This window comes from Nicotiana tabacum, unplaced genomic scaffold (assembly GCF_000715075.1).
Source record: "Nicotiana tabacum cultivar K326 unplaced genomic scaffold, ASM71507v2 Un00085, whole genome shotgun sequence".
Classification (NCBI taxonomy): domain Eukaryota; kingdom Viridiplantae; phylum Streptophyta; class Magnoliopsida; order Solanales; family Solanaceae; genus Nicotiana; species Nicotiana tabacum.
Window position 1 is genome coordinate 34,466 of NW_027438323.1, and position 72,089 is coordinate 106,554.

General features: G+C 37.3%; 1 protein-coding gene and 1 pseudogene across 1 annotated transcript; both read right to left on the reverse strand.

The window, feature by feature from the left end:
• Nucleotides 1-15,128: 15,128 nt before the first annotated feature.
• Nucleotides 15,129-32,641, reverse strand: LOC142178952 (putative disease resistance RPP13-like protein 3; annotated as a pseudogene).
• Nucleotides 32,642-46,955: 14,314 nt separating this feature from the next.
• On the reverse strand, nucleotides 46,956-49,005 carry LOC142178949 (uncharacterized). The gene is made up of 5 exons (XM_075248768.1): nucleotides 48,852-49,005; nucleotides 48,318-48,734; nucleotides 48,020-48,220; nucleotides 47,856-47,874; nucleotides 46,956-47,652 (listed from the first exon to the last, which is right to left on the reverse strand). The coding sequence occupies exons 1-5, from the start codon at nucleotides 49,003-49,005 to the stop codon at nucleotides 46,956-46,958; spliced, it is 1,488 nt and encodes a 495-aa protein (XP_075104869.1).
• Nucleotides 49,006-72,089: the final 23,084 nt, after the last annotated feature.

Below are 72,089 nucleotides of genomic sequence, written 5' to 3' on the forward strand. Positions count from 1 at the left end.
AAAATAATCTAAAGAACTTGTGAGCAACATAAGCTAGTAGAATAAGAATTGATTCTAACTGGCAACTGGAGCAAATGTTTCTTCACAATCAACTCCTTCTTGTTGAGAGTATCCTTGAGCGACCAATCATGCTTTATTTCTTACTACTTAGCCGGACTCATTTAGCTTATTCATGTAGACCCATTTTGTTCCAACAATGGATGCGTTAGGAGGTTTAGGAATAAGCTTCCATACCTTTACTTTTTTAATTGACCAAGTTCCTCTTGCAATGGACTTATCTAGCAGTCATCTCCAAGGGCCACATCTACCTTTTTTAGTTCAAACTGTGAGATGAGAGAAATATTTGAAGTCTGGTTTTGCGATCTTCTAGTTTTCATCCCTTCTTGAGGAACAACAGTGATTAATTTATGGGGATATCTATGTTCACCATTCCATTCATTTGGTACAACTGTAGATGTTTCCTTTTGAACAAGACTTGATGGTTAGGGTGTATATGATTCATGATTTTCCATGTGACTGTCAGTCGAATGATGTTGTTGATCAGCGACTCCTTCACGAGTGTCCTTAACAGGTTTTAAAACTATAGTAATTTCCTCATCATCAGGAAGTTACTCATTCCTCGAAGAGGGGTTAGTAACACAACATGAACATATCCTTCAATAGATAAGGTTCGTTTATTGTAAACTCTGTATGCTCTACTTGACAGAGAGTATTTGAGAAAAATACCTTCGTCACTTTTTGGATCAAACTTACCAAGGTTGTCCTTTCTATTGTTGTGAATGAACCATTTGCATCCAAATGGGTGAAAATAACTAATATTTGGTCGTTTACCTTTCCACAACTCATATGGAGTCTTTTTGAGAATAGATCTTATTAGACACCTGCTGATAATATGGCATGCAATGCTTACTGCTTCTACCCAGGAGTGGTATTGAAGTGAGTTTTCTGCAATCATAGTTCTTGTCATATCTTGATGAGTTCTATTTTTGCGTTCCACTACTCCATTTTATTATAGTTATCTGGGGGATGAGAAGTTGTGCGAGATTCACTAGTCATTGCAGAAATTTTCGAATGATTTGCTTTCAAATCTCCTTCATGATCACTTCTTATGGAAGAGATATAATATCCCCTTTCTCGCTGAACCTTTTTGCAGAAGACTTCAAAATTCTTCAATGCTTCATATTTATGACTCAAGAAAATAACTCAGGTAAATCGAGAAAAATCATCTAATATAACAAAAGTATATTTTCTACCACCAATGCTAGCAGTCCTAGTTGGGCTGAAGAGATCCATGTGCAACAGTTGAAGAGGTTTTGTAGTAGAAATAATGTCTTTAATTTTGAAAGAAGATCTGGTTTGTTTACCTAATTGACATGCATTGCAAATATGATCTTTTGAAAAATCTAATTTTGGAAGACCAATGACAATATCCTATATAGAAAGTTTTTGAATAGTATGCATGCTAGCATGACCAATTTTTCTATGCCATACCCAAGGATCACCAATTATAGAGACTAGACATAGTCGATTTGACATGATATCAATATTGCAAAGGGTGTACACATTTCTATTTCTACTTTAAGATAGAATGGTTTTACCTGATTCATGTTCAATTATTCACCCATTCTTTTTAAAACGAACCTCATAGTCATTGACACATAGCTGGTTAATGCTGAACAGGTTGTATCCAAGTTCATCCACAAGGTAGACTTTGTCCACATCTCTGATGACCCAAAATGTTATCTTTAAATTTAATAATTATCTCTGTGTTATAAGACCTCAAAAAGTATTATTTATCATTTCTCGACTTGCGTGCGCAGTCCGTATAATTTTCCAGAAAGTTTTTATGTGGAAAATAGATTAAAATATGAAATATAGCTTTAAAACTTAACTGAGTTGACTTTGGTCAATATTTTGAACAAACGGACTCGGATCAGTATTTTAATAGTTCTAATAGGTTCGTATCGTGATTTGGGATTTGGGCGTATGCCCGGAATCGATTTCTGAGGTCCCTAGCCCGAGATATGGAATTTTGATGAAAAATTAAGAGTTTGAAAGTTTGATGATTTTAAGAATTGACCGATGTTTGGTCTTATTGATACTGGGTTCGTATTGTAGTTCTGGAGCCCGGTACATGTCCACTATAATATTTATGACTTGTCGGTCAAAATTGGCGAGAAACGGAGTTGATTTGACATGATTCAGGAGTCCTGTTGTGAAAATAATAAGTTTTAAAGTTTTCTTGAAAATTTCCTTTGATTTGGTGTCTGATTCATAGTTCTAGGTGTTATTTTGGCGATTTGATTACGCAAGCAAGTTCGTATGATATTTTAGGGCTTGGGTGCATGTTTGGTTTGGAGCCCCGAGGGCTCGGGTTGATTTCTGGTGGTTAACAGATCATTTTTGGACTTGGGAAAACTGCAGAAATTTGCTTTTGGTTTCCTTCTTCACGTTCGCGAGAGGGGTCTAGCGTTCGCGAAGGGAAAAAGACTGGCTAGTAAAATTTGCCTTCGCGTTCACTAAGGGTATCTCGTGTTCGCGAAGGCCAAGCTAGGCAAGCATCGCGTTCGCGAGGTAGCCCTCGTGTTCGCGAAGGGTAAAATTTGGACAACACAAATTTGTGCTTTGCGAACGCGAGGCAATAATCGCGTTCGTGAAGGGTAAAAACCTGGGCAACAGAACTTAACTTCTATAAATGGGATTTTGTCCCATTTTCAATCATTTTTCATTTTTGAGCTCGGGTAAAGCAATTGTTGGGCGATTTTCACGGAAAAATATTGGGGTAAGTATTCCTTATCCTATGTTGATTATATCTCACGATTCCATACTCATTTATATCATGAATCCGTGAAATTATGGGAGAAAAATTATATTTTTATAAAATCTTCCAAAAATAAAAATTTAAGATTTGAAGGTCCATTTGACATCGGAATTTGATAATTTTTGTATGGTTGGACTCGTCTCAGAATGGCTGTTCGGATTTCGTAATTTTTTTCGAGATTTGAGATGTGGACCCCACTATCGATTTTTAAAATGAATTTCGTATTTTTATCCGGAAAATTAATAAATTCATATGGAATTAATTCCTATGATTCGTATTAAGTATATCGAATTGTTTGTGAATAGATTTGACGCTTTTGGAGAAAAATTCAAAAGGAAAAGCTATGGTCGAGTAATTGATTGGAATTTACAAAGCGAGGTAAATGTCGTGGTTAACCTTGACTTAAGGGAATCGAACCCCTGAATTATTTGCTATGTGAATTTCGTGTGCAACGATGTATAGGCAAGGTGACAAGTGCCTATACTTTGTCAATTTAATTTGTTGTTTAATTATTTAAACATCTTAAATTGTTTTAAGATACGAATTAATTATTATAATAATTGTTTCTCTCCTATTCTTTGTCAACTATTAATTCTTGAATTCCTGCAATAATTGTTACATGCTTATTTGATTTATGTGTCTTAATTGCTACTTGACATTTAGTATATTAAATATTAAACTGCCTATTTTCTCCTGACTTTCATAATAAATTGCTATTTGTCACTGTTTGTTTCATAATGAAATCATAATTATTGTATGCTTGTTATCTTATAATTTCATATTAATTATTGCATTTATTGGGAAATATTTTTTTATAAGAATTGGTAAATGAATTTATTGGAGGAGTAAGTTGCACGCCGCAACAGAATTGATTGAATTGAACATATTGGAGAAACGGATTGCACGCCGTAACAGACTTATTTAAAAGTTTATATTGGGGGATCGGGTTGCACTCTGCAACAGACTTATTAAAAGTCTATATTGGGGGATCGTGTTGCACGCTGCAACAGACTTATTAAAAGTCCATATTGGGGGATCGGATTGCACGCCGCAACAGACTTGTTTAAAACTATATATATATTGGGGGGATTGGGTTGCACGCCGCAAACAGAATTGATTAAAATAAATATATTGGAGGAGCGGGTTGCACGCCGCAACAGAAGTGAATATGAATATATTGTGGGAGCGGGTTGCACGCTGCAACGGAAATTGATTGAAATAATAATTGGTTATGACTGCTGAGTTGGCTTCAACTCTTAAAATGAGTTACCTGATTTATTTCTATTATCGTGGTTATTACTATTAGTGCGTACACGTTAATGTAAGTGACCTGCCTTAGCCTCGTCACTACTTCATCGAGGTTAGGCTCGGCACATACCAGTACATGGGGTCGGTTGTACTAATACTACACTCTGCACTTCTTGTACAGATTTCGGAGTTGGTCTCAGCGGCGTACCATAGACTTGCTTGAATTTCAACTACTCAGAGGAGACTTGAGGTATAACTGCACAGCGCCCGCAGTTCTGAAGTCCCCGTCTACCTTATTTTAGTTGTGTGTTTGCTTTCAGATAGCTTTATTTTATGCAGACTTTTATTTGTATTATTCTAGAAGTTCGTGCACTTGTGACACAAATTCTGTGATGGTATTTAGACATCGCTATTTTTATGGATTAATCACTACATTTCAAACTTTACTTTCGCATTGGTTTCTTTGTTATTAATTAATTTAAAATCGTTTAAAAATGGCTAATATTATTCTAGCGTTGGCTTGCCTAGCAAGTGAAACATTAGGCGCCATCACGGTCTCGAAGGTGAGAATTTCGACACCCAGAAGGATATTGTTGCATATATAGCTCGGTGTCTAAATTGTCAGCAAGTCAAGTACAAGCATCAGAGACCTGGTGATTTGATTCAGAAATTAGAAATTCCTGAGTGGAAGTGGGAGCGTATCACTATGGATTTTGTTGTTGGGATCCCATGGACTTAGAGAAAATTTGACGCAATTTGGGCCATTGTGGACAGGTTGACCAAGTCAGCACATTTCATTCCAGTGGCAATTACATATTCTTCAGAGAGGTTAGCTGAAATTTACATTCGTGATATTGTCCGCCTTCACGGTGTACCTGTGTCTATTATTTCAGATCAAGGTACGCAGTTTACCTCACACTTCTAGAAGGCTGTACAGCATGAGTTAGGTACGCGGGTTGAGTTGAGTACAACATTTCAATCACAGACAGACGGACAGTCAGAGCGCACTATTCAGATATTGGAAGATATGTTTCGCGCTTGTGTTATAGACTTTGGAGGTTCTTGGGATCAGTTCTTGCCACTTGCGGAGTTTGCTTATAATAATAACTACCAGTCGAGCATTGTACGGAAGGCGATATCGTTCACCAGTTGGCTGGTTCGAACCGGGAGAGGCTCGGTTGTTGGGTACCGATTTGGTACAGGATGCCTTGGATAAGGTCAAGGTTATTCAAGATCGACTTCACACATCTCAGTCTAGGCAAAAGAGTTATGCCGACCGTAAAGTTCGTGATTTTGCATTCATGGTTGGAGAAAGAATATTGCTCCGAGTTTCACCTATGAAAGGTGTAATGAGGTTCGGAAAGAAGGGCAAGTTGAGCCCTAGGTATATTTGACCCTTTGAGATTCTTGAAAAGGTGGGTGAAGTAGCCTACAGGCTTGCATTACCACCTAGTTTATCAGCGGTTCATCCGGTGTTTCATGTGTCTATGCTCCGGAAATATTATGGTGATCTGTCCCATGTGTTAGATTTCATCTCAGTCCAATTGGGCAAAGATTTGACTTATGAGGAGGAGACGGTAGCTATTCTAGTCTGGCAGGTCCGACACTTGAGGTCTAAGAGTTATCCTTCAATTCGGGTGCACTGGAGAGATCAGTCGGTAAAGGCATCTACCTGGGAGTCCAAGTCGGACATGCAAAATAAATATCCACACTTATTCACCAGCTCAGGTACTTTTTCTAACTTCGTTCGAGGACGAACGTTTGTTTTAAAGGTGGAGAATATGATGACCCAAAATGTCATCTTTAAATTTAATAATTATCTTTGTGTTCTAAGACCTCGAAAAGCACTGTTTATTATTCCTCGACTTCCGTACATAGTCCGTATAGTTTTCCGGAAAGTTTTTATGTGAAAAATGGATTAAAATATAAAATAGAGCTTCAAAACTCAACTGAGTTGACTTTGGTCAACATTTTGAACAAACGGCCTCGGATCAGTGTTTTGATAGTTTCGGTAGGTCCTTATCATTATTTGGTACTTGGGCGTATGCCCGGAATCCAATTCCAAGGTCCCTAGCCCAAGATATGGAATTTTGATAAAATATTAAAAGTTTGAAAGTTTACTGATTTTAAGAATTGACCGATGTTTGGTCTTGTTGATACCGCTGTATTGTGGTTTCGGAGCCCAGTACACGTCCACTATAATTTTTATGACTTTTCTGTCGAATTTGGTGAGAAACGGAGTTGATTTGACGTGATTCGGACGTCCGGTTGTGAAAATAATAAGTTTTAAAGTTTTCTTAAAAATTTCCTTTGATCTGGTGTCCGATTTGTAGTTATAGGTGTTATTTTTGTGATTTGACCGCACGACCAAGTTTGTATGATGTTTTAGGACTTGGGTGCATGTTTGGTTTGGAGCCCTGAGGGCTCGGGTAGATATCGGGTGGTTAACGGATCATTTTTGGACTTGGAAAAACTACAGAAATCTGCTTCTAGTTTCCTTCTTCGCGTTCGCGATAGGGGTCTCGCGTTCGTGAAGGGAAAAAGACTGGTCAGTAAAATTTGCCTTCGCGTTCACGAAGGGTAAAGGGTTGGTCAGGAAAATTTGCCTTCGCGTTCACGAAGGGCATCTCGCGTTCGCGAAGGCCAAGCCAGGCCAGCATCGCGTTCGTGAGGTAGCCCTCGCATTCACGAAGGGTAAAATTTGGACAACACAAATTTGTTCTTCGTGAACGCGAGGCACTGACTGCGTTTGCGAAGGGTAAAAACCTGGGTAACAGAACTTAAGTTCTCTAAATGGGATTTCGTCGCATTTTCAATCATTTTCCATTTTTGAGCTCGGGTAAGGCGATTGTTGGGCGATTTTTACGGAAAAATATTGGGGTAAGTATTCCTTATCCTATATTGATTATATCTCACGATTCCATACTCATTTATATCATGAATCCGTGAAATTATGGGAGAAAAGTCAGATTTTTATAAAATGTTCCAAAAACAAAAATTTAAGATTTGAAGGTCCATTTGACATCGGAATTTGATAAATTTTGTATGGTTGGACTCGTATCAGAATGGGTGTTTGGATTTTGTAAGTTTTCCCTAGATTTGATATGTGGGCCCCACTGTCAATTTTTAAAATAAATTTCAGATTTTTATTCAGAAAATTAATAAATTCATATGGAATTAATTCCTATGATTCGTATTAAGTATATCGAATTGTTTGTGAATAGATTTGACGCTTTCGGAGACAAATTCAAAAGGAAAAGCTATGGTCGAGTAATTGATTGGAATTTGCAAAGCGAGGTAAATATCGTGGTTAACCTTGATTTGAGGGAATAGAACCCCTGAATTATTTACTATTTGAATTTCATGTGCAACGATGTATAGGCAAGGTGACGAGTGCCTATACTTTGTCAATTTAATTGGTTGCTTAATTATTTAAGCATCCTAAATTGTTTTAAGACACGAATTAATTATTATAATAATTGTTTCTCTCCTATTCTTTGTCAACTATTAATTCTTGAATTCCTGCAATAATTGTTACATGCTTATTTGATTTATGTGTCTTAATTGCTACTTGAAATTTAGCATATTAAATATTAAACTATCTATTTTCTCCCTGACTTCCATAATAAATTGCTATTTGTCATTGTTTGTTTCATAATGAAATCATAATTATTGTATGCTTGTTGTCTAATAATTTCATATTAATTGTTGCATTTATTGGGGGAATTTCTTTTATAAGAATTGGTAAATAAATATATTGGAGGAGCGGATTGCACGCCGCAACATAATTAATTGAATTGAATATATTGGAGGAACGGGTTGCACGCCACAATAGACTTATTTAAAAGTCTATATTAGGGGATCGAGTTGCACGCCGCAACAGACTTATTAAAAGTCCATATTGGGAAATCGGGTTGCACGCCGCAACAGACTTGTTTAAAAGTCTATATATATTGGGGGATCGGGTTGCATGCCGCAATAGAAGTAAATATGAATATATTGTGGGAGCGGGTTGCACGCTGCAACGGAAATTGATTGAAATAATAATTGGTTATGACTGCTGAGTTGGCTTCAACTATTAAAATGAGTTACCTGATTTATTTCTATTATTGTGGTTATTACTATTATTGCGTACAAGTTAATGTAAGTGACCTGCCTTAGCCTCGTCACTACTTTGTCGAGGTTAGGGTCGGCACTTACCAGTACATGGGGTCGGTTGTACTGATACTACACTCTGCACTTCTTGTGCAGATTTTGGAGTTGGTCCTAGCGGCGTACCATAGACTTGCTCGGATTTCAGCTACTTAGAGGAGACTTGAGGTATAACTTCACAGCATCCGTAGTTCTGAAGTCCCCGTCTACCTTATTTTAGCCGTGTGTTTGCTTTCAGACAGCTTTATTTTATTCAGACCTTTATTTGTATTATTCTAGAAGCTCGTGCACTTGTGACACCAATTATGGGATGGTATTTAGACATCGCTATTTTTATAGATTAATCACTACATTTCAAACTTTACTTCCGCATTGGTTTCTTTATTATTAATTAATTTAAAATCGTTTAAAAATGGCTAATATTTTTCTAACGTTGGCTTGCCTAGTATGTGAAATGTTAGGCGCCATCACGGTCCCGAATGTGGAAATTTTGGGTCGTGACAACATCGTAAGATGAGCTGAGGGGGACTTTTCCAACACTAATTACACTCCCTTTTGATTTGTCTCCAAAGGTGATTGACCCACCATCAAGTTTAGTCATTTGTGTTTGAAAAGTTGTTTGCCACCTATCATGTGCTAGAACACGCGCTATCAAGATACCATTTTCCTCTTCGATTCTTCTTGCGATGTTCCTGCAACAAAAAATTACTTTTTTTAGGTACCCAAGCTTGCTTGGGTCCTGATTAGTTAGTTTTCTAGTTGTTTGCCGGATTTGATGACTTAGGCCACCAAACCCATCTTCTACCTAAACCCACAATGATTAGATATATGACCAGACTTTCCACAATAAAAGCAAGAGGGGCCATTAAAATTTTAAGGGACTATTTCCCTTTCATCTCTTATCCTGCATTGGTTAAGTCGTTGACCATTTTTACCAAAACGAATGCATGAGGAAGAATTGGTTGCCCCAAATGAGTTTTTATGAGGAGTTGAATGGTTTGATTTGATGGAACTATGGCTGGTGGATTTTCGTAATCCATTCCGCTGTAATTAAAGTTCCTGAACTTATTCCTGAAGCATGTCTCTTTTAATTTCACATACTTTTAGTTTTAGTTCCCAACCTTTCTTTTCTCGTTGAATCTTTTGAAGTTCATGTATAACTTTTTCAATATCTACAAGAGAAATATCAATAAATTCTTGAAGTTCATTGCATTTAGGACACATAGGTGAACGTACCTCACTTGTTCCTTCGTCTGCCATGAGACCTGACTCATTTACTTCCTCGTGGTCGGATTATTCTTCATCTTTGATCGCCATGAAACACATGTTGGTTGTCTCCTCATGATCAGATCCTTCGTTATCATTCCATGCTCCAAACGACTTCTTCTTTTGATAATTTCTGTTGAGTTTCTTTTTCAGTTCAGGGCATTCTACTTGAATATGACCATATTTTCCACATTCATAGCATCTTCTATCATTCTTGTCGTTTTGCATTCACTGTTGTTTTCCATTCCTGAAGTTTGTTTTGCCTCTTCTGCTATTTCGGTTTCTTCTCAACATACTTGATACTACTTTGGAGAGCATAACTATTTCGGTTTCTTCTTCTTCTTCTTCTTTCTAACTCAGCCAATGTTGTTTTAAACACAACGATTTTCTTCTTTTTTTTCTTCTTCATATTCTGAATCAACCAATGTTGTTTTAAATGCAATGGTTTTCTTTTTTTCTTATTTCACTCGTCTATTCAAGCGAGTCTTTTCAAAGGCAATAATATCACCTCTGAGTTCATCATATAACATTTTATCAAGGTCTTGTCATTCCAATGTGATGACTTTGGGTTTCCAGACTGTAGGTAGACTTCTCAATATTTTCCTGACTTGTTCTCCATTTTTTACTATTCTACCAAAGGATTTCAGGTCTCCAACAATTTTGTTGAATCGAGAGAATATCTCTTCCACTGATTCTCCATCCTTCATTTGAAATAGTTCACAGTCATGAATCAGTAGATTTATTCTTGTTTATTTGACTTTGTTTGTTCCTTTATAGGTAACTTCTAGCTTGTCCCATATTTGCTTCACAGTCTCATAGCTTGAGATCTTTTCATATTCCTCACCACTTATTGCATTATACATGAGGTTCTTGGCTTTGGTATTTACTTGCACCACATCAGCATGTTCGTTAGTATATTTATCTAAGTCTAGTGGATCAGAAGATACTCGGCCTTCAGTAGTTTTGTCCTTTTTTCCTTGTGGCATGGGGAGATCTCCCTTTTTGATGACATGCCAAACTTTGATGTCATATGACTTTGCATATGGTTCCATACACACTTTCTAATGTGATAAATACTGTCAATTGAAGTAGGTGGCCTGACTTGTGAAGTTCCTTTCTTGAAATAGTGCTCCAACAATAGTATCTGTTCACATGATGTTTACTCACTTTGCTTTTAAGCAAATATTTTTCTCTTGAGTGTGAGACTTGCTCTAATATCAATTGAAAGTACGGGGGGGGGGGGGGGGGGGGTTGTAAAAATTCTTTAGTCGACTAACTTTGTTCTTAGTTGACTACCAAGGTTCTGCAGACAATAGTTAGTACAACAAATAAAAGTAATGGAGAGTAATAAAAATAAACAGGAGAGACATAGATTTTTATACTAGTTCGTGTACTGATGTAGCACCTACATCCAGTTCCCTTGGGTCACTAGGGTTCTCTTAGATCTTCAATCGAACAGTTACAAATGAGAGTGTGATTTTCTTCACGTTTACCACAAACGAGTTACAAATAAATTCTTGACAAAATCTTTCAATTGCTTTCTTTTTTCTCTCTATCTTTTGAGACATTAGTAAGGTTAGGAATACAGTATTTTTGTAAGAAGTAGAAAGATTGAAAATTTTGTATGAAAGTTGCATAAAATCCTAGTCCTTTCTTCTTTTCTTATATAGAGCTTAATGAGGCTGTTGGTTCCTTTCTATGATATTTTGGAAAATCGTTGATTATATAATTTTCCTTTTGAGGCAATGTGTTCTAATAGTAGAACCCGGGGGTTGCCTCTTGAATCCAGCGCACGAAGCAGGGCCAGATTCATCCTTAGTTAATATGCTGGATTTGCCTTGAACTTATTTCCAATCACTGAAATTGAGTCTTTCGTTGATTTTGCACAATTGATTGATTCCCTCCTCCTTACTTGATAGTCTTTCGTCTATTTTACATAGTTGATTGATTCACTTTCCTTCCTTGTTTTCTTGATGTACACACTTGATAGAAGAATTTTGATGTGATAGTTGTCGTTGGACATTCCTTTGTTTCTTCCCTACTCTGATGCACTTTTCTTCTTGTGATTTGAATAGTTAACTTGCACATGTGATAGATACATTAGTAGAGAATATTCAACTTTTTTTTTAGTCATCACTGAATTTTGAAACCTAACATAACTTTGTTTGGATAATTGATGAAGATGCAACATCAACGTGATATAGTAACGGGAATTGCTCTGTGGCTTCTGTGTTAGGAAGTGTGCAGGTATTAGTTCCATGTTAATCTTTCTCATGCATTTATTTGCCCGGGCCTTGTGTATTTGCATTGCTGGTTGTGGTGGGAACATTGGGAGCTAAAGGTTATGGAGAGGATCGAAGCTCATATCCCATAAATCTTACCATTTGTTGAGCGACTTCACAACAATTAGTTCAGTACTATCAAAGGCGAAAAGTGCAAAAAGTCTCTAAGGTCCACTAGGGCTTTAAGCACAAGGTGCAAATAAAGCATGCCTTCAGGATTATGCATGAATAATAAATATACGGACAAAGAAATTAAAAAAAAGTATAGTAAAGGAAAGTATCAATCGTTTTAGTGTCGATCTTCAGGATTATGCTCATTGGCAAGGAAAAGCATGCCTTAGAGCCGTGATCACGGCACTGTAGTGCCCGCTAAGCGAGGCGAAGCTCTCGACATGGTTTGTACTCGCTTCAGGGCAAGCGCGCTTTTGACAACACTGAATTAGTTACAAATAAAGAGTTTGAACTCTTCCTGTTGTGCTGTTGAACAATGTTACTATTATATTTTTGGGTGGGAGGGGGCATGTACACCCGTGTATGTGCTATTTTCCATGACTCTTTTCATTGTTATAAATTTGTTGCTTTAATGTTGTGACTTTGTTAGACTGAGCCGAGGGTCTATCGAAAACAGTCTCTCGACTTGCATAAGGTAAGGGTAAGGCTGCGTACACACTACCTTCAGGGGCATATGTAATATTAAGATAACGAGTTCTACTATATCCTCCATCAAAACGTCACCAAATCGTATGCATAATTTCTCTTTAAATACGGCCCAAGTTACTATCCCATTACTTAGAACAAATGAATTATACCAAGTCTCAGCCAATCCATTCAAATATAGAGCAGCGACTTCAACTTTTTGATTTTCACCAGTTTTGTACAAGTTAAAATACCTTTCGCAATTCGGATCCATATATTGGGTTCATGGCGTTCAAAGCTGGGCAGCTCCCATTTGGGAGGTGGAATGGGCAATCCTTGCCTATTGAGTCGTGTGTCCGGTGCTGGTATAGGTAACAATCTATCTCCAGCTGGGTTAACAGTCTCCGACCCTCGATTTTGCTTCGGTTCCAATGCCGTCAGACGATCCAGAATGAGCTCCAAGGTGCCTTGGATCCCCACCTGCGTATTACCGCGTTCCCTTTGGCTATTGCACATCTCCTCCAACACTTCATCGTGCTTGGATAATTTTTTATCCATTACTTTCATCCTCGTTCCTTCCACCATTGATACTCACACAGGTCGCAGATTCGTTGCTCTGATACCAATTGTCATGGTATAAGACAAAAATGAAAGAGAATAACAACTTTTTTGGGACAAATTTCTGGAATTTTATTAATGGAATTGAAATTAGAACTACAATGGAAACTAATAACAAAAATTAATAGAATAAAAGGCAACTCCAGCTAAACCTCCATTGCTAAGCTAGGAATCTGCAAGGAGAATAATTAGAAGGAAGAAGGGTTGAGAAAGAGGAAGTGAGAAAGAGTGTGAAGAAGAGAGGAACATTACCAGAATTTTCGTGAATGTCATTCTCTCTCCAATTTGTTAGCTATGTAACTGAATTTGAAAGAGCTTAGCTGGCAATATCTCGGCCCTTGATACTCATTTATTCTTCTCTAATCTTAGCCGTTTATTTGGTAATTAAATGACTAATTCATTACCTCCAGTTTCGAACCCCGTTGGTTACATTTAGACTACAGCTCATGACAGAATCTTCCACCGTTCCTCTCCTGAACAGATGATTTCCATGGTAAGAAAATTGTTTTCCACCCACAAGGAAATTCCCAGCTATATTTTCCAGCTACTGTTCTTCTCTTGCCAATTTCGTAGAGAGAGAAAACTAACTTTTAGTCAAACTACAGTTAAGGGGTTGTTTATTAATTTAAATAAGTCTTGACCTTTAGATCTAAAAAGTGGACAGGTGTAAGATATCCAAGCATGTACTGAACCAACTGGAGGAAAAGTGTAATAGATGTGTAGTGTATTAAGTAAGAAAATTCAATTTTTTGAAAGCAAAATTAATCCTAACAACATCAAATCTCTTAGTTATTCCTCTTGGATGATTTAAGAAGATGACTGGTTGAAATATTCACGTTGCTCTAGGTGATTTATAGTTCCATCCGAACCTTCCTGTATTAGATTCTGTGTATGTAATTGCTCTAGGTGATATATAGTTCCTCATAATATATTTTATTATTTGAGGAAAGTTATTGCATTTTCAATGAGCTTCTAATTGTGTGTTGTTACACAGCTAAAGGAGCAAGAGTTGCAGCCTCTGTACAGCTAAATTATCTATACATGTCAAGCTAGCTGCAGCTGCATCTAATTGCAAAGTCTGAGCAATAGCATACTTAGATATACTTATTGACAAACCAGAGGCAACACTTCCAAACCAACACAAATAACAAACTTGGAAACAACATAATATACGCCAGATATACAGCATTTCTCGCAACACTAGCTAAGCATATCTCATAGTCTTCCACTGCTTTGTGCATTGCCAATACTTTTCTTCGCCTGCCTTGACTTCTTTTTCCTTGAGCTTGAAATCGCTATCCATGTAAGTATATTATGAGCTTGAAATCACCTTAGAGATGAAACCACCAAAATTATTTTTTCGAGTTTGTCTATCAAGGCATCACCTTCAATCAAAGTGTATTTTTAAACAAACTTCTCGGCATTGAACTCATCGATCCAATACTTATATATGGACTTAAAGTTTCCACCTGCAGAAAAGAAACCACGGTTAAAAATTACTAAAGATTAAAAAGGGAGTCTAATCAACACTTCCATCACCCTGGAAAAATTCAATACTTTTTAATAGCTCGTGGCATCAACTTTGGCATGAAATTGTGAGAATCAACCATGAAGGCCTTGAAAGATTCTTGATGGAGGAACAGGAGAAGTAGTATGCTCATCAGTGAAGGAGGTAATAGCCATGTTCCGGTCTGTTGAAGATATTCAAAGCACAATGTATCAGTGAAGGAGGTGACAATTATATCTACATTTGGATTAATTTTTTCAGCTTTCCTTATATTATCACAACTACCAGCTGCGGTAGAAAGCAGAACAAATATGAATAGTAATAGTGGAAGTGACATTACACGCATTATTCTGCTTTACAAATTTGAGCCACTCAGTTGTGTGGCATTTGAGCTCAATTGGTGAAAGAGATGAGGAGAATGGCATTGTATTGCATTCATAACTTTTTCATCACTGTACCCGCCTATATTCAAGCATGTCACTTTCAGGTTATACAGTCACTTGAGCTCATTAGCACACATGAAAGACGTAGTGTTGTGGTGGTATTTTACATTTGCTCACTTAAAATGTTGGATTATCTTTGAACACAAAAAATAAAGGAACAGGAAAGATAAGATTATATCTTTGAACATGAAAAAGGAAGGAACAGGAAAGATAAGTTTATCTTTCTGGGCAGTTTACAACTTTTTGCATCATGAGTTAGTTTTTGCAGCCAAAGTTGGTGAGTATGTGACAGAGTGCTATCGAAGCTTAGCATCACCAAAACTATATAAGTATTCAACATCAAGACTCCAACATGATTAGTCCATATTATGATAGCATTTCTCGGAACACTAAGCATATGCATCAAGAGATAGGCTTCCGCTGATTTGTACATTCCCACAACTTTGTACTTCTTCCATGTTCAGTCTGCAGAAGGTATTGAAAGCACAATGTATCAGTGAAGGAGGACATAGCTTAGTGTCTCTTGCACAAAGGAGTTTTCAGTATTTTTTTTTTTTTTATCATAATGCCAACAAGAATTTGGTTCTTTTTACGAACAAGATGTCGACAAATCTGCGAATCTAGAAATTCATTTTGGCCAATTCAACCTTCTCGAACTGTTTGTTTTTAAGAACCAAAAAGATTTGTGCCAAAATAATAAATGCTAAGAAGAACAAAAATCCTTGGACAAGCAATGGATCTTGAAGTACCATTTCTCCATCTCCCTGACCAAATCCGCCTACATTAGGATTACTCGTTAATGGTTGATCAAATTTGATAAATTCGCCCTCGGAAACAAGAAGTTCTGGTCCAGGAGGGATAATACCAACCACTTGACGTCCATCCGACGCATCCCTTATGGTTATCTCATATCCACCTTTTTCTTTTCGTGGCAGTAAACAAAGAAATAGATCAAAGATTTTCTCGTAACTTGTCAGAAAACAGAAAATTCCAACAAGGAATATTATGTGACGCTATTAATTTTCCTTCTCTGGTGCATATTGTCCAAGTAGGAAGTAAACTTTGCCAAGTATATACAAAGATACTTCAGTAACCTATTAACAACATAACTCATTGGAAAATTCAGAGTCATATTTTAGTGGGAATACTGCATCTTTACTCACATTAGGATGAGTACATTTTTCTGAAGTTTGCGATGGGATATCATGCATTAATGTATTGTACAGCAGCACCTATTGAAACATCTTGATCAAGATACAGCAGCCTCAACTCCAAATGCGTCGATGGGCTGATTCTTGCAGCCTGCATCACAATTAATCAATATCTGAGTGAATATTATCCCATCATTGCGGAGAGTTAGCAATCCCGTGTATGTTTCTGGACTTGAGGAGTAACATATGATATGCAAACAATTCAAGCCATGCCGAAGAAGAAAAGAGATTATACAAGAACAACAATTTGAAAGAACAAATGCTGGAGTATATTTACCCACAAAATGAAGAAAAGAAGAACGGAAATAGAATTTATATGTCTGAGGGTGTATTCCTTACATGCGTTCTGCAAAAGAAAATTACATTGGTCAAACTCTGCCACATATAATGAAAATGAGGAGGTAATAAATTCGTCTGTACTCACATATTTTCCCAGGGTAAAAGTGCTCATAACTTGATCAGTTATAAACAAGGACCTGAATATCCCCCATCATATCTTCAACATCTTGCTTAATCTTCAGAGCAGATTCTTCAAGTTGAGGGCTCCTCCCCAGTTCGATACTTTTTAATGAACAAATATCCCCGAAACTAGGCGGAATCTCCTCAAGCTTACGACAGTACCGCAGTCGTAATTTCTCAAGCGCAGGAAAGGATTCCTCTCTAACCTCCCACTTAGCAAGATTCACTCGCTGCAACGTCAGACATTTGAGTTTCTGGAAGGTGTCTTCCTCCCCCATGTTCCATCCTTCCCCCTGGATGATTGCGTCTTCAAGGTACAGATCTTCAAGCTTGGGCAGTTTCGCTATTGTTGATAGTGAACCGGATGTCAAAGGAAACTGACACAACCACAGCTCTTTCAAACTCGAAGGGAAATAAAAATCCCACAACGACCTATTTGTCGCTACAGAGAGAACACTATCATTTGAATTTGAACTTTCAAAAGTTACTTTGAGAGATTCTAGTTCATTTAGGAAGTCCAATTTAGGGAACCAATATCGCCCTGTTGAACAATCCCATGATTCCTTGAGATTAAATCTAAGCTCTTGAAGATTGGGAAACCTTTTGAAAATATCCTCTGTGTCTTTTGAATAAGAAACTTCGAGTCCGTGTATTAATCTCAAGTTCTCTGACTTTGAGTCCTCTGCTATCAGTATTGGCTCATTCTTATCCAAATCAAAGAAAGAACAATCATCTATGCCCAGCACTCGCAACTTTACAAGATTCCAAATTGTTGGTAATAGTACCATGGGTGGTCCGTATTTATACACCCATAGAGTTTCCAGATTCCAGAGATTTGAAAAAGACGAAGGCAGAGATTTAACTTGTGTCCGAATGTTTAAGTACCTCAAATGAACCAATGTGCATATTTCATTCAGCAAAGAATCATTCACAGTGATACAAAACCTATCCAGTTGCAACACTCTAAGAAGCCTCAAGTGTCTTAGGTGGCATATATCATTATTGTTGTTATATATGTTGTCAGTTATCCTCAAAGAATAGAGGTGTTTACCAGAATGCCTTTTATATTTTGAATCGAACAGGATAAAATTATTATGCCCTAAGTGCCCCTGACCATCCATGTTTATTTGACGTGGCAGATCTGAAGAAGATGATGATGGAGCACTTGAACTTATCTCGTCAAACAACTTTTCCGCTCTTGCTTTTATCAAACAAAAGTCATGCACAAGATCATGAATTTGGCAAGTCTGGATTTTACCTATCTCATTAAAAGAAATAACCAAGCTACTGGAAATTAAATTTTCCAAATAAACATCCATCACTTCTTCCACACTGTTCATCTCTGTGTGTTCCGCAAATCCTTCGGCACGCCAGAATCTTTTCAAAACTTCTACTGGAATTGCTCTGTCCTTCTCATAACTTGCAAAGTAAAGTAAGCACAACTTTAAGGGATCAGGTAAATGGTCATAACTTAATGCTATAACATTCATCACGTTCTCTTCTTTCTGTAAAATGAAGGAATTCAAATTATTTCGAACTTCAAGCCACACTCCTTTTCTTTTCCTTCCCCGCAATGACTCCAGCAATCAAATCAACCACCAAAGGAAGCCGTTTGCAGTTTTGGACTATCTCTTTTCCAACATCCAGTAGTTCATCAGGGCAACTTTCTTTTCCAAAGACCTTTTTCTCTAATAACTCCCAACTTTCTTCCAGTTTTAGCAATCGAAGGTCAAGAGGATCACTGTGGCGTTGTGCATGCATAGCCACTTTCTTTTCTCGAGTCGTCAAAATAATTCGACTTCCTTTCTCAACTTCAGGAAAAGGTCTTGTCAAGTCTTCCCATGCTGCAGTGTCCCACAAATCATCTAAGACTATAAGGTACCTCTTTCCAAACAGATGTTTCCGTAGCTCATCTAAGACAACATCAATATTCTTACTGAATTTCGAAGTTGAGCCAACAACTTGATTAAAAAGTTTTTTCAGCAACTCTATCTTGTCATACTTTTGATCGACTGTACACCATGCACGGATGTCAAAATGACCAAAAACTGACTTATCATTATACACTTTGTACGCCAAAGTAGTTTTACCAGAACCCGGCATACCAGTGATCGAAATGACATCTAGCGTTTTTGGTCCACTGGTGAGCTTCCTAATTATCAAGTATGTCTCTTCTTCAAAACCTACGATTATTTTACCAGATATTGATGATTTACGTGCAACTGGCTTGTTGGGAGAGTTCACAACAATGACGCCCATGTTCTTGGGAATCTTCTTAAGTAAATTTGAGACCTCTTTTTTGATAAGATTGATCTTTTCTATGGCAAAGGGAAGTGAGAAAATAAGATGTAAGAGACCATTATCTCTTACAATAATTGAATCAATGACATCTTTTGTCTCGTATGCCATATCTGAAACACGTGCCCAGAGATCTTTATACAATTCTTGCTCAACATTCCCGAAAAAAGATCTTATGAATTCTAGATCTTCTTTCAGCAGCCTGATTTCTTCATTTATCAAAGCAACTAAATAAGCATTGGAATTGAGCAAATCGTTTAAGTGTCTAAGTAGAAGATGCATGAACAGGGGTCCATCACTCATGGGAAAGCAGAGTTGAGATAAGTCCGGGGCTTTCAGGTAAACATCTTTGAGTTCTCTCTTTAGGAGTTCAATATTTTTGAGCAATCCTAGAGTTGCACTATTTGTTTCTTTGGTACTCTCTCCATTCTTTGATTTCTCTTCTAAGTTGCGAGCAATAGTTGATATGTCCCTGGTAAGTGCTCCAACACGTGCTAGGAATTCAAACAACTTGCCATTATGAATAAAGTCCTTAGGCACATCAGTGAGAATGATTAATAGGAACTCTACCATGATATGAATGTTTCGAGCCCCTGGAGTGCTAGCGGTAATAACATTTATCATGTGATCTTGTAGATGAATCAGATATTCTCTAAGAATGTCCGGAGAGGTTTCTAGGAGTTTCTTACTAAAGTGTCCAACTTCTGCTGATGTTGAAGCGTTCAAATTTGTAAAACATATGTGCATAACCTCCAACTGAGTTGGAATAATCTCCAAGAATAGATGTTCTAGCTTGAAGAGTCGAGAGTGTCCACCAATTTGATAAGGCCATAGGAAGCGTCCTACTCTCTCAGCCATTAGTTGAAACTGAGGTAAGACATATTCAACAATCTCATGCCCAACACACCCATTCACTATCAACTCGTGGAAATCTCTTATGTTGCCACATACATTCTGAAGAATCTCATATTCAGTCATGAATGGAGAAAGTTGTTCGGCATGATACTTGGAAAGATGATGGAGATTCAGAAGGAGGAAGTCCAGCTCCAATATCAGCTTTTCAGTTAGATCCACGTCAACAACTTTTTGAATTTCTTCATTCTTTAAGCTCTCTATGAAATCCAGAACATTGAGAGTGTCCTTGCGAAGGGTAGATAATGACACCTACAAAAAGACCAAACATTATATGAAATTATCACAAAGAAAGACAGTTAATTCTCTATATATTATGTTCTTAGAGTTTGAGCAACTGGTTATGTATCCAAAATAAGCATGTCAAGAAAATGGTTTACTATGGATATGTTCAGCTGGTGCCCCCCCCCCCCCTCCTTCAATTTACTAGATTATGCACTAAAAAGGGCGATGGACGATTTAGTGAAGATATATTCTAACCATTCCGAGGAAGAGATGAATAGAAGTAACTGTCAAACATATAAACACAACCTCTTGAAAATCATAACTAACCAGGATTGATAAGCTTTATTATGTTTAATTGTTTATTTATTCTTACAACAAGAAGTTTATAATTCTATCAACAAGTTCCTATTCTTTGTTATAAAATAGTGAATGCACATGTCTGTGACAGCACAAACTTGCTCGTACTCGATATTTATATCAAATCATACTAACTTATAATGGTTAAGCGATTTAATAACGTAAGAACATATATTAAGTTAAATAAATTTATGTGGAGACACGTGGCATGTATCTGTTGGTTTAGTATATAAAGTCATAATTAATAGGAAAGAAATAAAATAAAACAAACAAGAAACAAAATTTATCCGATTCATTATATTAAGAGAAAAAGTAGTACGGACGTCATGGATTTCAATATCTTCAACCATAGGTTCATTTGCTGAAGTATGAAGTGAAGAAACTGAAGTAGAGGTGATTAAACGAAGGAGGGAATAATCACAACATACATCACGGATTTCAATGTCTTCAACTATAGGTTCCTTTGCTGAAGTGGGAGGAGCAAGTTTCTGCAAATAAACACCAATAGCATTAAGGTACAATTCCGATCGCCCGTGAAATCCCACAATAGCTACACCTTCTTTCATCACAAGTGAAAATGGGGTTCCACTAGCCTCACACCCAAATGGTCCATAATTCTTTGCATTAGTTATAAAACATAGAGATTTTATAACCGAATGGCCATAATAACGTCCAAATGTCCCCTTGATGCCTTTTAAATATTCCAATGAAGTTGCCTCAATAACAACCTGCGATTATTGCAAATCACATATCGGTTAAATAAGTAGCAAAGTCGGGAATTTTGACAAGAATTCATAAAAGTGCAAGAATGTCATATTAGGATTCGGAATCTGTGACCTAAAGCAAATTTGGAGACTTAGTTAAATCCTCTCAATGCAAATGTAACACTCCTCAAATCTATAAAAGTTTCAAGACACGCTAAATATAGAATTTAATTTAATTTATTTTGTATCTTAAATTATACTTCTAATACGAATTTAAACTCTTGTGATTAATTTTGAGTTACTTCTCTATTTATAAATAATTGGATATAAAATTAGGAGAATATTAATAATTTTAATGTTATTAATTATTAAAAGTGTGTATAATTAAATACTAGTTAAGTCAAAAAAAAAAAAAAAAAGAAGAGAAAACAAAAGAAAAAGGGCACGTGAGCCTTAAGCCCATAAAAGGCTCCTGGCAGGCAAAAGCGTGACAAGCCTTAGCCCTTTAAGGCAAAGGAACAAAGGGCTTTAAGAGTTGAATAGAAACAGAACACTGTTCTGTTCACGCAAGGCACGCAGACATCAAAAAATAAAATTTTAGGGTGCTTTACCAATCACTAATTCCTGAACTCAAGTATGTAAAATTCTCTATTGTCAATTATCCTTCAGTGGTAATAAGTAAGAATTGAATAGTTAATTCCCTTTTCCCCCTATATCAACAGTAAATTCCATGCTTAGGTGTGAAACTTTAAAATTAATTAAAATGCACTGATTGTTGTAGAATCAATTATTTGACGGGTATAAATTGGACTAGGGCCTACGTATTGGCTCAAGGAGTTTTGAGGTGAGTTGATATAACCCTTTACTAAAGTGGTTTAACTCACAAAAATATGCATACAAGGTGTTTGATGAATTGCTTAAAAGGGTTTATATTTACTTAATTGGAGCGAGTGAGTACCTATTAACTTAAAATTGTTCTAGCAAAAGTTTAGATGATTTATTATGATATATGTGCATAAATTTTCATATTTTTGTGTTATTCTTATATGCCATTTTCATGTTGAAAATTTATGAAGAAGCAAGAATCTTTAGAAATACTTTTGAATATTTATTTCATTCTTATGCCATGTTTTACATGTAAGGATACCAGCATGGGTATGTATATGATGTCCCAGAAAAGATTTAGACTTGAAAAATCCCAAGAAGAAGTTTTAGAAAGAAAAGATTTTTTTGGGAGTATCCTTTATTCTGTGAAGGGATCATCGTCCAGGCCGAGGGTCGTAAGCAAGGCATTGACTTCTTGAAACTACTTGTGCCAAAGTAGGCAGCACATGAGCCAAGGGTCCCGTTGCTGAGAATTTACTTAACCATGCTAAGGTATGATACATGAGCGCTGAGAACCATGAAGCGAGTGGCACCTCGTGGATTGCGCCTATTCGATCAGGTTGGGATCGAACCCGTGACTAAGACAGAAATAGGTCAGGATAGTTAGAACTCTCAAAGTATAAAGTGAAGTATTTTATTCTTTTGGAAAGAAAAGAAAAGAAAAGAATTTCTTTTAGAATACTCATAAACTGTTATTATGCAATTATTTTAGAACTGTTCTTATAAGCTTTATGTTTTACATGCATTTAGAATCTTTGCTCGTAATGCATATATGTTACTAAAGTTTCGTATCCTATCGTTGAGACTCACTGAGTACAATGGATGGTACTGACGTTCTCTTTTGGGAACCTAAGTTGGTTTGCGGTACAACGTAGGAACCGGTTTTGCAGGCGAGCAGGCTACGGGTTAGGACTTCCCTCTCTTCCAGTGCTATTGGTGATCTTCGGTTTTGTTCGTGGAGTATTCTTTAGAGTCATCTTTACTTAGCTATTTCTTTGTTTACTTTGAGAACTGGCCAAGAAATCTCATGTCCTGAGCAGTGCGTCAGTTTATCAGTAGAGGCTTCATAGACACAGTCGGTGGGTTAAGATTCAGATGTTTTGATAATAACTTAGCAGTATTTCATTGGCTATTACGAATAAAGTTTTGGAGTTGGTTTATTTTAGATATTTAAATTAATCAAAAGTATTTGGTTACAGTATTGCCTTATGGTATATAAAGTTTGAAGTTATAGTAGATTTGATAAGCGCAGATGGTTCGCTCGGTCATCTTTAGTGATCGGGTGCCGGTCCTGGCTTGTTTAGAAAATGGGTCGTGTCAAACTTGGTATCAGAGCCTTAGGTTTATGGAGTCCTAGGGGTCTATGAAGCCGTGTTAGTAGAGTCTTGTTTATGGGTATGAAGCGCTCCATACTTATAAACAGGAGGCTACAAGCATTTAGGAAAAGTCTCATTTTTTTCATGCTTTAGATCGTGCAGTAGATCCTACCTCTAAGAAATTATCTAATGTATTTGTTTCTCCAAAAATCGCAGAAATGGATCGTACTCACAACTCTGACACCGACACTCAGGATGCAACTCAAGAAACTATTGCTACTATTGTGGCTCAAGGTAGAACTAAGAAGGTTTCGAATCATAAAAGGAAGGGTAAATCCATAAAGGGGGTTCAAGTACCCCGGGTTGAACATGAAGAAGGGGTGGAGCATGATGATCCAGTACCTTAGGATCCAGTACCGCCCCCAATAGCAGCTCCGGCTCAGACAGCTATATCTCCAGAGGTGGGTTAGATGTTTAATGTTGTCAACAGTACTATGGAGATGTTTAAAGCCTTCATGGCCAACCAGAACGAGAGAAGAGATGAGATTCCACCTCAATCAAATAGACAGAACAACTCTGAGCTCTCTAGAGTGAATGAGTTTTTGAAGTTGAGTCCTCCATTGTTCCATGGTTCTATAGCTGATGAAGATCCAATGTTGTGGCTGGAGGGGGTCAAGAAAGCCCTTCGAGAGATGAAGGCATTTGATGATGAAGCTATGGAGCTGGCTGCTTACCAGCTTAGAGATATGGCTGGCGCTTGGTTTGAGATGTGGGAAAAGGAAAGAGATGAAGATGATGGCCCGCCTACCTGGGAAGAATTTGAAGAGGCCTTCATGGCTAACTTTATCCTGAAAGAGGATAGGAAATCTAAGGCTACAGAGTTCGATCAGCTCAAGCAAGGGAATAAAAGTGTGCAAGAGTACTACATGGAATTCATAAGGTTGGCTAAGCATGCTCCTCACATGGTTAAGACAGAAAAAGCAAAGATTCGCAGGTTTGTTGGCAGTTTGACTTACCACATTAAGGATACGACATCAGCTGCAACAGTAGGAATGACAGCTTTCTCCTCCGTTGTGGGATTCGTCAAGCACTTAGAAAAAGACAGGTAACAAAGGAGAGAAGAAAAAGAGCATAACAAGAAAGCCCGGACAACGGGCAGGTTTAATGGTACATCCATTGGAGGTGGAAGAGATTCCTATAATAAGGAGTCATTAGCATCAGCTCAGTCCAGTCATCAGTTAGGTGGTGGGTCTTTTTTCAGATGTACTCAGAGTTATGGAAACCAGTCTCGCCAGAATCAGAATTTTAGGACATCATCCTCACATAGCCAGAGTCATGCTGAGCAACATTCACACCAACAAGGTCTTTGTGGAACATGTAATCGGCAACATTCAGGATAGTGCAAGCTCGGGTTTCATGGTTGCTATCATTGTGGAGACATTGGTCATATAAATGCCAACTGCCCAAAGTTGCGACGTAATTTTAGTGGTGGATCAACTCGTCCTTCTAGTTCCTCAGCTATTGCAGTTGCACCACCTCGGGCCCGTGGTTCTCATAATCAGACCGGGCATGGGGCAGGCAGAGGTGCAGATCGAGTTACTCAGGGAGGGGTACAACCCCGTTTGTTTGCTACACTTGATGTCAGAGTGCAGAGGCAACTGCAAAAATTATTACAGGTATACTTTTAGTCTGCTCACATAATGCTTATGCCATAATTGATCCGGGTTCAACGTTTTCATATGTGACTCCATACTTTGCAATTAACCTCGGGCTAGAACTTGAACAACTTAGTGAGCCATTCCTAGTATCTACTCTTGTTGGCGAGTCAGTGAAAGTCACAAGAGTCTATAGAGGTTGTATAGTTTCAGTCCAAGGTCGCAACACCAAGGCCGATCTCATAGAGTTAGAAATGGTGAATTTCGATGTGATCATGGGTATGGATTGGTTATCTTCCTGCTATGCCATGTTAGATTGTCGTGCTAAGATAGTCAGGTTCCAATTTCCAAATGAAAAATTCTTAGAGTGGAAGGGTAGTTCAGCATCGCTGGTAGGTAAGTTTATTTCTTACCTTAAGGCACAACGAATGATCTGTAAGTGGTGTCTCGCCTATTTGGCTCACATCATTAATCCAGAATCAGAACCACCAGCTCTTCACTTTGTGCCAGTTGTTAGAGAATTTTCAGAAGTTTTCCCAGATGACCTTCCCAGACTTCCTCCTGAAAAAATCATAGACTTTGGCATTGATCTCATGCCAGGCACTTAGCCAATATCTATACCTCCTTATAGTATGGAACCAGCAGAACTTAATGAGTTGAGAGAACAGTTGAAAGACCTTCTTGACAAGGCCTTCATCAGGCCGAATATTTCACCATGGGGGTGCCCCGGTCCTGTTTGTCAAGAAGAAAGATGGGTCTCTCAGAATGTGTGTCGACTATCGGCAGTTAAATATAGTTACCATTAAGAACAAGTACCCACTGCCAAGAATTGATGATTTATTTGATCAACTTCAGGGTTCAAAGTACTTTTCAAAAATAGACTTGAGCTCAGGGTACCATCAGTTGAGAATCAGAGAAGAGGATATATCTAAAACAACCTTTAGAACCCGCTACGGGCACTATGAATTTCTAGTAATGTCCTTCGGGTTAACAAATTCTCCAGCTGCATTCATGGACCTCATGACCAGAGTTTTCAAGCCATTCCTTGATACCTTTATTATCGTGTTTATAAACGATATTTTGGTATACTCTAAGAACAAGGATGAGCATGCAGAATACCTCAGGATATCCTTGCAGGCCTTGAAGGAGAATGAACTTTATGCCAAAATTTCAAAATGTGAGTTCTGGTTGCAGTCAGTGGCATTCTTAGGACACGTGGTATCTAGTGCTAGACCCTCAGAAGACAGAAGCAGTCAAAATCTGGCCAAGGCCGATAGCGCCAACCAAAATCAGGAGTTTCTTGGGGTTAGCTGGCTACAATATAAGGTTTGTAGAGGGATTTTACTCACTTGCAACTCCATTAACTAAGTTGACCCAGAAAGCAGTTAAGTTCCAGTGGTCAGACGCTTGTGAGCAGAGCTTTCAAGAGTTAAAAAAAAGGTTGACCATTGCACCTGTGTTAACCTTGCCGACAAGTTCGGGTGGGTTCACAGTGTATTGTGATGCCTCCAGAGTGGGTCTCGGTTGTGTTCTTATGCAAGATGGAAAAAGTTATTGCTTATGCTTCCAGGCAGTTAAAAAATCATGAAAAAAACTACCCCACTCACGATTTGGAACTTGCAGCAATGGTGTTTGCATTAAAGATATGGAGACACTACCTTTATGGCGAGCATTCTGAAGTGTTTACAGATCACAAAAGCCTCCAGTACATTTTCAAGCAAAAAGAATTAAATTTGAGACAGAGAAGGTGGCTCGAGCTATTGAAAGATTATGACATCAATATCCTTTATCACCCAGGCAAAGCTAATGTGGTAGCAGATGCACTTAGTAGGAAGTCAATGGGTGTCTTAGCCAATCTTGCAGTACAAAGGCGAACTTTAGGTCGAGAAATTCAAAAAGGGGCAAATGATGGAATTAGATTAGATGAGACCGAAGAAGAAGGTATAACTGCTTATGCCTTAGTGCAATCCTCTCTAGTTACGCATGTTAAGGCTAAGCAAGACGAAGATCCGTACTTAGTGAATTAGTGAAGTTAAAAGAAGGTGTTAGAAACAAAGAAATCACTTCTTGCACTCTAGGAGGTGATGGATTTCTGAAGTTGAATGATCGGTAATGTGTGCCTGATGTAGATGGTCTTAGGAAGGCCATAATAGGAGAAGCTCGCAGTTCGAGGTACTCTATCCACCCAGGTGCTACCAAAATGTATCTATACTTGAAAGAGTTGTATTGGTGGAAAGGCATGAAGAATCAAGTAGCAGATCATGTGGCTAAATGTTTGAATTGCCAGCAAGTCAAAGCCGAACATCAGAGGCCTGGTAGCCTAGCTTAAGATATAGAGATACCACAGTGGAAATGGGAGATGATTAATATGGATTTCGTAGTAGGTCTACCTCGCACATACCGTAAGCATGATTCAATTTGGGTTATTGTAGACCGACTGATAAAGTCAGCGCATTTCCTACCAGTAAAGATGACAGATTCCGCAGAGCAGTATGCGCAGTTGTACATTAAAGAAATAGTCCGATTGTATGGTACTCCAGTTTCAATCATATCTGACAGAGGCCCTCAGTTCACGATGCATTTTTGGCAAGCATTTTAGAAAATATTAGGTACCAAGGTCAATTTGAGCACTGCTTTCTATCCGCAGACCGATGGTCAGGAAGAAAGGACCATTCAGGCTCTCGAAGATATATTGCGAGCATGTGTTATAGATTTTGGAGGTAGTTGGAATGATCACTTGCCACTTATAGAATTTGCTTACAATAACAGCTATCAGGTCAGCATTTGTATGGCTCCTTATGAAGCATTGTATGGGCGAAGATGTAGGTCTCTAGTGGATTGGTTTGAACTAGCAGAGGTGTCGTTGATTGGTCCAGAGTTTGTTTGTGAGGCCTTAGAGAAAGTTCAGCTAATTAGAGAAAGACTGAAAGCGGCTCAGAGTCGTCAAAAGTCTTATTCTAACAAAAGGCATCGTGACTTAAAGTTCATGGTTGGTGACAAGGTGTTTTTGAAAGTTTCACCAATGAAAAGGAGTTATGAGGTTTGGTAAGAAATGGAAACTTAGTCCTAGATTTATCGGACCTTATGAAATTCTAGAAAAGAAAGGAAACGTGTCTTATGAGCTAGCGTTGCCGGTTGAGTTGTCCTCTATTCATACTGTCTTTCATGTGTCTATGATTAGAAAGTACATTCATGATGAGTCGCATATAATACCTGCCGATACCATAGAAATTAAAGAAGGCTTGACTTATGAAGAGGTACCTATAGAAATTCTCGATAGGCAAGTAAGAAAGTTGAGAACAAAAGATTTTGCATCGGTAAAAGTTTTGTGGAGTAATCATGATTCAAAAGAGGCTATGTGGAAGGTCGAGGAATATATGAGGAAGAAATATCCATATTTATTTGAGGAAAAAGGTATGTGAACCTAAGTTTGGTTTTGCATTTATATTTTATTTATTAAATACAAGTTCGCATGTGTTTACGTCTCTGCTAGATTATACTTAGTTGTTGAAGTAATTTAGTTTTTGTCAGAGTATATTTAGTTATTTAATAATTTAGTGTCATGCCAGATTACATTTAACTCATTAAAGTGATTTACTATTGCTAAAGTGTTGTGCTTTAGATTCTTGTTGGTTATTGTGGTACCTCCTTGTCGGAGTGTGAGTAATTAATTTATGAGCTGTATATGGTGCCTATGAATGGCCTGTTATGGTATATTTTTTGGTTGTTGTTGGTGTAGTTGTGATATTTATGACAGGGATATTTCTTTGGATAGTCCAATTTACAAGGGAAACTCTGCCAAATTTTTTGAAAATTTAGGGAGTTAGCCAAAATTTTGAGTCCCTTGGAAGAGTGAGTAGTGCTAAGAAAACTTAAGAGGTTCAAGGACCTAAGGAATGATTGTTAGCTTAAGAATAAGGCCCTAGCAACATTCGAGGAAGAATGTTTTTAAGGAGGGAAGATTGTAACACTCCTCAAATATATAAAAGTTTCAAGACACGCTAAATATATAATTTAATTTAATTTTTTTTATATCTTAAATTATACTTCTATTACGGATTTAAACCCTTGTGATTAATTTTGAGTTACTTCTCTATTTATAAATAATAGGATATACAATTAGGGGAATATTAATAATTTTAATGTTATTAATTATTAAAAATAGGTATAATTAAATACTAGTTAAGTAAAAAAAAAAAGGAAAAACAAAAGAAAAAGGGCACGTGAGCCTTAAGCCCATAAAGGGCTCCTGGCAGGCAAAAGTGTGACAAGCCTTAGACCTTTAAGGCAAAGGAACAAAGGGCTTTAAGAATTGAATAGAAACAGAATACGGTTGTGTTCACGCAAGGCACGCAGACATCAAAAAATAAAATTCTAGGATTCTTTACCGATCACTAATTCCTGAATTCAGGTATATAAAATTCTCTATTGTGAATTATTCTACAGTGGTAATAGGTAAGAATTGAGTAGTTAATTCCCTTCTTCCTCTATATCAACAGTAAATTCCACGCTTAGGTATGAAACTTAAAAATTAATTAAAATACACTGGTTTTTATAGAATCAATTATTTGACGGGTATAAATTGGACTGGGGCCTACGTATTGGCTCAAGGAGTTTTGAGGTGAGTTGATATAACCCTTTACTAAAATGGTTTAACTCACAAAAATACGCATACAAGGTTTTTGATGAATTGCTTAAAAAAGTTTATATTTACTTAATTGGAGCGAGTGAGTACCTATTAACATAGAATTGTTCTAGCAAAAGTTTAAATGATTTATTATGATATATGTGCATAAATTTTCAGATTTTGGTGTTATTCTTATATGCCATTTTCATGTTGAAAATTTATGAAGAAGCAAGAATCTTTAGAAATACTTTTGAATGTTTATTTCATTCTTATGCCATGCTGTACATTTAAGGATACCAGCATGGGTATGTATAGGATGTCCCAGAAAAGATTTAGACTTGAAAAATCACAAGAAGAAATTTTAGAAAGAAAAGATTTTTTTGGGAGTATCCTTTATTCTGAGAAGGCATCATCGTCCAGGCCGAGGGTCCTAAGCAATGCGTTGACTTCCTGAAACAACTTGTACCAAAGTAGGGAGCACACGAGCCAAGGGTCCCGTTGCTGAGAATTTACTTAGCCATGCTAAGGTATGATACATGAGCGCTGAGAACCATGAAGTGAGTGGTACCTCGTGGATTGGGCCTATTCGATCAGGTTGGGATCGAACCCGTGCCGATCACACGGTGACTAAGACAAAAATAGGTCACGATAGTTGGAACACCCAAAGTATAAAGTGAAGTATTTTAATTTTTTGGAAAGAAAAAAAAAGAATTTCTTTTAGAATACTCATAAACTGTTATTATGCAATTATTTTAGAGCTGTTCTTATAAGCTTTGTGTTTTACATGCATTTAGAATCTTTGCTCGTAAAGTATATATTACTAAATTTTCGTCCCCTATCGTTGAGACTCACTGAGTACAATGGATGGTACTGACGTTCTCTTTTGGGAACCTACGTTGGTCTGCGGTACGATGTAGGAACCGATTTTGCAGGCGAGCAGGCTACGAGTTAGGACTTCCCTCTCTTCCAGTGCTATTGGTGAGCTCCGCTTTTGTTCGTGGAGTATTCCTTAGAGTCATCTTTACTTAGCTATTTCTTTGTTTACTTAGAGAACTGGCCAGGAAATCTCATGTCCTGAGCAATGCGCCAGTTTATCAGTAGATGCTTCATAGACACGGTCGGTGGGTTAAGATTCAGATGTTTTGATAATAACTTAGCAGTATTTCATTGGTTACTACGAATAAAGTTTTGGAGTTGGTTTATTTTAGATATTTAAATTAATTAAAAGTATTTGGTTACAGTATTGCCTTGTGGCATATAAAGTTTGAAGTTATAGTAGATTTGATAAGCGCAGATGGTTCGCTCGGTCATGTTTAGTGATCGGGTGCCAGTCCCGGCTTGTTCATAAAATGGGTCGTGACAGCAAAGGAAGCGGCAAACTTAAATATGAAGCAACAAGTGCATTCACATCTTTGACTTGACAGATGCTTATCTAACTATAGATTTTACGTTGTGTACACTGGAAATGCAAAAAGTTGCTACACTATCATATTAAGTTGAGCTATAACATGATTTTTCATATCAAGAGCCTGATAAGGTAACTTGAAGGTAACTTGAAGGCTGTAAGATAAATGAATCTGCCATTACTAGTTTAATTGTCTTAATAAATAATGTTTTACATAATTTGAGCTCATTGATATGACATGACACAAATTTAACTTGAGAAGAAAAAGGTGACAATCATGAGAAATAAATATGTCGACCACAATTTTTTGGACTTACCTTGTCTCTTCGACCTCCATCCCCACCAAACTTTGCTGAGTCTATGGTAGTACCTTGTTCAGTAACGGTTCTGAACATAATGGAATCTATAATATCTCCATGAGCAATCAATATTTCTTTAATGGGACTTTTCAACTTGTAATTCCATTCTGATTCACCAGTATTCCCTCCCCATGGCTCCACCAATATCGAGTCCGCTTGATCGTAACTCACTTGATATCCCTTCACGTACATAACAAATCATTGGATCCATTATCAAATTTTATCCCTATTTTTGTAGTATTATTTTGCAGTGAAGAAAGAATGAATATTTCTTATGATCATCTGTTCCTGATCATTGTTGGCGATTTGCTTCGATTTTTTGTCATTTTCCCTTTCTCTTAATATTTCTTATGATCATCTGATCCTGATCATTCTTTTTCTTTGTTAAGTTATTCATTCTATATAAGGACTTAGAAGAGTAACATTAAGTCATTAGTTTTAAGAAAGGGATCCGTGCTTGTGTGTAAGTATGAGGTGAAGTAAAGGAATTAGAGGTGATTAAGCAAAGGAGTAAATAATCACAACATATGACACCTCAAACCAACACTACTAGCACAAACTAATTATGACATACCTCAAAGTTTGCTAATTCCCCTTTCTCTCTTTCTCGGTCAATTTGTTTTCCTCTTTCCATGATCTGATGTATAAACTTTATCAGGAGAAAGAAGTAAGAATACAAAGAAACTGAAGAAAGAAGCATAAAAAGTCATAGCAGAAAATATTTTTGCAGATATAGCCATGCATAAAAAGTAAGTGTTTTTTGAAGAATATTTCCCCATCCGAGTACCAAAGTTAAACACATTTTTCTTAAGTTATTAGAGACTAATTGACTAACCTTTTTAGTTGATGTTGAAGATGAAAAATCTGAGAAATGGATTTAGAATGAGGCAACAGAAAGTATGGAACGGTTGCTTCTTTCTGTTCTTGTGTATGTATGAATTCTCCCCTTTTCAACAAACCAACAGTTTGAGATAAGAAGTTGAAAATTCGTGTGGAGGAGAAGAGATAAGGGTATACGGGCACCAAAATCACGAGGTTAGGGAGAAACAAATGACAAAAAATGGTTGGGCATTAAATTTGAAAGTGTCTTAAATATATTTCCGAGTAGTTTCTTTAAGTTATGTAAAAGTGAGCAATTTTTATATATTTGATAAATTGTGATGGTTAGATTTAAACAGAATTGTGAAATAAAAAGAGATAGAGGGAACTCAGATTTGAAGGTGCAGCTTATATAGTTTCTGCTATTTTTGGTCTATTTCTTGTGGCTAGTGCAGCACAATGAGGTGCAATTCTTGTTTTTTTGCCATATTTCTAGTGTCCGATACAGTCTTTAATGTTGTAGTTTCTGGGATTTGACAGGACTTTCCTCGAAAAAAACGGCAAACTTCAGGTCCTTATTAGGCATGCTACACCAAGCTGTGATGAATTCTCTCAATGGATGAAGAGAATCATATAACTACTAACCATTATGAGATTTTAATCCCAAGTAAGTTGAGATCGACTATATGAATTATTACAGACCACGTCGTTTCATTTCAGCTCATCTTAAAGGCCGTTTGTTTTTATTAAGATTAGAATGTATGAATATGAATATACATTAAGATGTATTTAGATTTGAATACTGAATAATTAAGTTTGTTTATTTTTTCCAACATCTTAATATTTATAAATTATAGTTATTAAAGTTAATAATATAAAAATCAATTAAGGAAATGCAAATGTTGTATCCACAAATTAATTGTTAGGTCCTAAAGAGGTGGTTGATGGAATTAAGACTAACAAGAACGCATTTATAATTCCTGTATCTAACCAAGCAAGGCAATTAAGTATATGTCTATCCTAACTTCGAATCTGTTCCCCGACGCCCAGCTTCAAGAACTTACTCTATTTAATCCTATATGCAATCTAGAATTTCACTTTCGAGTTCAACTCTAGATTCATAGATAGTACTTCGTTGTTAGCAACACAGTAAAAATAATTAAGAACATGATTAAATAAACAAACCAATATTGAAAAAATCAAAATCGTCAATTTAAACTTTTTCATGTAGCACCCATAATCCCAGAACGAGAAGAACTAGCCACACATTGTCATGCTAGTCATCATAAGATGTTTGAGAGCATAAAATTACAAGTAGTCCAAGAAAGAAAGGAAAACTCTATGATTTTGGCTCCTAAATTGCTCTGGTAGCGTTTCTTCTTTGCTAGGGTCGAACTCCGCTCAAAAAGTGTGTTTAAGGACTATTTATATGTGTAGGAAAAGTTCTAGACGATTTAAACCAAGTTCACCCAAAATAGGAAAAGGTTGGCCTCCGAAATATGTCGGGTGCGCCGAACTGCTTATGGCACTGAGTTTGGGTGCTACGGTGAGTGCTGGGCACTAAGGATACAACTGAAATTCGGTGATATAGTAGGTGCTGAGCATTGAGGATATCACTAAAATTCGGTGCTACAGTAGTGCTAGGCACTGACTATGGCACTGCTCTATTATTCCTTCATTCCTCTATCAATCACTCCTACACAAGTAAACAACGCAAATAGGCTCAAAACATCATAAAATACTCTAAATATCACTATTATTATACTAAAATGCGAGGCAATTATCATCATATTATATGTTCTTTTAGCCAATTATCATGTAGTTTCTGGGATTTGACAGGAGTTTTCTCGAAAAACGACAAACTTCAAGTCCTTATTAGGCATATTCCACCAAGGTGTGATGAATTATCTCAATGGATTAAGATAATCATATAACTACTAACCATTATGGCATTTCAATCCCAAGTAAGTTGAGATCGACTTAAAGGTTGTTTGTTTTTATTATGATTAAAATGTATGAATATGAATACACATTAAGATGTATTTAGATCTGAATACTGAATAATTAAGATTGTTTATTTTTCCAACATCATAAAATTTATAAATTATAGTTATTACAGTTAATATTATGAAAATTAATTAAGGTAATGTAAATGTTGTATCCACAAATTATTAGGTCCTAAAGAGGCGGTTGATGGTAGCTGTCTGGTGGTAATTTAACTATTCCCGAGTGCAAGTGGGAGAGGATGATCATGGATTTTGTGGTTAGCTTTCCACGTACTTTGCGAAAACATGATTCAGCTTAGATGATTGTTGATAGACTCACGAAGCCCGCACACTTCATTCCAGTCTAGACTACTTATACAACGAAGACTTTGCACAAATTTTTCTTCGTGAGATAATACTGTTGCACGAGGTGCCCGTTTCTATCATATCTAGCAAAGGTGCACATTTTACATCAAAATTTTGACAGTCCTTTCAAAAGGCTTTGGATATCAACTATAGAAGAACTAATTAAAATAGATATGGTAAAATGACAGCCTTCTGCTGCCGCATCACCTCAATTACTTTAAACCTAAATATAACCGGCCCGATCCAAACCATCCTGCATTATACTATGTTATGCAATTCCTCTAGGTGATAGTTTCCCATGATGTATCATATTATTTGTACGAAAGTGAAGGAGAAATCTGATTGAAAAAATCTCCCGTGTTCTTTCATTGCTTGCTTTGTACATGTATAACACACTAACCCACTAACTTATGTCTCCTTATATTATAATCCTTTTACTAACCCCATTAATTTATGTCCCATCATGTCCACTAATTTATGTCCCCTAACCCATTAATTATGTGTAACGACCCGACCGATCGTTTTGAATGTACAACCACGTTCTCCCATTTACTGCTTATCATGTGTTCAATTATAATTTTGTAACTTGTCGGAGAGGTTTCACAATGAATTGGAACACTTAGTTCCAAGATTTAAAGCTTAAGTCGAAATAGTTGACCGAATGTTGACTATATGTAAACTACCCAAGAATAGAGTTTTGATGATTCCAATAGCTCGGCACGGTGATTTTGGACTTAGGAGCGTGTCCGAAAAATTATTTGGAAGTCCGTAGTTATATTAGACTTAAATTGGCTAAAAATAGAAATGTAAGTTTGGAAGTTTAACCGGAGAGTTGACTTTTTGATATCGGGGTGGGAATCCGATTCTGGAAGTTGGAATACATCTGTTATATCATTTATGACTTGTGTGCAAAATTTTAGGTCAATTGAACTTGATTTGATAGGTTCTGACATCGAATGTAGAAGTTGAATTTTTTTAGTTTCATTAAGCTTGAATTGGGGTATGATTCATGGTTTTAGCGTTGTTTGATGTGATTTAAGTTCGTATGATATTTTAGGACTTGTTGGTGTATTTGGTTGAGGTCTCGGGGGCCTCGGGTGAGTTTCGGATGGTTAACAGATCAAGTTTGGACTTAGAACAATTGAAACTTGCTGCTGCCTACTGATGCAACCGCACCTGCGAAAATGGGCTCGCAAAAGCGAGGAGTGGAGCACAGAAGCGAAATGGGGAGGTAAGATGTCCATCGCAGAAGCGGGCACAATTGCGCACCTGTGTAATCGTAGGTGCGGTCACTGGAAAACGCATGAGCGATACACTTCGCAGGTGCGGAGCATGTTGCGCAAAGGCGCGACCGCAGATGCGGTCCTAGGCATCGCATAAGCGATCATTGATGGCCAAGATGTTCTCATAGAAGCGATATTTATGCGGTGGTCGCAGATGCGACAATGCGACCGCAAATGCGGAGACGCTGGGCAAAGTGCCTTATATTCGAGGGTTCAACATTTTTATCCATTTTCGGATTTTGGAGCTCGGTTTGGGCGACTTTGGAGAGGAAGTTTTCCATACTACTTGGAGTAATGTTCTTGACTCCCTTGTGATTATATTCCATGAATTAATCTTCATTTTCAGCGTTCGATTATTGATTTTCAAGAGAAATCGAAGGAATTTTCTACAATTTTATAAAAATAAATTTTTGAGATTTGAACAATGAGTCAGAGCCGGATTTGAGTAAAATTAGTATGGTTGAACTCGTAATTGAATGGGTTGTTGGACTTTGTGAGTTTCGTCGAATTTCGAGACCTAGATCCCACTGTCAATTTTTCGAGCGGAGTTGGGAATTTTCATAAATTGTTAATTTGTAAGCATTGGAGTAAATTGTGATTTATTTGCACGTTGTTTGAATAGATATGTGTCGTTTCGCTTAAATTGAGGAGATAGAAAGAGTTTGGAAGTTGATACGCGCAGAATGAAATTCATGGAGCATTGTTTAGCTTGCTCGACATTGGATTCGGCTTGTTCGAGCTGAGTAACTCTTTTAATCTTGGAGCTGAGGGTATGAACTCTGATTATACGTGTTATGTGTTTGTTGATGAGGTGACGCACAAGCTAGGTGACAGGCGTGTAGGCGTGCACCGTGTGAACAGTGGCTCAGTTATTCCTGTGGTACTGTGTGATTACCTGAACTTATCTGAAATCATGAAATCTCTACGTATTAGAGTTATCGAGTTGTGATTCATGTTAGAAACCATGTCTAGGCTACATGCTTATTCTGTTGGGACCCATTGAGGTCGTTACTATTGTTGAGTTATTTTCTTACATTGCAATTTCATACTCAGTCATGTTCATTCATTTCATATCATATCTCAATCTCTGTTGCTACATATTGACATATCATATCATCATTTTGGGATAATTTCCTAACATTGTGCGCCCGAGAGATTGATGACCGAGTGAGACCGAGGGCCTGATTGTTAGGATATTTATGGGATCGGGCTGCACACCGCAGCAGGCCATATTGGCTTTATATACTTTATTATTATGGGATCGGGCCGCACGCTGCAGCAGGCCAGATTGGCTTATTATAGCACGTGAATTGTCCGTGCGATTTATAGCGCTTGGGCTGAAGGAGCCCTTCCGGAGTTTGCACACAACCCCAATGAGCGCGGTTGATTTATATTGAGGGATGGATCTTCCGTGGACATGGATCTTGTCCGAAGCATTTAAATTGAGGGATGGATCTTCCCTGGACATGGATCTTGTCCGAATTATTGATATTTGGGGATGGATCTTCTCCTATGGTGGATTGGCCTTGTATAGTACTGAGTGACTGGATGTCAGTTATTATGTATATATATATGGAATGGATCTTCCCTGGGATGGATTGGCCATATACAATACTGGGTTATTGAATACTCTAAGAGTGCGAATACATGAGTTCATCTCTGAGATACATGGCATTGACATGCACATATGACATACATGCATAGAGATGTATTTTCCTCATGCTGTACGGTATCACGTCATTCATGACTTCTCACACATATTGACATATAGGCATAGTGATGCATTTTATACTGGCTATCTGGAAAGAAAATGAAACATCTTATTTACTGCTGAAAGGAGTTTTGGGAGAATTACTATTTTCAAACTTATTCATATATTTGGAAACTTCGGTAAACGACTTGAGTTTTCACTGATACACTTGAAAGGCATAACTATTTTTCAGAAATCATGATTAAGCTAGGCATTTTATCTTTGAGTTACTTCTTTTAATACTTCCTTTATGTTGTTATGAGTTGTTGTTGGTTATTGGAGTTGGACTCTGACTTTGGTACAAGCTCATCACTACTTTCAACCTAAGGTTAGGTTTATTACTTATTGAGTACATGGTGTCGGTTGTACTCATACTACACTTCTGCACCTTGCGTGCAGATTTTGGATGTCAATGATGCTGTACATGATGGGAGCTGGATCAGAAGATGTACCTGCATTCCAGTCATTGCTGCCTCTTATTCATGGTAGCTTTAGAATTTTAATCTGTTCATGTATATTTCAAACAGATGATGTATTCTTATTTCACACTAGCTTTATAAATTCTAATCTTAGAACCTCATGATTTGTATTACCAATTCTTGGGAAGTGTATTAGAGTCAGTTAAATATTAATTGAATCAGATTATTGTTATTTGGCTTACCTAGCGGGTGAGGTTAGGTGCCATCACGGCTATTTGGATTTTTTGTAGTGACAAGTTGGTATCAGAGCTCTAGGTTCATAGGTTCTATAAGTCATGAGCAAGTGTCTAATAGAGTCTTAAGGATCGGTATAATGACGTCCATACTTATCTTCGAGAGGCTACAAGGCATTTAGGATAATTTTCCATCTTTCTTTCCTTATCGTGCAAAATTGATTTAGCTTGAAATATAACTTTTTGAATTCCTTCCACATATTCGTGTGCGCATGTGAGCGCTCGGTATCAGCTGTGCATCGCCGGCTTGTGACTTCAGGGATGACGTGCGAGATGTGTATTCTGTGTTTTGGTGATAGGCCAGTCTGGAGGACTTGAGGCCAGGTTTAGACCGCAACTTAGACTCGGCAGTTTCGGTTCTGAGAACTTGTACATTTGGACCCATATGTCCGGTAATATCCCCACGATTGGAATTTATGGCTCGATGAGTGATTGAATGGATATATGATAAGTATGATGTGACTACGGGATGTGTTCGGATGGGTTAAATGTGACGAATAAAGTTTACTTGTGACTCAAGAGTTTCTTTTTTACTAGCAGAGTATATGTATTGATATTTGAATTTGAATCTAAGTGAGAAAGTTGACTTGAATGTTAAGAGATTAAATGCGATCTTAACGGATGATTGAGGTATTTTATGTTTCGTGTTTCCTGAGCTCGAGAAGAATTTTCGATGAATTAATTGCAGTATTATGGCTGTAATAGAGTATCAGTATTGTGAGTTATCGAGTGTTTTAATCCATGGCTTTGAGCCAAGTGGGAGAGCCTGCTATTGACAATTCAATTTCATGGTTATATGTAAAAGTTTAGTTTTGGTCTGAGGCATATTTGTGAGTTAATTATGACTTGCAGAGGTTGAGATCGAGGATGACTCGAGTAAGAAAATTCCTAGATATGGGTTATATTGCACTTTATGAGTATATTGAAATTATGAGATGAGTGAGTTGTTATTGTGAAGGATGTAGTACGAATGTAGTATGAATTTGATCGATGGTGTTAAGGCAGGGTTACCTCCTCGAGTGTTGTTGTACTAATGGGGAACGTGTCTTTCAGCCCGTTTGAGCGGTACAATCTAGATTTGAGCAGAGTGGAGGACTCTCGAGAAGATTCTAATGGGTTCAAAATGTATATGTGGCAGTTAAAAATTTCTTGAATTTGTATGTCACTAGAATCGTTTATTTACATTGGATGGTATCGGGACTTGCAGTAATTTTGTTTGACTAAGGATTCTACATTTCAGTATAAGAAAGGAAAGAGGAACAATTTTAAATTCACATAAGATCCTTAAGAGTGGGTGTCTAAGTTATGGTATTTATGGAGGTGCTTAAGAAGAATACAGTGGTTTATGGGCCTTAGGGCGATGTGGTTTTATGTTAGGATGTCTTGTAGTGAGATTTGGGTAAGGATCGTAGTATTCTGACAAGGAGAAGTGTCAACTTGAGGGTTATTCAGAAGAAACTCGGAGAAAATAGGACAACTGGTAGTAGGCTAGACCAACATGGTAGTGGTATGCTCGGTTCTTTTGGGTAATTATGATGTGATGAGACTTTACAGATGTTTTGGTGGCAATCTTCTTGGCTTTGGTGACATGCGTGGCTTGGTCAAGTTAGAGAGATTCAGTTCTGATAGCTTGATTTTGTACAAATGGATTTCAAAGTGTTCTTGATGGTTTCTACCATGGTTTGAGCCAGATATTTCCTACCGGTGTGGGGAACGTGTTGTGTATTGTGATTTCTTCCTGGAAGGAAGCAAGAGAAAGGTTCCTAACTGACCGGGTATGTAATTTTCTAGTTACCCATAGTTGATAATGGAATTCTTATGCTTGCTACATGATGGCATGATAGATATGGTGTGTTGTGCAGGCTTAAGATTTACATGTACAAGGTGGCAGTTTAGTCTTGAAGGGAAGGTCTCGAATTTTGGACAACATGGTCAATTTCAGATATTTAGATGAATGTTATAACTTCTCGATAATTCCTGAGAAGGGTGCGCATTTCAGAAGGCGCATTATGTTTTAACTTACGGATTTTCATTGGTATTGTGGTACTCACCTGGTTGATAGACTATTGATATCCAAATTATTTCTATGTGGCACAGAAGAATTATGAAAGTATCTCTCGTGGGATGATCGTGCATGAAAGATGTGTTAGTCATTCGAGTGCTCAAGATGGGATCAATTACGGTGGTTCAAGTGTTCTATGAATTTGGAGATTGGGAGTTTTTAGAAGCGTATTATTTCAGGGTTGTGGCCTGTTTGAGGTGAGCATTATTTAAACTCAATGGAGGCATTAATTGTAAATAAGAGCTACACGCTATGAGTGCGCACATATGTGAGGTTTGAGCCCATGTGCGGGCATCGGGGCAAGTATTCATACTCGAAAGAATGCTTAGGCTATGATATGCCTAGAGTTGACTGTTAAGCATAAAGTTATAATGTTTCTCGTATTTTTACCTTTGTTGAGAACTATCTGGTCTATACTTGAGGTTACAAAGAGGATAATTCCCTGAGTAAACTTGGTAGTTACTATTTCTGCGTTAACTTGCCGATTTGAAGTGTGATAGCAGACTTTGCACATGCTTACACTATGGCGTGTTATTTATACCAGTCCAGGAGCATGTGAATCTTATTTCATTATCATATACATGTGTACATGTTTAATTGATCCTGTATGATATGCTGGGATTGGAGGCCTGTGACCATGCCAGGCGATTTATATTATCGGCACGTGAGTTGTCCGTGCCTTGTGTGGGAATTTTATTTCTATGATAATTTATCTGATTCATTAATTTCCTTCCTCTACAATGCCATAATTGGGAATTGAATTTCAAGGTTTTTGGGCTAAGGTTAGATTAATGATTTTCAGCTGTGTTGTGTTTTCAGGCCTATATAGAATAGGGTGACGTGGGATCACCCCCGGGTATATGTGTGGAAAGGTGGAACAGTGATTTAAAGTCTTAGGAACAACTCTTGGCATATTCGAGGACGAACGTATATTTAAGTGGGGGAGAATGTAATGACTCGGCCGGTCGTTTTGAGTGTATAACCCCGTTCCCTCATTTACTTCTTATCTTATGTTAAATTATAATTTTGTGACTCGTCGGGGAGGTTTCACAATGAATTGGAATACTTAGTTCCAAGATTTATAGCTTAAGTTAAAATAGTTGATCGGATGTTGACTATGTGTAAACGACTCCAGAATAGAGTTTTGATGATTCCAATAGTTCTGTATGGTGATTTTAGAATTAGAAGCATGTCCGAAAAATTATTTGGAAGTGTGTAGTTAAATTATGCTTGAATTGGATAAAAATAGAAATGTAAGTTTAGAAGTTTGACCGGGGAGTTGACTTTTTGATATCGAGGTCGGAATCCGATTCTGGAAGTTGAAATATGTCCGCTATGTCATTTATGACTTGTGTGCAAAATGTGAGGTCAATCGGACTTGATTTGATAGGTTCATTAAGCTTGAATTGGGGTATGATTCATGGTTTTAGCGTTGTTTGATGTGATTTAGATGTTCTACTAAGTTCGTATGATGTTTTAGGACTTGTTGGTGTATTTGGTTGAGGTCCCGGGGGCCTCGGGTGAGTTTCGGATGGTTAACAGATCAAGTTTGGACTTAGAACAATTGAAACTTGCTGCTGCCTACTGATGCAACCGCACCTGTGAAAATGGGCTCGCAGGTACGAGCTCGCAGAAGCGAAATGGGGAGGTATGATGTTCATCACAGAAGCGGGCATAATTGCGCACCTGCGTAGTCGCAGGTGCGATCACTGGAAAACGCAGGAGCGATGCACTTCACAGGTTCAGAGCATGTTGCACAAAAGCGCGACCGCAAATGCGGTCCTAGGCATCGCATAAGTGATCATTGATGGCCAAGCTGTTCCCGTAGAAGCGAGATTTATACCCCAGAAGCGGTGGTCGCAGATGCGACAATGCGACCGCAAATGCGGAAATGCTGGGCAGAATGCCTTATATTTGAGGGTTCAACATTTTTATCCATTTTCGGATTTTGGAGCTCGGTTTGGGCGACTTTGGAGAGAAATATTTTCACACAACTTGGGGTAAGTGTTCTTTACTCCCGTGTGATTGTATTTCATGAATTAATCTACATTTTTGGTACTAGATTATTGATTTTCAAGAGAAATTGAAGGAATTTTCTAGAATTTCATAAAAATAAATTTGCGAGATTTGAATATCGATTCAGAGTCAGATTTGAGTGAAATTAGTATGGTTGAACTCGTAATTGAATGGGTTCTCGTACTTTGTGAGTTTCGTCGGATTTCGAGACATGGGACCCACTGTCGATTTTTTGAGCAGAGTTGGGAATTTTCATAAATTGTTAATTTGTAAGCATTGGAGTAAATTGTGAATTATTTGCTCGTTGTTTGAATTAGATACAGGTCATTTGGCTTGAATTGAGGAGATAGAAAGCGTTCAGAAGTTGATACACGCAAAATAGAATTCCTGGAGCATTGTTTCGCTTGCTCGGCATTGGATTCAGCTTGTTCGAGTTAAGTAACTCTTCTAATCTTGGAGTTGAGGGTATGAACCCTGATTATATGTCTTATGTGTTTGTTGTTGAGGTGACGCACATGCTAGGTGACTCCGTTATTCCTATGGTACTGTGTGGTTACCTGAACTTATCTAAAATCATGAAATCTCTACGTATTAGAGTTATCGAGTTATTCATGTTAGAAACCATGTCTAGGCTACATGCTTATTTTGTTGGGACCCATTGAGGTCGTTATTGTTGTTGAGTTATTTGCTTACATTGCAATTTTATACTCAGTTATGTTCATTCATTTCATATCATATCTCAGTCTCTGTTGCTACATATTGACATATCATATCATCATTTTTGGGATAATTTCCTAACATTGTGAGCTCGAGAAATTGATGACTGAGTGAGGCCGAGGGCCTGATTGTAAGGATATTTATGGGATCGGGTTGCACGCCGCACCAGGCCATATTGGCTTTATATACTTTATTATTATGGGATCAGACTTCACACCGCAGCATGCCAGATTGACTTATTATAGCACGTGAGTTGTCAGTGGAGTTTATAGCGCTTAGGCTGAAGGAGCCCCTCCGGAGTCTGTGCACACCCAGTGAGCGCGGTTGATTTATATTGAGGGGTAGATCTTCCCTGGACATAGATATTGTCTGAAGCATTTATATTGAAGGATGGATCTTCCCTAGACATGGATCTTGTCTAAAGCATTTATATTGAGGGATGGATCTTCCCTAGACATGGATCTTGTCTAAATCATTGATATTTAGGGATGGATCTTCCCCTGGGCTGGATTGGCCTTGTATAGTACTGAGTGGCTGGATGTCTGTTATTATGTATATATATTGGGATGGATCTTCCCTGGGCTGGATTAGCCATATACAGTACTGAGTGATTGAATACTCTGAGAGTGAGAGTACATGAGTTCATCTCTGAGATACATGGCATTGACATGCACACATGACATATTTCAAACAGATATATTTTCCTCATGTTGTACAGTATCACGTCATTCATGACTTCTCACACATATTGACATATGGGCATAGTTATGCATTTTACACTGGCTATCTCGAAAGAAAATGAAACATCTTATTTATTGTTGAAAGGAGTTTTGGGAGAATTACTGTTTTCAAACTTACTCATATTTTTGGCAACTTCGGTAAACGACTGGGGTTTTCACTGATACACTTGAAAGGCAAAACTATTTTTCAGAAATCATGATTAAGCTAGGCATTTTATCTTTGAGTTACTTCTTTTATTACTTGCTTTATGTTGTTATGAGCTGTTATTGGTTATTGGAGTTGGACTCTGACCTTGGTACAACCTCGTCACTACTTTCAACCTAAGATTAGGTTTGTTACTTATTGAATACATGGTATCGGTTGTACTCATACTACACTTCTGCACCTTGCGTGCAGATTTTGGATGTCAATGATGTTGTACATGACAGGAGTTCGATATGGAGATATACATGCATACCAGTCATTGCTGCCTCTTATTTATGGTAGCTTTAGAATTTTAATCCGTTCATGTATATTTCAAACAGATGATGTATTCTTATTTCACACCAGCTTTGTAAATTTTAATCTTAGAAGCTTATGATTTGTACTACCAGTCCTTGGAAAGTATATTAGAGTCAATTAAATATTAATTGAATCGGATTATTGTTATTTGGCTTACCTAGCGGGTGAGGTTAGGTGCCATCATGGCTAGTTGGATTTTAGGTCATGACATTATGTCCCCCTATATTTTTAAGACATAATATGCACGACCATTTCTTCACACTTCTTATTCTTCACCCTTCTTCTCTATCTCTAAGTAAATCTCCACGAGTGTAGAATTAGGATATGGTTTCTTCTTCCCAACATCCTCCCCTCAAGTTGGAGGGTAACTTTGTGACCCCTAACTTGCTCAAAATCTCGGAGTGAAAACCACCAGAAATTGGCTTTGTGAAGAGATCCTCCAGTTGGTCTTTAGATGGAACAAAAGAAATGGTAATTAAACCGGAAAGGAACTGTTGATGCATAAAATGACAGTCAATTTCTACATGTTTTGTGCGTTCATGGAAGACGGGGTTACAGACGATGTGAATGGCTGCCTTGCTGTCAGAGTGAAGAGGTATGGGAAGACTTACTGGTGCAGAGAGATTTTCAAGAAGTTGAACTAACTATGTAAGTTCTATAGTTACTTTTCTCATAGATCTGTATTCTGCCTCTGCAGAAGATAGTGGGATTGGCACTTTTTTCTTTGATTTCCAGGAAATGGTTGCTCCTCCTAGTGTGATGAAGAATCCACTTATGGACCTCCTAGAATCCCTGCAAGAGGCCCAATCAGCATCGCAAAATACAAGCAAGGAGAATGAGTGTTTTGCTGAGAGAAGAATTCCTTGTCCTAGATCACATCTCAAATATTTGAGCACTCGTAAGGCAGCAGAGAAATGAGACTTACAGGGTCTCTACATGTATTGACTAAGGGTAAGGACTGCGAAAGAAAGGTCCGGGCAAGTGTTAGTGAGATAGTTCAACTTGCCAACCAGAAGACGAAATACTGTTGGAGCAAAGGGTGCCCATCATCAGCTTTAAGCTTGGAGGAAGGATCAAGAGGAGAATTGACTCGAGGCAAATGAGATACATCAAATTGCTCCAGCATATCCAGGGTAAATCTCATTTGGCTTACAATAAAACCTTCCTTTTCTCGCAGAATTTCCATCCATAAATAATAATGTATGTCTCCTAGATTTTTTACCTTGAATTCACTGTTTAGAAAACCCTTGATATGCTGAATTTCTTCCAAGTCATCTCCAGTAAGCAGTATGGCATCTACATAGACAGCTATGATAGAAATCAGGTTTCCTTTTCGTTTAAAGAATAGTGATTAATCGTTTAATGATGAAGAATACCCCTTAAAACTCAAAGCTCCTACACGCCTAGCATACCATTGCCTGGAAGCTTGTTTTAAACCATACAATAACTTCCTTAGTAAACAAACATGCTTAGGACTAGGAGGTGTTAAGCCTGCTGGAAACCTCATGTATACCTCCTCTTATAGATCACCATGAAAAAATACATTATTGACATCTAATTGACACACATTCCAATCTCTTTTGGCTGCAATAGTGAGTAAACACCTTATGGTTGTCATTTTCACCACTGTTGAAAAAAGTCTCACTATAATCTATTCCTTCTCTTTGGATATCCCCTGACCACCAGCCTTGCCTTCAATCTTTCAATTCTTCCATCCGATAAATGCTTTACCTTGTACACCCATTTGCAAGGTAGAGCCTTTTTTCCTTTAGGTAATTTAACCACATCCCATGTGTGGTTATCTTCTAGAGCTTTAAGCTCTTAATTCATAGCTTCTATCCAACATGAATGTTGACAAACCTATCCAGAACTGTTAGGTTCTATGAAAATAGAGAGGGATTGTTGGGTGATAGAGAAAAGAAACAAATTCCCTAGGCTTACTTGGTTGAGTGAAGCAAGCTGCTGCTATATTTGTGAACATGATATTACTGCATACATAATCTTTCAAGTAAGCTGGTTGATTGGAAGCTCTTCCTAACTTTCTTAATGGTGTTGGCTGCTTGGGTATAGATACAGGTGAGGTAGTGTGTGGTGTATCTAGGATAGACTGAAAAGGAATTGGGCTAGTAGACAATTGGTGACGAGAGGGAGTATATGAAGAACTTGGTGATGGTAAGGAGAAAATATCACAAACTTCAGGTTCTAAAGAGATAGGTGAGGATTGATCCTGTGATGAAGGTGAATAGGTAGGTTCTATAGTAAATGTTGAGCTTGGGAATATAGGATGTTGTGATGTGCTGGTTTCAACAAAAGGGAAGTGTGATTCATGAAATTTCACATCCCTTGACACAAATACTCTTCCTGTGGACAATTCCAATAGCTTATATCCCTTCTGATGAAGCGGATAACCAAGCAAAACACAAGTTGTTGCCCTATCATCGAACTTGCCTCTTCCCTGGGCTCTTGTAGAACCGTAACAGAGGCATCCAAAATTCCTTAAATGATCATACTTGGGTTTCTCTTTAAATAAAACCACATATGGTGTCTTTCCTTTAAGAACACTAGAAGGCATCCTATTAATAAGATGTGTGGCAGCTAGGATAGATTCACCCCAAAATTATATATGTAGCTTGGATTGAAACATTAACCCTCTTGCAATCTCTAAGATGTGTCTATGCTTCCTTTCAACAATTCTATTTTGTTGAGAAGTTGCTACACAAGACAGTTGGTATATAATTACTTCTGAAGCTAGGAAAGCTGCCTCTTGTGTAGCTTTTCCCAATTCTAATGCATTGTCAGATCTTATCATCCTGACTTTCACATTGAATTGCCTTTCAACCATAGGTAGAAAAGATTTAAGCATAGGAAAAGCATTGGTTTTTGCACTTAATAAAAATGTACATGTTCCTATGCTATAGTCATCTACTACAGTAAGGAAATATCTGAATCCATTGTAAGTATTTGACTTATAAGGTTCCCATATGTCTACATGTATAAGTTCAAATATATTCTTGGATTTTATGCTACTGATAGAAAAAAGATTCCTAGTTTGCTTAGCCTTATGACAAACATCACAGATAAACTCAGAATTTGACTTACAATGAAGGAAATATAAATGTTTCATTGCTGAAAATGGTAGGTGTCCCAATCTTACATGCCAAAGTTTAACATCAGGAGTACCATTAACTTGAACTGGATTAGAAAAAGAAACAGACTCTGAAACGGGATTTCTTTCTTTTAGAATTGAAGGTACATTACTACTGAATAACCCCTTAGACTTAAGGCTACTTGCTTCCAATAAGTTGAGTCCCTCTCTAAATTCACCAAAAACTTATGGACTCTTCATTAAAAGGCCCTGCAACACACACCCAATAGATGTGAATAGGACATCATACTTGAACTAAACACAAAACCTATTAACTGATAATAAGTTATATTTGAAATATGGAACATGTAACACATTGTTGGGGATATGACCTGGCAGAATATAAATACTCCCTATATGAGTAACAATCACCTTGAAAGAGTTAGGTAAACTGATATTCAAAGGTACAGGAAGTGTAGTTAGAAACAGGAAAGAATTAGGATCAAAACACATATGCTCTGAGGCACCCGAATCAATGATCCAGGTGTCTGATTTTAGACTAGTAAATACTGAACCTGAGTATTTTAGAATAGTACCAGCAACTGCATTAACATTGATTCCTGTATTTCCTGCCCGTACTAACTTTGCCTGCTTATACATGTGCATCATTTCTGCAATTTGTTCCTTGCTGAGTTGCTGTCCAAAATTACTGTTGTTGAGCTGAGTGCTTTGTCCTGCTGAATTCTCACATTCCTTATGTGTTAGTACTATATTTCCTTTAATTTGAGTCTGATAACCTTTGTGATTGGTGAACTCAAAATCTTTTGAAAATCCAATAATTCTATAGCAGTCCTCTTGTGTATGTCCTATTTTTCCACAATAAGTACAAGACACATTTTGGATTGTACTTCTTTTTCCCTTTAAACCTTTGTTGAAGTTTAACAAACTTTTGCCCCGAGTTGTTATATTTGGGTGATATGGCTGCTCTTCTTTGTGTTTGGCTTCTAAGTTTCTGATAATTCTTCCCTTGTCCTGTGATCATAAAAGCTGCAAAATCAGGTAGAAGTTGTGCATTAGGCTGCTTGGCCTCTGCAGCTGCCATGAATGATATTGATTCAGAATTAAAATGTGCATTTGCATAAACTTCTCTTTGATTTTCATATTGCAAGAGAAGTGAATAAGCAATATCTATGCTAGGCAAAGGGTTCATCATGAGGATATTTCCTCTTGCTTGTACATAGATGTCATTTAATCTCATTAGGAATTGGATCAATCTCTGATCCTCAAGAGACTTAGTCAACTTTGCCTTTCCTTCATAAACACAAACACATGATCAACATATGATAACATTTAAAGCATCTAATTCATCCCATAGTCGTTTGAGCTTAGTGAAGTATGCTGCAATGTCACTGTTTCCGTGTACTAAACCTGATAACTTCTTCTGCAGATGATAAAGCTTGGCTCCATTTGATCTCCCAAATCTCTGCTCCAAGCTGTCCCAAAGTTCTTTTGCAGTTTTGGAGTATATCACACTGTCTGCAATATCCTTTGAGAGAGCATTTAGGATCCAAGAGATGACCATGCCATTCACACAACTCTATTGTTCATGGTCTGGAGATTTCAGATCTGGAGATTGATATGCTCTAGTAATAAAACCAAGTTTCTTCTTGGCTGACAAAGACAGGAGAATATATCTCCTTCACCCTGGGTATCTTCTTCCATCAAACATAGTGTTGACTAGAGTCATTCTAGGTGAATCAGAGTTGTTAAGATGATAAGGGTGATTGACATCATAGCTAACTGGTTTTGCAGCATTGCTCGTATCACCAGTAGACGTGATGGTTATTTCAGGCATTTTAGGTTACTGATTATGATGATGAATCTGATGTAAATGGATTTGATGGTTGGACTAATGGATCGAGCTTATTGCTCTGATACCATGTATGAAACTGAAGGAGAAATCTGATTGAAAAAATCTCCCGTGTTCTTTCATTGCTTGCTTTGTACAATGTGTATATTATACAATTGACATATATATTTATTCCTCCCACACTAACCCACTAACTTATGTCTCTTTATATTATAATCCTCTTACTAACCCCATTAATTTATGTCCCCTCATGTCCACTAATTTATGTCTTCTAACCCATTAATTATGTCCCCATATATTCTAAAGACATAATATGTACCACCACTTCTTCACCCTTCTTCTTCTTCACCTTTCTTCGATATCTCTAAGTAAATCTCCACGAGTATTAGAATTAGGATATGGTTTATTCTTCCCAACATTATTTGAGGAAAAGTTGTTGGATTTCTCGTCTTGTTGTTTCACAGCTAACATAGCAAGAGAAACAGCATGTGCAGCTAAATTATCTACACTTATTGAACTAGCTATAGCAACTTCTAGAGTCAGGCGAATTTAGGATTTGAACTCTATGAGCTCAGATTCGAAATTCTATCGCATTTCATCTAATGTAATGGGCTAAATATCTATTCTTTATTTATATTTAACAAGTTTTCTGGCAGATATACAAGATATGAGCCGAAACTATGGGTTCAGATGAACCTATAGCTTCTATTCTGGATACGCCACTAACTACAACTGCAATTTTTGCAAAGTCCTGAGCAACAAAATACTTAGGTTTACTTAGCGACAAACCAAAGGCAACACTTCTAAACCAACACAGAAAACAAACTGTTGGAAACAACTTAATATACGCCAGATATACAGCATTTCTCAGAACACTAGCTAAGCATATGCATCGGGATTCTGACGGAGATAGGCTTCCACTGCTTTGTACATCCAATACTTTTCTTTGCCTGCCTTGGCTTCTTCTTCCTTAGGCTTGAGAAGGAATCTGGTTTGGTGGGACATTTGGTGCAGGAAATATAGGAGGATTTTAAACAAGGTAAAAATCAAGCCAACAATCTAGAGGATTGAAAGAAGCCAAGCACTGAGCAGTCACGTCCAAGATATCCTCTTAGGTGAAGAAAAATTTGAAACAAATGTAGTATGAATCTAAAAAACCAAAGCTAGCGGAGGAGCCCTGGATTTAAAAAAAATGCAAGAATTCAGTTGATCATAGCATGAACCTAATGAACAGTTGACATCTGACGAATACATGTCGTGTGCAACATATGTGTACGTGTCTGCATTTGAGAGAGATTCCTGGATAGTTTATAAGCAGTTTGCAACTTTTCACCTCACAAGTTAGCTTTTGCAGCCAAAGTTGGGGAATCTGTGACAGAGTGGTATCAAAGCTCAGTAGCCAAAATGTGGCAGTCGAATCGAGCTGTTGAACAACAGACAAGGGATTGGCGATTTGGGAGGGATGAAAGTGTGAGCTAATTGTCTGTTGTTTCACAGCTTATTGAGCTAGAGTATCAGCCTGTGCAGCTAAATTAGGGATGGTATTTCTTGAAAGATTTACAAAAACTAAAAAAACTGAGATAACTTTTATATAGTACAAAGGTTGCCCACCTTTTGTTTCACTTCTTTCTCGCCAAGTCAGCAATCCCATGTATGTTTCTTGATTTGCAATAATATATTACTCATGTATCTGGACTTGAGAAGTAACATATCATATGCAAACAATTCAAGCCATGCCCAAAAAAGGAAAAGAGAGTATACCAAGGCATCTGGTGACTGCTCAAACTTCACCAATTCATTTAAGGACAATGACATCCACTTCATATTTTCTCAAAAAGAATTACAACTAATGTTTAACCATACAAGTCCTACAAATTAATTAGTAGCTAAAAAGTACATTACAACAGCATTTCATCAGTAGAGCATGCTCCCTACCCACCCAAAAACATAATAGTACTTCTTACTTTCACGATACAACATAAGTATAACACGAAGAGTTTGAAACTCTTTATTTGTTACTACTAATCGCTGTGAAGTCGCTCGTGTTAAGTGTAGAATTTTAATAATGATCAATATCCATAAAGAAGTCTTGACTGATGTTATATTACTGTATGCAGACTCTGGGTGAGAAAGCATTGCTAAAGGGAATGAAGATCCACTCAATGGCTATGTATCTTGAACCATTGCCTTACATGTAACTCATATGCAAATCCAAAAAAAAGTGTATGCAGATTTTGTAAAAGGGAAGATTAAAAGTGGAAAGGAAAAACAACATAATGTGAGACAATTTGAAGTGTTGTTCCTTTACCCAATAAAGCATGGAGCATGGAAGCACTACCCGGATAAATTAATCCAACCCATCAACTGCTCCTTTCTTCGACAAAGCATGGAGCATGGAAGCACTCCCTAGATCTCGGCTTGGAGCACTCCCTGGATTTATTAAATCCAGCCCATCCCTCATGAAGGAATTAAAGGCACGACTATTGAATCAAATATCAGTAAAATATTGTGTGCATCTATCAAATACAAATGTACAACAGCTCTCAAATCTCACCTATAAGAAGACTGGAAAACTCAAGGATTGAACATGCAACTACACAAACTGATTCTAAACCTCTCTAATTCTTAGTACAAACACTGTATTCTTGAGTCTACAAGTGTCATAAAAGATAGGAAGGGATAGAACACAAAAGGGAGTTGTGCCAACATTACAAAAGCCATTATCGCTGAATGTCATTGATGGTGAGAGAACCAAAACCATCACCATTGTAACATATTATCAAAGATCTAAGAAGTCCCTTGTGACCCAAGGGAAAGTGGATGTAAGTACATCACCGGTACTGAACCAGTATAAAAATTACTATGTCCTGTTATCTTTCAGTTTGCTTGGTTTATTTCTCTTTAACTGTTCACTGTGCAGAATCTAGTCGACTAAACTCATATTTAGTCAACCAAGTTTTAATCGACCATAATTCACCCACGTATTGTACTTTCAATTGGTATCAGAGCAAGTCTCACAAACTTTGCTTAATAGCTAGTGAGAAAAAGATCATGGGATCAAATACAGTCGTCGGTGCATTATTTCAAGAGGGAACCTCTCAGGTAGGACCTCCATATTTCAACGGACAACACTTTTCTCACTGGAAAGTTCGGATGGAAACATACACTATGTCATATGACATCAAAGTTTGGCGTTTGATCAAAAAAGAAAATCTTTCAATTCCGTGAGAGAAAGATGAGAATGGTCAAGTCATAGTATCAACTGATCCACTTGACTTAGATGATTACACTGATGAACAAGCTGCTGTCATAACTATGAATGCCAAAGCAAAAAATCTTATGTATAATGCTATCCGTGGAGAAGAGTATGAAAAGATTTCAAGCTGTGAAACTGTTAAGGAAATGTGGGATAAATTGGATGTCACATATGAAGGGACCAACAAGGTAAAAGAAACAAGGATCAATCTTCTAGTTCGTGACTATGAACTATTTCAAATAAAAGATGGAGAATCAGTGGAGGAAATGTTCTCCAGGTTCAGAAAAATCCTTGGAGATCTAAACTCTCTTGGTAGACCAATAAAAAGCGGAGTACAGGTCAGAAAAATTCTTAGAAGTCTACCCACAATTTGGTATCCCAAAGTTATTGCTCTAGAATGTCAGGACCTTGACAAAATGTACTATGATGCACTTAGAGGTGATCTAATTGCCTTTGAGAAAACTCACTTGGAAAGGAAAATTCAACAATAAAAGAATAAAACGGTTGCCTTTAAAGAAACTGTGGCTGGACCAAAAAATGAAGAAGATGAGGAAGGAGGAGAACATGATGAAAATATAGCCATGATCTCCCAAGTTGTAACAAGCATGATGAGAAAAAACAGAAATAGCAGGAGAGGTAGATCAAACTTCAGAAAAGGAAGGACGAATAATGAAAATGATAAAAGTGATGGAAAATGGTATGAATGTGGAAAATATGGACATATTCAAGCTGGTTGTCCCGAACTGAAGAAAAAGCTAAGCAGGAACTTTCAAAAGAAGAAGTCCTTTGGAGCCTGGAGCGATGAAGAAGAATCTGACCATGAAAAAAATGCAAATATGTAGTTCATGGTCATAAAAGAAGATAGCAATAAAGACTCAGGTGAGCTTTGGCTCATGGCAGACAAATGAGGAGATGAGGAAGAAGACTCCGGCGAACTTTGTCTTATGGCAGACGAGGGAACCAGTCAAGTACGTCTTCCTACATGTCCCAACTGTTATGAACTCCAAGAATTTATTGATATTGCTCTTTCAGATATTGAAAGAGTTCTAAATGAACTTAGAAAAATCCAAAGAGAAAAGAAAGACTAGGACTTGAAGCTTAAAGTTTCTGAAATTGAGCATGGCATGCTTCAAGATGAAGTTAATGAACTTAAACTTCTACTGAATGGATTACTAAAATCCACAAGTCATAGTTCTGTCAAATCAAATCAGACTGTTCCTCATACATCTTTGATTAGAACTAGAAACTCTCAGGGATGCTCTTATTGTGGTAAAAATGATCACAACACTAACTAGTGCAGGAACAAAATCGCAGCAGAAAGGGATTCAAAAAATCAAAAAAATCCATTGTGTTTTTATTGTGGAAAACCTGGTCACACTTCTTACCGTTGCAGGATCAAAGACAACAAGAGATGGGTCTGGCAACCTAAATCCTTTATTCAAGCTAACACTCAGAAATTTAACCATTTAGGACCCATGCAAGTTTGGGTAACTAAAAACAAGTAATTTTATTTTGCAAGAACACCGCAAGAAGAATCGAAAAGGAAAATGGTATCTTGATAGCGCGTGTTCCAGACATATGACTGGTGACAAACAATTATTCAAAATTATCACCAGACTAGATGGAGGAACAGTGACATTTGGAGATAAATCAAAAAGAATTGTAATTGGAGTTGGAAAGGTTCCTCTCAGCTCAACATGCGATGTAGATGGAGTGTATCCGGTTGATGAACTTGGTTACAATCTTCTCAGCATTAGTCAACTATGTGACAATGACTACGAGGTTCGTTTTAAAAAATATGATTGGTTTATTGAAGATTAATCAGGTAAAGTTATTCTCTTTGGAAATAGGGACACAAATATTTATACTATCAGTAACTTAGAAAGTGTTGGTAATAAAATTTGTCTAGCTTCCATTTTTTATGACCCTTGGGTATGGTATGGAAAGCTTGGTCATGCCAGCATGCACACTATTCATAATCTTTCTAAAAACGATCTTGTCATTGGTCTTCCAAAATTGGACTTCTCAAAAGATCAAATTTGTGATGCATGCCAACTAGGAAAACAAACCAGATCCTCTTTTAAAGTCAAAAATATTGTTTCCACTACAAAACCTCTTCAACTATTGCATATGGATCTTTTTGGACCTACTAGAAGTGTTAGAATAGGTGGTAGAAAGTATGCTTTTGTTATAATAGATGATTTTTCTAGATTCACTTAGGTTATTTTTCTAAGTCACAAAGATGAAGCTTTAAGAAACTTTGAAGTCTTTTGCAAGAAAGTACATTGTGAAAAGGGTTACTACATTTCCTCCATAAGAAGTGATCATGGAGGAGAATTTGAAAGCAAATCTTTTGAGAACCTCTGCAATGATCAAGGGATCTCTCAAAATTTCTCTTCCCTAAGATCGCCACAACAAAATGGAGTGGTAGAACGTAAAAACAAAACTCTACAAGATATGGCAAGAACCATGATTGTGGAAAATTCTCTCCCACACCACTTCTGGGCAGAAGTCGTAAGTACAACATGTCATATCATCAACAGATGCCTTGTTCGACCAATACTCAATAAGACTCCATATGACCTATGGAGAGAAAAAAGACCCAACATCAATTATTTCCATCCTTTCGGTTGTAAGTGCTTTATTCACAATAATGAAAAAGATAATCTTGGTAAGTTCGATCCCAAAAGCGATGAAGGTATTTTTCTTGGATACTCTCCCTCTAGTAGAGCATATAGAGCTTTTAATAAGCGTACTTTATCCATTGAATAATCTATACATGTTGTTTTTGTGGATACTAACCCTCATTTTCAAGAATGATCATCTTCCTGAAAATGAAGAAATTTTCATAGTGCCAAAGTCTATCGATACAAGTGGAATTGCCTCTGAAGAAGTGACTGATCAGCAAGATCAACCGACTATGCATCTTACAGAAAAGCAGGAGTCCACTTTGATCGATCCAACCAACTCTGCTGAAAAAGAGTTAGAATTAGTCATCCCAAATGAATGGAAAAGTGAACCTGGATATCCTCATAAGTATATCATTAGATACCCTCAGGAAGGGATAAAGACTACAAAATCTCTAAAGCATACATCAAATATTGCTTTCATATCCCAACTTGAACCAAAAAGGGTGGACAAAGCACTTGGTGACAAAAGCTGGATAACTGCAATGAAGGAAGAGCTTGATCAATTTGAGAAAAACAAAGTATGGGAACTCATTCCTAAGCCACCAAATGCATCCATTGTTGCAACAAAATGGGTATTTAGAAATAAATTGAATGAATCTGGACAAGTCGTGAGAAACAAAGCCAGACTAGTTGCTCAAGGTTATTCACAACAAGAAGAGATTGATTATGAGGAGACTTTCGCCCCTGTTGCCAGGTTAGAATCCATTCACATTCTCTTAGCTTATGCTGCTCATAAGTGTTTCAGACTATTTCAGATGGATGTGAAAAGTGCCTTCTTGAATGGATTTATTTCTAAGGAAGTTTTCATTAAGCAACCTCCAGGATTTGTAAATGAATCCTTTCCTAATCATGTCTACAAATTATCCAAAGATTTTTATGGCCTAAAGCAAGCTCCTAGAGTCTGGTATGAAAGGTTAAGTTCATTCTTAGTTGAACATGGATTCGACAGAGGTAATATTGATACTACTCTTTTCATCAAACGACCATCTCTAGGTAACTTAATTGTACAAATTTATGTAGATGATATTATTTTTGGCAGTACTAATATTTTTTGTGCAAGGATTTATCAAATATCATGAAAGGAGAATTTGAAATGAGTATGATGGGATAATTAACCTTCTTCCTTAGACTTCAAATCAAGCAAATACAGAAAGAAATCTTCATTAGTCAAACAAGTACACGAAAGAACTCATCAAAAAGTTTGGTATGTCTAATGCAAACTCCACATGAACACCTATGAGTCCATTGACTACTTTGGATGAAGACAAAAATGGTAAGAGTGTTGATGAAACAATGTATTGAGGTATGATTGGCTCATTACTCTATCTTTCCGCTAGTCGACCAGATATCATGTTTAGTGTTTGCAAATGTGCTAGATATCAGTCAGCTCCTAAAGAGTCTCATTTGACTGTTGTTAAATATATTATCAGATATTTGATAGGGACAATCGACTATGGATTATGGTATGAAAGTTTGGAAAATTTCAACCTAAAAGGTTTTTCAGATGCAGATTTTGCAGGAGATAAACTTGATAGAAAAAGCACAAGTGAAACGTGCCAACTACTTGAAAAATCCCTTATATCCTGGCACAGCAAGAAACAAAGATGTGTGGCCTTATCCACCACAAAAGCTGAATATTTGGCAGTAGGCAACTACTACACACAAGTGCTATGGATCATGCATCAACTGTTAAATTATGATTTATGTATTAATTCTGTTCCGATCATATGAGACAATACTAGTGCAATTTATTTATCAAAAAACTCTATGCATCATTCTAGGGCTAAGCCTATTGAGATCAAGCATCATTTTATACGTGATCATGTTGCTAAAGGAGATATTGTGTTAGAATTTGTTAATATTGAAAATCAGTTGGTGGATATTTTTACAAAACCTTTGCTTGAAGAAAGATTTTGTTTTCTTCTGAACAAAATTGGCATTTGTACAATTCCCTCATAACCATGGTTAATGTATCCCATAATTACTTTTATTTAATTCCATGTATTTTGTTATTTGTGCCAAAAGAAAAAAAAAATCTCTTAGTACTTGATTAGTCTTCACACTTATTCATGATAAACTGACAGTGTAATTTTGCAGAAGGCAACTTTTCAGTTGCCTTCCATACGTCTCTCCAGAAATCGAGGGGTCCTTTTTTTTAACTCCTCTCTCGAGCGTATCTCCCATTTTCTCAAAGGAACCAAATCTCCCTCTCTCTGTTTTCTTTCACTCATGGCCAAAGCACAACCATCTCCCTCATCTTTCTTACCCAGAAGAAGGCACTGATTCAAGAAAACCAAAGATGATCCTGTTCATATCGAATCCTCCGAAAGCACACACCACTTACTCATTGAAGAAGAATCAAGTGGCGCTCAAGAAGAAATTCTCATATCTCAAAAGAGGGCAGGAAAACGACCAATGGAATCTATCCCCAAACAATCCTCTCAGAAAAAGGGAAAAACTGAAAGTATAGAGTTTGGTTTTGAAGACAGGATGATTTTCTATGGCCCGGAAGAGAAGGCTATATTTGTCTCCTTTAAAGGAAAGTCAATTGCATTGGTCGCACTGTAAGCTTAAAGTCTATGCAAAACTCTCACTGTGATGTTTTGTCTATTTTTGAAACTCAGAAACTTGTCTCCCTATTTGCTACTGTTGGTGATACTGTCTACGAAGAGCCTGTGCACATGTTTTATGCAAACTTTTTTGTGAATGATAAAGACGATCTAGAAACCATGATCTTAGGAACTCACATTATCCTTGATTCTTATCAGTTTGAAAAAATCTTTGCTACAAAGTTTGTTGGATACAATTCCTTTGTGCAACATTCCTAGCCAGATAATTTTGAAGTATCTTTTTATGAGGCCAACAGTTTTTTGTCTGAAAACCCCCCTAATATAGGTCCTAAGAACTTGAAGTTTGAACATCGTGTTCTAGCCCACATTATTGCAACCACTTTGCTACCCCGTACTGGTTCACTAAGTACTTTGTCTCTCAGAGATATATTTGTTCTGTATTGGTTGGTAAATGGTAAAGCTATAAACTGGTTTGCCCGGGTACGTCAATACATGCTTGAAAGTATCAGGGACGTTTCCTCTTCTGCGAGCAGCCTGCCTTATTGTTTACTAGTTTCTCACATCCTGAAAGTCATAAAAGTGGACCTATCTCTATATATTCCAAAGATTATCTCCAGCACCTATGATAAGACTGCCTTTGCTATGATAGGGTATACTTTAATTAAGGGAACTTGGTTTAAAAATGACAAAGACAGAAGTCATCCCTACTCAGAGCAGTGGGGGACTAAAATCTGAAGCCAACAAATCCTATTCTTCAGACCAGCTGATGCTGATGTAGCACAACATTGCAGGTATCAAGGATTTACTAACCTCTATGCAGGAGCAGGTGGACAAGATCAGAGAAGTAACCAAGGAAACCAGGGCAGACGTGGCCAAGCTTAGGATCACTCTTCAAGCCACAAGGAGGCAAGGAATTAAGGCCATGCAGGATGTCTCTGAGAAGCTGAGCAAAGTCACCAAAGACATTGATGCCTCTTATGAAAGCTTCTGCACTAAAGTGATCAACACCCTGAAATATTTCCTTGGGAGGCATTGAATGTTTAGGATGCTTAAGACAATCCTTTTTGCTTTATGTGATAGTTTAAAACTATTTTCTTTTGGTTGTGTCTGGGGTGAGCATTAGTTGACTATGCTCACTATAACTGCTTAGCTGTACAAATTTTATGCCTGCTTAGCTAGTACTATTACTGCAAGTAGTTTCCCTTTTTTTTTTATTGATGTAAAAGGGGGAGAAAGAAAAAAAAAGAGTTGCAAGTATGTTACAGGTGAACTACAGGCTTCTTAAGTGCAGGTTCAAATCAACAACCACCTTAAAGACAGGGGAAGCACACTTGCAAAGAAAAGTGCAGATGCAGATTCAAATCAAATCAAAAACCAGCTTAAAGACAGGGGGAGCACACTTGAAAAGAAAAAGGAAGTATCCATAAATTAGTCAAACTCCTTTTAGCTTATTGTCATCATCAAAAAGGGGAAGATTGTTAAGTGTAGAATTTTAATAATGATCAATATCCATAAAGAAGTCTTGACTAATGTTATATTAGTGTATGTAGATTCTGGGTGAGCAAGCATTGCTAAAAGGAATGAAGATCCACTCAATGGCTATGTATCTTGAACCATTGCCTTACATGTAACTCACCTGCAAATCCAAAAATAAGTGTATGTAGAATCTGTAAACAGAAGATTCAAAGTGGAAGAGAAACACAACATAATGGGAGACAATTTGAAGTGTTGTTTCTTTACCCAATAAAGCATGGAGCATGGAAGCACTCCCTGGATAAATTAATCCAGCCCGTCAACTGCTCCTTTCTTCGACAAATCATGAAGCATGGAAGCACTCCCTCGATCTCGGCTTGGAGCACTCCCAGGATTTATTAAATCCAGCTCATCCCTCATGAAGGAATTAGAGGCACGGCTCTTGAATCAAATATCAATAAAATATTGTGTGCATCTATCAAAGACAAATCTACAACAGCTCTCAAATCTCGCCTATAAGAAAACTGGCAAACTAAAGGATTGAATATGCAACTACACAAACTGATTCTAAACATTTCTAGTTCTTAGTACAAACATTGTATTCTTGAGTCTACAAGTGTCATAAAAGATAGGAAGGGATAGAACACAAAAAGAGAGTTGTGTCAATATTACAAAAGCCATTATCGCTGAATGTCGTTGATGGTGAGCGAACCAAAACCATCACCATTGTAACATATTATCAAAGATCTAAGAAGTCACTTGTGACCCAAGGAAAACTGGATGTAAGTACATCACCGGTACTGAACCAGTATAAAAATTGTTGTGTCCTGTTATCTTTCAGTTTGCTTGGTTTATTTCTCTTTAACTGTTCACTGTGCAGAATCTAGTCGACTAAACTCATATTTAGTCAACTAAGTTTTAATCGACCACAATTCACCCCCTCTTGTACTTTCAGCTCGGTCAAGGATGAAATTGATGGCATATGAGCTCCAAAAGCCTCTCCATAAGCGCTCAAGCAAAAAAGCACAGTGAAGGATTGACATAGAGCTAGTACAGTTTTCTTATGCAGAAGTCACCATTAGTATATGACGTTGTTGCTGCATCTCCATCAATGGCCCAAACGAAATCAGGCATGTCGAACCTTACCCACCCAAAACCTTATGAGGGACTCAAGTGCACTACTATAGAAATATGTATATTGACTGACTTCTAACTAACTCAACGACTATGTATTCCTACGCAAGCTGTTAGTACTGTTTCTTCGAGCTTCACTATTTCTTCTCATATCAGTATTACTGAGATATATGTTCAAGTTTAAGCATTTTTAATCTCTGTCTATTCAACTCCTAAACAAATGAGTTACGCAAATGCCTGGCTGATACATCTTGCGCAGCTCTAGCAACATTTGGATAATAGATTCTTCATCCCCGTCCGAACCATCATGCATTGGGCGGCTAAAGGGTGAAGCAGCTCAAGCGAGTGCTTTAGGTCCCATATTTTTAGGGCCCTAATTTTTTAATAAAAAATATAGTATATGTTAATTTTCATTAAACAAAATGAATGTTTTAAAGGGAAAGTGCAATTTATTTTCATTAAAAAGAAAACGTGAGACGTTGAACATAAATTGGAAAATGGTATATTCCTTTTGGTAAATGTGTCTTTTTTGGATTTTCTTACCTTATTTCCATTTTGACAACTATCTTTTTTTCCATGTTTAATTCGTAAAAACTAGAGTGCTTAAAATATTTTCTTACCTCTTTTCTTGATTTTTTCTATAAGTTTTCAAGCGTCGTAACAAGTATATTTAAGCAGCGAACGGTTATTTTAATATAAAGATATCTACTTGACTTACATTCCATTATTCAAATTTTCCATTATTTATTTTTGCTCCAAAGTAATTTAACCTTGAATGTTCTTTAAAACATAAGTTGTCACTACGATATTTTGTTATGACTCCAATTCCCACCGTAGGATGTCGTGATGACACCTAATCTTTAAGACTAGGTAAACCTAACACATGCTGAAAAATAATGGAATTTAACTAATCTTAACTGCAACACATTAAATAATATATTAAACAACATAGCTGAACCGACATTAGTTACATTATCCTAAGATCGGTAGTATAAGTCATAAGCCTTTCTACGAGTAACTTAATATAAGAATACATCATTGTTTAGGAATAATAGGAAACAGTGGAAATAAAATACAGCAGAAGGTGACTTCGAGACCTGCGAACGTCGAGCAGGTATACCTTGAAGTCTCCAGCCGTACAGACATACCAACAAGATCTATAACATAACGCGGACCTGCTCAAGGCCTCAAATCACATCAAACAACATCAAATCTACGAATCGCGCCTCAAATCAAACTTATGAACTTTCAACTTCTACAACTCGCGCTGAATCATATCAAATCAACCCGAAATGGCGTCAAATTTTGCATGCAAGTTTCAAATGACACAACGGAGTTATACAAACTCCCGGAATCGAAATCCGAACTCGATATCAACAAAGTCAACTCCCGGTCAAACCTCTCAACCTTCCAAACCTTCAACTTTCCCATTTTTGCCAAAATGTGCCAAAACCTACTCGAAATATCCAAATGCGAATCCGGGCATATGCCCAAGTCCAACAATAAAGCTTCAACAATGAAATTTATTCTTCCAAACTAATTCTGAATCACCAGAAAACCGAAACCAAAGATACAGACAAGTCGTAATACGTCATACGGAGCTACTCATACCCTCAAACCAGCGAGCGAAGTACAAATGCTCAAAACGACCGCTCGAGTCGTTACATATTTATGGTTAAGACTTATTTTCCAAATATAAAGTGTTAGGGAAAATAGTTTAGAAACTAATACTTTAATTGATATATTCAATCAAATAAAAAAAACTTCATTCTATTCCAACTAACAATTCATATAACTGCTGCCTCAGTAAAAACGACTTTTTCAAAATTAAAATTAATAAAATTTTATCTAAAATCAACAATGACTAAATGGATTGGTTACCTTTTTGGATAACCAAAGTGGACTAGCTATGGTATCAATTGGAAAGATTCTTTTAAAAGAAATCAATTATAAGAGTTATTAATCATAAATATTAAAGGTTTATATTTAACGAAAAAATTAAGGCTTTTTATTGAAGTTTGTCTTTAGGCCACAACTTAAATTAAACCGCCCCAGGACTCTGTGATGCAATTCCCCTAGGTGATAGCTCCCCATGATGTATCATATTATTTGAGGAAAAGTTGTTGCATTTTTTATGAGCTTCTTGTTTGTTGTTTCATAGCTAACGGAGCAAAATCAGCAGCCTGGCATCATCTGCACATGTAGAGCTAGCTGCAAACAGCAACTACACTTGCATCTATTCGCAAATTCATCCACCTGCACTTCTTTTATTTGCAGATATAGTACAAAGTTTGCAGACAGTCATCAATCCCATGTATGTTTCTTGATTTGCAGTAACATATCTGGACTTGAAGAGTAACAGATGATTTGCAAACAATTCAAGCCATGCCAAAAAAAGAAAAGAGAGTATACAATAACAACAATTTTGAAAGAATAATCTTGGAATACATAACTAGAGAGTGCCAATATTTAACCATAAGCACACAAAATGAAGAAAAAGGGGGGGGAAATTTGTCAAAAGTCATGTGCAGCAGACGGAGCAAGAATAGCAGCAAAATTATCTACACTTGTAGAGCTAACTGCAACTACAGCTGCATCTAATTGCAAATTCATCGACCTGCACTTGTTTTTCTTTCATCCCATGTGCATCAATTGAATTTTCTTTATTACAGTTGAAGTTGCACCACCATCTACTCTTTCTTCACTATTATGTAAAGTGAATTCACATCTTGATCAAGGATACAGCAACCTAAACTCCAAATGCGTCGATGGGATGATTCTTGGTGCGTGTGAATTCCACCATCCTGCATCACAATTAAAACTCTATGCTGGGCTGATTGTGAAAGATTTATAAAAACTTGAAAATGCTGAGATATAAGATTACTTTCATCTAGTATAGAGGTTGCTCCCTTTTGTTTCACTTACTTCTTGCTATCCTCCAAATCTGCTTCCTAAAGCATTATTCTCATGCCCTTGTAATCAATATCACATCATTGCGGAGAGCTAGCAATCCCATGTATGTTTCTGGACTAGAGGAGTAACATCTTATATGAAAACAATTCAAGCCACGCCGAAGAAGAAAAGAACAACAACCTCCTGGATTTGTAAATGATACTCTCCCAAATCATGTATATAAGTTGACTAAAGCTCTATACGGATAGCATGCTCCCCGATCCTGGTATGAAAGATTAAGTTACTTCCTTCTAAATCAAGGTTTCAAACGAGGTAATATCGATACAACTCTGTTTATTAAGCACTCAAATTCAGGTAATCTTATTACTCAAATTTATGTTGACGATATAATTTTTGGAATTCCTAACTCTGTTCTATGTGAAGAATTTGCTCATTCTATGAAAGGAGAATTCAAAATGAGTATGATGGGAGAGCTAACTTACTTTCTTGGACTACAAATCAAACAATCTCTCAAAGGGATCTTTATCAGTCAAACCAAGTACATCAAGGAGCGTATAAAGAAGTTTGGCATGAAGAATGCTAAGACCATTGGGACTCCAATGAGTCCAACAACTACGCTTGATGAAGATAACAATGGAAAAAGTATTGATGAAATTATGTATAGAGGAATGATTTGATCCTTATTATATCTCACTGCTAGTCGACCAGATATAATGTTCAGTGTGTGTAAATGTGCAAGGTTTCAATCGGCTCCAAAGGAATCCCATCTTACTATTATTAAACGCATTATAAGATATCTTATTGGAACCTCTGAATTAGGATTATGGTATGCTCACTCTAACCATTTTGTCTTGAAAGGTTTCTCAGATGCATATTTTGCAGGTGATAAGATCGACATGAAATGTACTAGTGGCACATGCCAATTGTTGGGAAATGCACTAGTTTTCTGGCATAGCAAGAAATAAAATTGTGTTGCCTTGTCAACAACTGAAGCAGAATATTTAGCTATTGGAAGTTGTTGTACACAAGTTCTTTGGATCATGCATCAACTTCTCGACTATGATTAATCTCTTACCTCTACTCCTATATTTTGTGATAATACTAGTAAGCTCAACATACTAGTTTTTGGACTTAGAAGTGCTGAAGTTTCTGGTGTCTTGAGTTCTGGTTTCCTTATACGCGATCACGTGGGGTGATCCGCGATCGCGTAGGCTAGGTGGGCGAGACGATGGATTTGTTCTTCGCATTCGCGGACATGAGAATGCGAACGCGTAGTGATGTGAGGTGGTTCTTCGCGAACGCATAGCCAAGGTCGCGTTCGCGTAGTGTGAAGTGGACCAAAGCTGGGCCACGCATTTTGTTCATCGCGACGCGCTGGATTGTTCGCGATCACGTAAGTGTGAGAGTTAGAACATAGCGTTCGCATAGAGTATGTTTGGCAAAAAATTTTGTGCATCACTCTAGAGATAAGCATATAGAAATCAAGCATTATTTTATCCGTGATCATGTTGCTAAGGGTGATATTGTATTAGAATTTATTGGTACTGAATCTCAACTTGCTGATATTTTTACAAAGCCTCTTTTAGAAGAAAGATTTTGTCTACTACGAAAAACGATTGGCATTATGTCAAATAAAACAAATCTTTTTTATATGTTTAAAATATTTTATTTTTCTTCTTATGTGTGATTAATTTTACTTTGATGTAAGTGTAATTATTACACCTCCATCACTACCGCTGAAACATCTCCTCAAAAGAGTCACTTCTTTCTGAATCTGTTCTTTCCTTTAACCAATGCAACTCTTCAACCTTCCTAACGTCTAGATAAGAACCCTCTTCTCTCCCTCTCACTCTTCATCCTCTCCAAAGAAACCCTCACCGTGGCGAAAAGAAACCTCTCATCTTCCACTGCCACTAGACGAAGCAGAAGGTTTCGGAAAATCCTCAACCCTGAAGAAACTGTAGACTTGGAATCATCCATCGACTCAGATTTTCTCAAAATTGACAATGAAAGCAGTAAATCTTCTGGGACCTTCCCATTAGCTAGAAAAAGGCAGGAAAGAGGCCCATGGAGCAAACCCCCAAAAAATCTGCATGCAAGAAAGGGAAAGTAGAGAGTACAGAATTTGGTCCAGAGGACAAATTAATCTTCTATGGACCAAGTGAGAAATCAAGGTTTGAATCCTATAAGTCGAAATCTATGGCTTATGGACGCACTGTAAGTCTCTCTTTTATGAAAAATCTACACTGTGATATGATTGCTGTTTTTGATTTTCAACGTCTTTCCTCTCTGTTCGATACTATTGGAAGCTCTGTGTATGGAGAGCGTGTGAGAATGTTCTAGGCAAATTTGTTTGTGAATGATAAAGATGACTTGGAGTCCATGATTTTAGGTACTCGAATATTTCTTGACTCATATCAATTTGAGAAGATGTTTTCTGCTAAGTTTAACGGATATGAGGTTTTTGTGAAAACTTCCTGGCCAAAAGACTTTGAAGTTTCCTTAGAAGAAGCAAAAGCCTTCGTGTCTAATAATCCTCCCGATATTGGTCCCAAAAATCTAAAGTTTGAACACCGAATTTTGGCCCACATGATAGCCACCACTTTACTTCCTAGAATTGGGTCCCTCAGCACTTTGTCTACCAGAGATATCTTTGGTCTTTACTGTCCTATAAACAACAAAAGAATCAACTGGTTTGTATGGATTCATCAAAATATGCTTGAGAGTATTAGGGATATATCCTCTTCTGCTGCTTGTCTACCCTATGGCCTACTTATCTCACATATTCTTGGAGTTATGAAGGTTGACTTGGAACTTTTCACACCCCAAGCATATTACCAGTACTTATGATAAGACAGCCTTCTCTATGATGGGTTACACTTTAAGTGATGATGGATGGGTCAAGCGTGCCAAAGTTTAAAGTATCCCAGCGCAGGTTGAAGGTCCCACTGAACCACCAGAGTCTCAGTCAACTACCTCTCAAAATCTTCAGCAGATTCAGCAATATCTAGATGGTGTAAAACTCATGCTCGTTGAGATGAAAGAGCAAGTAGACAAAATCAGGGAAGTCACCAAGGAAACAGGTACAGATGTGGAAATTCTTGGGATGGATATGGGAGCCCCACGAAGACAAGGAACGAGGGCATTAAACTCCATGACAGAAAAAATAGACAAGCTCGTCAAAGATGTTGAAACCTCCTATGAATCCTTCTGCACCAAAGTGATCAATACCCTCTACTTTCTGAGGAGAAATTAAGGCGTGTTTGTGTGTGTTAAAAAAATCTTTTTTGTGCTTGCTTCTGGTTTAAGACTTATTTTTGCATTGGTCTGTATGAACCATCACTCTATTCCTCTGCTGAAGACATTACTTATGCTGCCCTAACTAGTATGCATATTATCTGTATATTATTTCCTATGTTATATATATATATATATATATATATATATATATATATATATATATATATATATATATTGGGTGAGAACACCTTCCTTTTTTGATTGATGTCCAAGGGGGAGAACATTATGGAGAAGTAAATCAACAACTCAGGGGGAGCAGACATCTCAAGTGATGAAAGGAAAGTATACTTTGTTTACTCTCTCTTTATTATCGTCATAAAAATTGGGGATATTATTACATCTAAGTTTTAATGATGTCAATTGTGCAAAACTAAATCCTATCTATTTTAGTTGTAGGAATCACCGAAGGAAATGAGATCAAAGAAAAGTTTGTGATGCTAAATCAAAGGAGACGATGCTAGGACAAGAAGCTATCAAAAAGGAAACCGAATCACAGAAGATTCAATAGAAACTCAAGCCAAGAAGACCAAGAAGGAAAGACGAAAGCAATGGCAGATAATTTGAGTGGGAAACACATCATAGTAGGAGACAATTGGAAGTAATGCTCCTTTCTTTGATAAAACATGAGGCACTCCTTGGATTAATTAATCCACCCTATCAAATGGAGACAATTTGAAGTGCTGCTCATTTCCTCAATAAAGCATGGAGCATTTCGGCATGGAACAGAGCACTCCTTGGATTAATAAATCTAGCACATCTCTCTTGAAGGAATCAACAACTCATTTCCTCAATAAAGCATGGAGCATTTTGGCATGGAACATAGCACTCCTTGGATTAATAAATCTAGCCCATTTCTCTTGAAGGAATCAGAGACACCTTTCTCGAATCAAATACCAATACAATCAAATACCAATACACAACAATACTGGCAAACTCAAGGATTGAATTTGTGCAACTACAAACACTCTCTTCTAAGTCTCTCTAGTTCTTAATACAAGCACTGTATACAAATGTCATAAAAGATAGGAAGAGTTAGAACACAAAAGAGAGTTGTGTCAACATCCAGAAATTATTGTTGCTAAATATCGTTGGTGGTGAACGAGCTAAAACCATCACTGTTGTAATTCTTTATCAAGATCTAAGAGAACCCTTGTGACCCAAGGGAAACTGGACGTAAGTACCACACCAGTACCGAACCAGTATAAAAACTGATGTGTCTTGTTTTTCTTTCAATTCATTGCATTCATATCTATCTTATCTATGTGTTGTACGAAAGATGCTAAGTTTTAATAGTCCACAATTCACCCCCACCCCTCTTGTACTTCCATGTAGCATCTGATTTCGAGCCCCGAACAAAAATCCCAGTTTTATGACTTCTCCTCTTTCTTCAAGTGATTTGTTGTTGCTATTGTTGCTCCATGTTTGGCACTTGTTGTGTAGCCAATTTGGAGAACTTTTGTAACCCTCTTATTGATCTAGTGGAGCTTTTTGGATCTTTGTGATCCCGTGGTTTTTACCTTCGATTTGCAGGGTTATAAACGTTAAAATTTGATGTTCTTTATATTCGGGTTTGCCTCTTCCTCGACATAACACTCCCTACCCACCCAAAAACTTATGAGGGACTCAAGTGCACTACTATAGAAATATGTATATTGACTGACTTCTAACTAACTCAACGACTATGTACTCCTCCGCAAGCTGTTGGTACTGTTGCTTCGAGCTTCACTATTTCTTCTCATATCAGTATTATTGAGATATATTTTCAAGTTTAAACATTTTTAATCTCTTGGTTGATACATCTAGCACTGCTCTAGCGACATTTGAATGATTTTCAGCAATAGATTCTTCATCCCCGTCCGAACCATCCTGCATTAGACTCTGACACTCTGTGATGCAATTCCCCTAGGTGATAGCTCCCCATGATGTATCATATTATTTGAGGAAAAGTTGTTGCATTTTTTATGAGCTTCTTGTTTGTTGCTTCATAGCTAACGGAGCAAAAGCAGCAGCCTAGCATCATCTGCACATGTAGAGCTAGCTGCAAACAACAACTACACTTGCATCTATTCTCATATTCATCCACCTGCACTTCTTTTATTTGCAGATATAGTACAAAGTTTGCAGACAGTCATCAATCCCATGTATGTTTCTTGATTTGCAGTAACATACCTGGACTTGAAGAGTAACAAATGATTTGCAAACAATTCAAGCCATGCCAAAAAAAGAAAAGAGAGTATACAATAACAACAATTTTGAAAGAACAATCTTGGAATACATAACTAGAGAGTGCCAATATTTAACCATAAGCACACAAAATGAAGAAAAAGGGGGGAAAATTTGTCAAAAGTCCTGTGCAGCAGACGGAGCAAGAATAGCAGCAAAATTATCGACACATGTAGAGCTAACTGCAACTACAGCTGCATCTAATTGCAAATTCATCGACCTGCACTTGTTTTTCTTTCATCCCATGTGCACCAATTGAATTTTCTGCATTACAGTTGAAGTTGCACCACCATCTACTCTTTCTTCACTATTATGTAAAGTGAATTCACATCTTGATCAAGGATACAACAACCTAAACTCCAAATGCGTCGATGGGCTGATTCTTGGTGCGTGTGAATTCCACCAGCCTGCATCACAATTAAAACTCTATGCTGGGCTGATTGTGAAAGATATATAAAAACTTGAAAAAGCTGAGATATAAGATAACTTTCATCTAGTACAGAGGTTGCTCCCTTTTGTTTCACTTACTTCTTGCTATTCTCCAAATCCACTTCCTAAAGCATTATTATCATGCCCTTGTAATCAATATCACATCATTGCGGAGAGCTAGCAATCCCATGTATGTTTCTGACTAGAGGAGTAACATATTATATGCAAACAATTCAAGCCACGCCGAAGAAGAAAAGAACAACAACCTCCTGGATTTGTAAATGATACTCTACCAGATCATGTATATAAGTTGACTAAAGCTCTATACGGACTCAAGCAAGCTCCCCGATCCTGGTATGAAAGATTAAGTTCCTTCCTTCTAAATCAAGGTTTCAAACGAGGTAATATCGATACAACTCTGTTTATTAAGCACTCAAATTCAGGTAATCTTATTACTCAAATTTATGTTGACGATATTATTTTTGGAAGTCTTAACTCTGTTCTATGTGAAGAATTTGCTCATTCTATGAAAGGAGAATTCAAAATGAGTATGATAGGAGAGCTAACTTACTTTCTTGACCTACAAATCAAACAGTCTCTCAAAGGGATCTTTATCAGTCAAACCAAGTACATCAAGGAGCGTATAAAGAAGTTTGGCATGGAGAATGCTAAGCCCATTGGGACTCCAATGAGTCCAACAACTACGCTTGATGAAGATAACAATGGAAAAAGTGTTAATGAAACTATGTATAGAGGAATGATTGGATCCTTATTATATCTCACTGCTAGTCGACCAGATATAATGTTCAGTGTGTGTAAATGTGCAAGGTTTCAGTCGGATCCAAAGGAATTCCATCTTACTGCTGTTAAATGCATTTTAAGATATCTTATTGGAACCTCTGAATTAGGATTATGGTATGCTCACTCTAACAATTTTGTCGTGAAAAGTTTCTCAGATGCAGATTTTGCAGGTGATAAGATCAACGTGAAAAGTACTAGTGGAACATGCTAACTGTTGGGAAATGCACTAGTTTCCTTGCATACCAAGAAACAAAATTGTATTGCCTTGTCAACAACTGAAGCAGAATATTTAGCTGTTGGAAGTTGTTGTACACAAGTTCTTTGGATCGTGCATCAACTTCTCGACTATGATTTATCTCTTACCTCTACTCCTATATTTTGTGATAATACTAGTGCTATATGTTTGGCAAAAGATTCTGTGCATCACTCTAGAGCAAAGCATATAGAAATCAAGATTCATTTTATCCATGATCATGTTGCTAAGGGTGATATTGTATTAAAATTCATTGGTACTGAATCTCAACTTGCTGATATTTTTATAAAACCTCTTTTAGAAGAAAGATTTTGTCTACTACGAAAAAAGATTGGCATTATGTCAAATAAAACAAATCTTTTGTATATGTTTAAAATGTTTTATTTTCCTTCTTATGTGTGTTTAATTTTACTTTGTGTTCAATTTTCCTTTGATGTAAGAGTCACTTCTTTCTGAATCCGTCCTTTCCTTTAACAATGCAACTCTTCAACCTTCCTAACGTCTAGATAAGAACCCTATTCTATCCCTCTCACTCTTCATCCTCTCCAAAGAAACCCTCACCATGGCGAAAAGAAACCTCTCATCTTCCACTGCCACTAGACGAAGCAGAAGGTTTCGGAAAATCCTCAACCCTGAAGAAACTGTAGACTTGGAATCATCCATCAACTCAGATTTTCTCAAAATTGACAATGAAAGCAGTAAATCTTCTGGGACCTTCCCATTAGCTAGAAAAGGGCATAAAAGAGGCCCATGGATCAAACCCCCAAAAAATTTGCATGCAAGAAAGGGAAAGTAGAGAGTACAGAATTTGGGCCAGAGGACAAATTAATCTTCTATGGACCAAGTGAGAAACCAAGGTTTGAATCCTATAAGTCGAAATCTATGGCTTATGGACGCACTGTAAGTCTCTCTCTTATGAAAAATCTACACTGTGATATGATTGTTGTTTTTGATTTTCAACGTCTTTCCTCTCTGTTCGATACTATTGGAAGCTCTGTGTATGGAGAGCGTGTGAGAATGTTCTATGCAAATTTGTTTGTGAATGATAAAGATGACTTGGAGTCCATGGTTTTAGGTACTCGAATATTTCTTGACTCATATCAATTTGAGAAGATGTTTTCTGCTAAGTTTAACGGATATGAGGTTTTTGTGAAAAATTCCTGGCCAAAAGACTTTGAAGTTTCCTTAGAAGAAGCAAAAGCCTTCGTGTCTAATAATCCTCCCGATATTGGTCCCAAAAATCTAAAGTTTGAACACCGAGTTTTGGCCCACATGATAGCCACCACTTTACTCCCTAGAATTGGGTCCCTCAGCACTTTGTCTACCAGAGATATCTTTGGTCTTTACTGTCCTATAAACAACAAAAGAATCAACTGGTTTGTATGGATTCATCAATATATGCTTGAGAGTATTAGGGATATATCCTCTTCTGCTGCTTGTCTACCCTATGGCCTACTTATCTCACATATTCTTGGAGTTATGAAGGTTGACTTGGAACTTTTCACACCCCAAGCATATTACCAGTACTTATGATAAGACATCCTTCTCTATGATGGGTTACACTTTAAGTGATGATGGATGGGTCAAGCGTGCCAAAGTTTAAAGTGTCCCAGCGCAGGTTGAAGGTCCCACTGAACCACCAGAGTCTCAGTCAACTACCTCTCAAAATCTTCAGCAGATTCAGCAATATCTAGATGGTGTAAAACTCATGCTCGTTGAGATGAAAGAGCAGGTAGACAAAATCAGGGAAGTCA

Excerpts from the sequence above, each read along its gene's own strand:
- LOC142178949 (XM_075248768.1), bottom strand. The coding sequence starts at position 49,005 with ATGGTCATCTCTTGGATCCTAAATGCTCTCTCAAAGGATATTGCAGAC. Across the intron at positions 48,735-48,851 it reads TCTGCAGAAGAAGTTATCAG|GAAAGGCAAAGTTGACTAAG; the intron begins GTTTAGTACACG and ends GTGTTTATGAAG. Across the intron at positions 48,221-48,317 it reads AAAGAAGTACAATCCAAAAT|GTTATCAGACTCAAATTAAA; the intron begins GTGTCTTGTACT and ends CCAATCACAAAG.